This window comes from Triticum urartu, chromosome 2A (assembly GCF_056163025.1).
Source record: "Triticum urartu cultivar PI428250 chromosome 2A, HENAU_Tu73, whole genome shotgun sequence".
Taxonomy (NCBI): domain Eukaryota; kingdom Viridiplantae; phylum Streptophyta; class Magnoliopsida; order Poales; family Poaceae; genus Triticum; species Triticum urartu.
The window spans coordinates 45,014,836-45,075,783 of record NC_141874.1 but is presented as its reverse complement, the minus strand read 5'-3'; the positions used below and the strand labels follow the sequence as shown (position 1 = coordinate 45,075,783).

Below are 60,948 nucleotides of genomic sequence, written 5' to 3'. Positions count from 1 at the left end.
GTTGTTAATTGTCCTTGTTGTAATGCAGACGAAGCAGCTGGACGGCGCACGTACAGAGCATCTCCATTTCCTGCATTCATCCAGCTTAGTGTTCCCTTCCCACCTCTAGTTTCATACCCAAATGTTTTGATTTTGAATGTCTATACACTCGCATCTGTTTCATTCTGTCAATTTCTATTTCAAGATAGTTTTCCATTTCCATTGATGTGTAATCAAGAGTGCAATTCATTTTCGCCATGTCTGCCGGGAGATTAGGAAGCTCATTTTCTATTTCTAGTAGTGTCAGCTTTCTACATTTCTCAGAGACTTCGTCACAAAGAAGTTGTTACAACTGGCAACTCTAATTAAACTGAGCCTTAGTCACACACAGTAAATTATTGCAATTGCATACCAAGCACATGTACATCACACACTGGAGAAAACATATTCAAGTCATAACTGCAGTAGACTACATCAACGAAAAGAAATTGGCTATACTTGAGTACTTGACTACAAGATACTAGGGGATTACCTCATTTGCCCTCCCCTGGCTTCGCAACCATTGTGTCTTACACTTTTCAAGTTCCTTCCTGACTTCTCCCATGGTAGGCCTGTTGTTCACGTCTTCCTCGAGACACTGCACTGCAATCTTGCCAACGTCCTCGAGGCACTCCATGTTCTCCTCAACATTGGATGAAACCTCCTCATCAAACAGCTGCCTTGCCGTGCCATCCTTGGAAGCCTTGACGTAGTCCATCGGAAGGCTACGATTCTCCCCGTACCTAGCCTTCTTTCGGGTAACGAGCTCCAGTAGCACGATACCAAAGCTGTACACGTCGCTCTTAGCGGTGAGCAGCCCGGTCTTCATGTACACGGGGTCAATGTAGCTGCTGTCCCCGACCACCCAGTTGGTGTGGTCCTTGTCGATGCACATGAGCCTGGACGTCCCAAAGTCCGACACCTTGGGCGTGAAGCTGTCGTCGATGAGGATGTTGCCAGATTTGACATCACCGTGGAGGACCATCTGGCTCTGCGAGTGCATGTAATTGAGCCCCTCAGCGGAGCTGATGGCAATGTCGACGCGTGTTTCCAGTGGGAGAGGGTGGTTGTTTCCGTGAAGCACGTCCTGAAGGCTCCCTCTGGGGACGAACTCGTAGACCAACATGGGCACCTCCGTCTCCAGGCAGCAACCCATGAGCCGGACCAGGTTTGGGTGCCTGATCTTGGATTGGACCGTGATCTCATTCGCGAAATCCTTCTGCCGGTCCTCGTTGACGATGATGGAGCGCTTCACAGCAACAACAACGCCTGTGTCGGTGGTCCCCTTGTAGACCTTACCGAAGGCACCTTTGCCAATGATGCAGCTATACTTGTTTGTGATGCGACCCAGCTTGTCCTTGGTAAAGATCTCGATCCCGGCGCTCTTGAGGAACGACCCGCCGTTCCTGTTGAATCGATCCCTCAGCTTCCTGTTCTCTCGCTCCATATGCAAAAATATTACTAGCATGAACAGTAATGCGATTGCGCCAATTGTTCCTGCATACAATTGCAAGCAGATGACATATATAAGTAGTTACATTTTTTTCAACATGGCCAGAGATCGAGCACTAACATGAGAGTTCATACATATGACATGTACTAGCTTGCTCCAAGTAACTGCATGACATGTACCCAAGTGAAGATTTGGTCATGCATGTTCATGCAAAAGGCTGTGCATCAGGGCCAAGGGTTCTCGTTCCTTTTCGAAAAATATGCATGCTAATGGCGTCATGGGAACTATATATTAAGAGACAGTCATAACTGTTCACAACTTGACGTGATGACATGTAGTAGTAATTTGGTATAGATATTCAGTGATATAAGAACATGATGTAATTTTTTTTATGAAATAAGAACATGATGCAAGTTGTTGGAATGGTGACTGCTTTGCCATGAAGTTTAGGAAAGTAGAGCATATATACAACACCTCACCTATCACTGCGACTGCAGGTCTGGACAATACGGGTTCACAACCTTTGTCACTCTTGCCGTCTCCTCTTCGTCCGAAATTACACTTACACTCATAATCACCTTCGGTATCATGGCATGTCCCTCCATGGCAAGGATAGATATTCTTGTACATTGTGGAATTTGGTGATCGCCGTAATGCGCACTGTTCAGTTTAGTGCATGAAAGTAAAGACACCAATCAATATCATTTTTGTAGAAGGAAGGCTGTAGTAGATCCTAACTTTGAATTAATAAGGCCACAAGGGCTGAAATATGTAAGTCTTACATTAGTATCATATTATTTACTTCCAAGTTTATTAATGTTAAAAATAGTGAGCGAGCACTAAAAATCCTGGGATCCCTAATCTTATCCAAGGTCAAATTGTCCACCTTGGTATCCAGGGTGTGCTATACAATTAAAAAGATCTCAAATTACTCTGAGGCGAGAGGAATATATATGCAATAACAAACAAGTGGAGTGAAGTTTACATACTTGTGCACCCATTTTTTTTGTATGGATTACCGGTGTATCCCTTGGAGCAATTGCAGAAATAGCCCGGTGCTCCATGACTTGCATTTACACAATAGCTTTGACTGCTAACACAGGCGGCACCGTTAGGAACAATTTCCTTGCCGTTACCCTCCAGAGTCGGGGGGCATGTTCCATCCCTAACTGCCCAGTCAAGAACAACTGGAACAACAGGGCCACTTCCAAGTCTATTGGCGAATGTCATATTCCCAATCAGGTCATTTTTTCGGAAACTGTACCTGCTCGACAAATTCAACCATTAGTATATGTGAAGATTGTTGCAACTTTTTTGGGGGAAGATTGTTGCAACTTGAAGCGTTTGTACATATGTCTAGACTAAAAACATGCCATTATCTTCATAAAGACTATAACTTGGTAGAATGATGGACCAGGCTAGGATGCTGCGATGCATCTTGACCATACCGTGCAACACCACCCCATCTCTCTCATGTGCAAGCATGATATCACTAAGATTCACTATATTCTTACATTAAGCACCAACCATAAATCTGTTCGAGGATCTTTTTTTCTCACCATTGGTTTGTTGCGACAAGATCTTCTAAACTAGATCCTATGGTTAGTGGTTACATGTTGTTTTGAAACAAGTATTTACACTCCAAAACCTTCTTGCAGGTAATGGCCTAGCCAAACGATTCACCCTTTTGGAAGGCTTTGATGCGAAATAAGGTCATCTTCTTTAATAGGGGCAAGTTTATTATTGGAGATGGGCGTACAATTAGATTTTGGGAGGATATTTGGCTGGGAGAGACACCTCTAGCCTTATATTATCTAACGCTTTTATAATATCGTATATCATAAGGACGAATCTGTGAGTACAATATCGGGATCGGTTCCTCTAAATGTACAGTTCAGATGAACACGGATCATTGGCTGCATTTAATGCAAAGCTTGATGGAGGTCAACTTGTCAATGAGCCCGATACATTCCGAAGGGCTCTTTCTGTTTCAGACTTGTTTTTCGTTAAATCTATGTATGTCGACTTGATTAATACTGGAACACACTGTCTATTCATTTCTGGATAACAAAAGTGCCTTTAAAGATCAAGATTTTCATGAGTTTTTTTCATAAGAGCGTGATTCTAACAAAGTACAATTTGGCAAAACGTAGTTGGGATGGGAATAAACACCATTATTTCTGTGACCACGAGAAAATGATTCAACACTTATTTCTTATACGCCCACTAGCCAAGTTATTATGACGAATAATACATGTGTCCTTTAACATACCTCCACCTAATAGTATCCCTAATCCGGTTTGGTAGTAGCTGGTTAGATAGGGTTAAGTCCAATACAAAGGCAAGAATTCGAGTCGGAGCTTGTGCATTGCTTCGGGCTATTTGCAACTATCAGAATGATTGTGTGTTTAACATAACAAACATTACAACAAACTCTTTGCAGGTTATCTACCAATCGTTTGAATCGATCCATACGTGGTCATTACTACACCATGCAGACGTGAGGGAACTTATGGCTTTTGGGTGCAACCGATGTGAGACGGTAACATGGACTACATACAACCAATTTGGATGGCAGTCAAATAATAGGGTAGGTGTTTAGGTATGCTCTCGTATTTTTGACGGTTGCAACATCCTGCTCCGGTCAGTGTTGGGAGCCGTCGCTGTTTGGTGCCTTTTTAGCATTGCACAAGAACATAGGGCCGCGTGGCACACTAGCATTGGTGGGTGTGCGACACGTGGGTCGGGAGCGACCCGACTGGCCAAAGCTTCGGTCAGTCGGTCGTAGGCCCTTAATAAACAAATGATTGTGTACATCGCTTGATGCAAAGATCAGAGGTAATCCTCCTTTTCAAAAAAACATGTTTGTTTCGATGATATGTTCTATCAGCAATTGCCAAGTTATAATCAGTAGTAGTACTCGTTGGTTTAAATTTCAGTTTCAGAAACAGTTTAGCACCTACTGAAATTACTGAAGTTCAGTGATTTCGGTTTGCAGTTTGGCCAAAGGACCGAAATGTTAACTTGAATTAAAAAAATGTTTGAAAAAGTTCAAAAATATTTAGAAAAATATTTGAATTCCTATGCACAACACAAATTACTGAAATATGACCAACAGGTAAATATTTCTGTGTCTATTGAAATTGAATGAAATTCATCAAAATCTCAGTGAAAGTGAAACCCATAGACCTTACTAGGACGTTATAGGAAGGTGGGTTAATTGCCAAGTTATTCTGTATACGATGATTTGAAAGGGGAAAAGGGGAAAAGGAATTTCTTCACGTACCAGCCTTTGGTAGCGACGAAAGCATACTGGCACAGGTTTTCAGCCACAGGACTTCTGCCTCCCCTGTTCTCCCACTCCACGCTGACTTGGGTGAGGTTAGGAGTCAGCGAGGCCTGGCAGCAGCCGTGCCCGCTGCAGGGTGTGCCGTCGTCACCGGTGTCTTTCACCCTGGCGCAGGTCGTGATGCAGCCAGTGAGGTAGGGGCTCGCGCCGCGGCCCTTGATCCTCGCCGTCGAGCTGCACCCGACGGCCGTGAACACGTTCTCGGATGGCGAGAGCAGGAACGGGGTGACGACGTTAAGGGCCATATCGGTGCTCGTGTGGTTGATCGTAGTGTTGCTGGTCGGCACATCGCAGCTATAGGTCAGGTAGGTGTTGACCACCATCTGCGCCGTCTCCAGCGTGATGCTGGCGACCTTGACTGTGCCGGTGAGCAGGGTTGGAGGACTCGTCATCTCGTTGCAGGTGAGGACGAAGCGGCCCGACAGGGAGCATCCAGCGCCGACGCCGAATGGGTAGGGGATGTCTATTTCCCCGCACTTGGCAGGACAGTTTTTTGGCTCAGGCGACGCCGGGGCTGGGGGCGGAGACGGCTCGCCAAACTCGGCGGTCGTGGCGAGCGAGGCATGGAAGACAAGTAGGAGGAGGAGGGTTTGTCGCAGTGTCATGGCTAAATTGCTTTGGACGCACGGCCTCCTCTGATACCCATAACCCATATATATATAGTAACACAAACTGACTGACATGAAAGTTGAGTGACCCATGGCCACAGTTTGGTCGAACTACGACTTCTATTGCACAACACTCGCCAGGCACCCTGCTGTGTCGACCTGATGCTCGTTTATCTTGCTCAACATACTTACTGTACCAATCATCGACAGAGGTGATGGTCGTAGCCCTGACGGCCCACCTGGATAGTGTGGCGTTGGCAAATCACCAGAAAAGATACTTTTGCCTTAAAAAAACCCAGAAAAGATACCTTGATTGTGTTTCACTTTCATATGCTCCACGTTCTGTTGATGGCATTGTCGTTTGAAGATTCTTTTTCCACAAAGGAATGTTGCGATAACATAGTTTTCTGCTTCTTTTTGAGTTGATGGTGATCGACATGGGCCGTGTGACAAATTGACATCATTACTTACTTATTTGATGCAAATTGAATGGTTGGTGGATGGGTTAGCACACAAACCCAGTAATTAATTATAAGGACGCACAGTCTGTGTCACTTTCCAAATTGTGGTGACATAAGCACAATAACATGACGTATGTGCGATGACATATATGTTTGTGTATTAGGCTAGTCCCAAACTCCCCGTGGTTGTCTCTGAGCTAGCACACAAGCTCAATAATTAACGATGCATAATTTGTGTCCCTTTCAAAGCTATGGTGACATGAGCTCAACAAGATGACATATATATGATGACATATATGCGTGTTTCTTAGGCCAGTTCCAGTGGTCATCCCTCACTATGCGTATATTACTTTGCCACATGCCACTTATATACTCACCATCTCAAGGACTAGTATAAATCTTTTTAATAGGCCAAGCATTAATACGCTAAATCTTACTTTTGTCAAGTTAATGCGAGTCTAACTAGATAGCGCGTATAAATTTAATTACCTATTTGTTGGATTGTCTGAAGAGATGATATACAACATAACACACATTTAGAGGAACTTGCACTGGCGCTCTATGTTAGAATCCCGCAGCGCGCCAAAACATCTCGAACTGTCCACAGGCATTGACTAGGGGAACCTGGACGATGGACGTTGGCCCAAACTTGGACGATGGATGTTGGCCCAAACTTGAAGTTTGACGCACTACAAGAGTACATGGGAGTATGGCAAATGGTGGACATAGTTGAACTCGATGAAGGAGCTACAAACACCATTATGTGGTCAGGGGAAAACGATAGTCAGTTTTCGGTTAGATCTGCATACGCCGCCAAGTTTGCAGGGAGAGAGGTGGTGCCAACCGTGGAATTCATGTGGAAATCGAGGGATCCGCTACGATGTTGTTTCTTCTTTTGGCTCGCCATGGAGAACATATGCTGGACCTCAGATCGACTTGCCCGACGAGGATTAGCACACCAGGACGCCTGCCTGTTCTGTACACAGGAGGAGGACACACTTGACCACATTTTGCTGACTTGTGTGTTTGCAAGGACCATATGGAGGACGCTGTGCACAATTCTCAGCAGGCAAGAATGGATGCTAATGGTATGGTGTGTAGACAGGGCCAACGAACCGTAAAATCCAAAGAAAATCCGGGCCATCTTCACTCTTGCATTGTGGGAGCTATGGAAACATCGGAATGTGGTTGTATTTGATGGTGCATCCCCATCTCTTGACTTGGTGGCCGCGAGGATAGCAGACGAAGGTAGAGCTTGGCAGCAGACCGGATTGTTAAAAGGAGAACCTGATGATCTCTTGGTGGACCTATTGTGGTGGGCGAGAAGTGAGTAGCCATTGGATGTGTGGTAGTTTCCTGATAGATGGGTTGTATTGTCGTTGTTGGTGTTGTAGTTACATTGTAACATCAATGATGTAGCGGGTTTTGTACCCCCGCCTTCGTTTTATATAATATGATACGCACGTTCTGCATATTCGAGAGAAAAAATAACACATGTTTCATTTCCTCGGTAATTCTATGCTATATTGATAAAATTCAACTTGAAGGATTAGCAGACGATAATGTAGTGCATTGGATGAGAGTTTCTTTAGAAACGGCAGGGATCATAAGTGAAATTGATGGAAGACTGCGATGGGCTAGTCTAAAATGGCTCTGGGAAACACTAGCCCCCCTCCTCCCTCCCCCAGCTCCTCTTCCCTCGCCGCCAAGCAATGCCGGTAGGCGGATAGCGACTATGTGATCTTTCCACCACAACTTGTCAAAACCGCCCCGACAACAGATCTTTTCGGCTCTCGAAAGTGTGCGTCCTTGGATTTCTCAACTCTCATTGGAAACATCTCAATGGGGTTGTGTTTTGTGAGCGCTGGCTGGACCTGCAGCATCGGGCGTGCTATGATGATGCTCGGGCTTGGCGCATACGTCTTCCTAATGTCCAAAGTACTCATGTCGACTACTGGCTCTCATATTTTAGCGGCTAGTTGCTGGTGCCTGATCCATGTGTGTGTGGACGGCCCCTCCCTCCTCCCTTCTGTAACTTCTGCCTGAGACTTGTCTCTACTGTAGTAGGGAAATTTTGTTTCTACCACTCAAGTTTTTGCCCATTTTTCTTATGCTACTCTAAAGGTTTGACATTTCACTATTGCCACTCTAAGGTTTTGAAAATGTATCACTCTGAAAAAAATTGCTTTTAGCATGGAATGATAATTGTGATGTATTGTCAAAAGCTTAGAGCGGCAAAAGTGAAATGTTAAGAGCTGGAGTGGCATCGCAGAAACAAAAATTTCCCGCTATAATACCTGGCTGCTTTGGGCCTTTTTGAATACAGAAATCAGATGGGAAATCTCCCTCCATGCCAAAAATTTAAAAATAGCAAGTCGCTAACCAAAGGAGCGAGCATTACTCCTAACCAAGTGTATAAGCTCATGAGTGACACCATTTACAGTCCAGCAATACCTTATAAACCTGAAAAATAGGGAGGAGCTATAGCCTCAAGTTGGCCTTCATCTCCTAAAAGATGTGATCGAGGAGAGACCAATCCTTTCCATGTGCCACCAAATTTGCAATATGGCAAGAACGAAGTTCGAGGTACGAGAGGTAAAGGCCTACTGCACATTAGACATTTTGGACAATAGGATACCATCTGCCACATCAGACTCGTATTTGCAAATTGTGCATCCTGATAGCCTGCGAAATATGAAGCGGTGAATGACATGTCATGTTCATGAGTGGGCTCATAATGTCCCAAACCACTAAAATGCTAAACTGTTGTTCAAGTGGAGTTTATGCGTAAAATTTAGTTCAAAATAGAACAAAAATCAAAATGTGGTCAACCTAACATTATGTATCACATATTAGGCTTACTGGAGAATTTAATCATTTTTTATTATACATGCATCAAGAAGATGAATGGTTAGGTCCTTGGTTTCTTTGAGGATTCGGACCCATAGAACTCTTTTGTATGTGTGTTGTTTGATTTGTGTAATGCAAGTCATGTTTTTAAAAAAAAAAATAGTAGTAGTCCCAGCGTTGCATCAATTGATGCACACAACCATTTATTAAGAAGTCCCAAGTAACCAAGTTCCAAGTACTAAGCTCCGGAAAAAGAAAAGTAAAAATTACAGGACAAGAAGCCATGTCATATGAAAATATTCTTATAACTTTTTAGCACCAGATTCCATAGATGTATATTGATCAGAATCTATTGGACAAATGTCTTGTGTATTTTCTATGCACAACCAAATGTCCTCTCAATCCAGTTGTATTTGAGATGACATTGATCTCCTCTCAATCCTTTTGTATCTTAGATGACATGAGTCTCTAATCCTGCGCTTATAGGTATATAGAAGTTGTATGCAACTTCTAGCTTAAATTTATACCCGCATTCTTTATCTCATAGTTACAAAATGGTCGTCTGAGAAAACCTCTGACAACCCAGCGAAACTAAACCCATAATTTTCAGGTCAATGAGTACACAACTCTGTAGGAAATTGTGTTTTATTTCAAATATATTCGGAAACTTTCATCAAGCAGGCCAGAGTACACTTTACATACAACGGCAAAATCAAAATGAAGATTATAGAACATCCGAGACATAGGGGAAAAAGTGTTTTGAGTTATAGTAAGAGCTCATTGCAAATAAATAGATATCGAGGATTGATCATGTCTTAGTTTTCTTTTTGCGGGTGATCATGTGTTAGTTTTGTAAGAGATATTGCTAGGCTATGCTCTTGGGGAATCTTGTGCACTGTTGGAAAATCAATCATTAGAGACACGGTAGCCTAGTCTGTACCAATCCGGTCCTTTGATGCATGGAGGCGCCTCATTTTCCGCGTGGCCGGACAGACATGAGATTTGGATTCCTGCACGCTGGGTCCATAGCATCAATGATGATTGTCCACACTCCCGAGCACTTCATGTACCCAAGATGACCAGGCTGGGAAAGCAAATTATTGCCCAACACTCTTGCCATTCACACTATAGTTTCCGTCTCATTCTTGCTTTACCTTCGCACGCACCAATCATCGACGACAACAAATACTTGCACCCAAAAGGGTTCCTGTTGTATGAGCATTCTCAAGGATGAAACTTTGCGACGAAAGTTCCCAAGGTTGATTAATTGGTGCTCCAAGGTGGCGTCAGCACTCACAATTGAAGATTCTCTGAGTGATTGTGTTTCACTTTCAGATGCCCCACGTGGTGTTGACGACACTGTCCGTGCAGGCACCCTTCTTGCTCAAGAAATGTTGGGATCACAAGTTTTTTTTTTGGTGTTTGGTCTCTGGTTGGTTGATCGTGCACAACATAAGCCGCAAAAAAAGCTAATATACTTATTTGGGGACGACAAACACATGCGGGCTTAATATTTTCTTTTAAACAAAGGCAAAAGGCTTGCTTCATTCATTAATTAAGAAGAAGAGTTTCGGTACATAACACCGGCTCCATAACATTGCCGGTCAGATAAAGAAACATATATGGATTACTCTGGAGGAATGATGATGCTTAAGTGGCTAGCCCTGCGGTGACCCAAAAGTTGGCCTCGTTCTGAATAAGCTTGAGGATGTAATATGATGTGTTTGTTTCTTCCTAAACACTTTAGCGTGTCTCTCATTTCAACAGACAAGCATAGTGAAAGGGCTCAATAATTAAGGATGCATGGTGCGCGTCTATGTCGAAGCTGCGGTGGACACGACACAAGCTCACTGGTATGACGCACAACATGTATCGTCATGCGTTTTATTATTCATCAACAGCCGAATCAGAGGTGAAAGTGATGGCACACTGATGAGCTTGTCGCACATTGCTTTGCATGTCAATCAGTAGCACTAGCAGGGCCTAAGTACTTATCCCCTGAGTCATCACCATGTAAACTTACTTTTTTCTAGATACAAATCAGATGAGATGCCCCCATCAAACTCAAATCGGACGATGTGTTCTGAACCAATAATGGTACACTTAGGGGATGAATCCTACGGGTTCAACCTACAGACTGATGTGCCATGCAGCCATGCAATGGCGGTTTCAGAGCAAATGAGTTTAGTCTTTCAACTGTAAGAAGCCACATTGCGTCCGTAACTTGAGTGCGTAGCTATTTCCCATAAGTGCAGCATTATTGGTTCTGAACTAATCAACATCATGTGAGAGTTTTTCAGGATTCATCGCCCCGCTGGACAGCCTGATCAACCTCATCAAGGGCACTGCTTTTGAGTGGTTTAAGGTGGGGGCTAAATGCTTTGAATATGTGTTTCTGTAGATTGGTGTCTAAGGCTGGGGCTTAGTGCTTTAAATCTGTCTTTATGGTCCTTGTAATCCTGTTTATGTGAGTTGTATATAAGACGACAACATGTCGGATTATAGGTATGAAAATATATTTTCTGCCCAGGTTTCGGGTCTCCATCCGTGCCAATTAATGAAAGACCAAGCTATCCACACAAAGAAATGGTGTTCATGATTCTTCACTAAGCACTGTGAATACATCTCATCTGCTGGGGAAAATGCATGTGTGTCTCGCAGGTTTAAACATGTCCATGCCTTGTGAAGGTTGAGATCAGTAATTGTAAATTAGCGAACCCAATGAAGAAATCTTTTTGGTAAAGATGACATTGCTCAAGCAACTCTTCTCTCTGCTATTTACATTTTATTTTCTTTTGCGAATATGCCATGTGGCTTATCATTTCACTGATAGGAAGAGCGGAATACAAGAGGTTGGCAATCCACGACTTTATGCACGCTAGTGCGAAGTGGCGGGTGCTGATAAGCAGAAGAGAAAGGTTGCTCAGCCCAAGGAAAGAAAGACTAAGTTACGTGCACACTATTTACATTTCTACACTCATCCTAAATTAAATCAGTAGAATGCCATATTCTGATGACATTTTACATGCTTTATTTGAGTAATTCTGTCCATGCCCCCATATGACTGACCTGTCAAGTGCAAACCATGGTGTCTTTGTACCACGACTTCGTGTATCAACCTCTATGCCTAGATTATCCCAATGTTATCACGGGAATCCGCCAGTTGAATACCAAAATATACATCAAGTGACTCAATAAAATACCCCATTGTCATCACGAGTATCCATATGCAAGACATACATCAAGTGTTCTCAAATCTAAAATATTCAATCCAACACAACGAAACCTCAAAAAGTAAGACTCAATTTATCACAACAAAGATAGAGAGAGAAGAACACCATACGATCTGACTATATTAACAAAGGCCATGGTTACATCAAGATTGTGCCGGATCAAGAACATGAGAGAGAGATCAAACACATAGCTACTGGTACATACACTCAGCCCCGAGCAGAGCGAATGTTCTCAGTTTCTTTCTGTTTTTTATATTTATATGATTTTTTGACGTTGGTTTCACGTCAGGGGGACCCACGAGGGAGCGACAAGCTCGGTAGGCACGCCCTGGGGGGCCTTGAGCTTGTCGTGTCCTCGTGGCTCTTCCGGTCATTCACCGAAACTTCGGGGGTCTCCTTTTGTCCATAAAAATCATCGTAAATTTTCAACCTATTTTAAGAACTTTTATTTCTGCACAAAAAACAACACCACAATAGTTCCGCTGGAAACAACGTCAATCTGGTTTGTTCCATTTAAATCATATAAAAATACACCAAACTCATATAAAATTGTTGTAAACATGGCATGAATACTTTATAAATTATAGATACGTTGAAGACGTATTAACCCCCGCCACAACAAACATTTTCAAAATTTTGATTTATTTGGCCTGCTTACCAAAATATAGTTGTGGCGGGTGCCTGACAACGCCCACAACTGCTTACCAATAAGCAGGTGGCGAGCACTGGGTCGGCACCCGCCACTATTGTTTCCATCCGGCGGGCATATTTGGAAGAGCCTAGCTGTGGCGGGTGTTGGCCAACGCCCACCACAGGTATGCCCGTAACTGTGACGGGCACAACCACGTACCCGCCACTGCTCTTTTGGAAAAGTAGCAGTGACGGGTGACATGTCCTGCCCGCCACTATTTATAATTCACCTATAGGGCTTTTCCCAATAGTGTGGTCTCCTCAGTTGTGCCTAGCATGACTATTTAAGCCGACTGCTGGCATCGAAACCTACCCGCCTCCCCCCCCCCCCCACACACACACATTTTCGTCAGCCGTCTACCGCCGCCGCCACTTTCCACTCCTCGTTCGCCACCACTAGTAGCCATGCCCCCATGTCGCCAGATAAGGGGCCACCCATTTCTATCGTCGGAGCGTCGGCCGCCCCGCCTTGAGCAGGTCCAGGCAAGGTGTGAAGCCTGGATCGCCTCGGGGCTACCTCTGGGTGTAGTGAATACGAAGGAGGAGTTGGAGGAGGATGAGAAGGTTAAGGAGGAGGGGGAAGATATGGGGGTCGCCAGGGATGTGGATCTGCAGACAGAGCAGCTGGCCATCCTCGATTCCCTCCGCTCTGAGTCGGATGCGGAGACGAGACACCGTCGCTGGAAGGAGATGGAGGCACAACACACTGCGGAGGAGGAGGAAATGTTTGCCTACATGGATGAGGTTGAGCAGGAGGAGGAGGAGCCAGAGCCCTCTCCTATTCGCCCGTCCATGTCTCCCTGCCATGGCAGAGGCTCAACCCTGCTTTGTCATAGCCATGTTTTGGGTTCATTGGAATTATATTATCATAACACGCAGCTGTACCGATGGTAATGTCACATAATTATTTTATTATAGTAATTACTCCCCCTAGCCTATAATGTAGGCGTTTTTGACACTAGTCTAGTATAAAAAAGTCTTATATTATAAGACAGAGGGAGTACTTTGAACTGGATAAGTGTAAGGGGGGAGGGCTTGTGTTTGATAAACCTTGTCATACTACCAGGAGCGGATGGAAAATGCATCAAAGGTGGACGTGACAACTGAGCAGAATATGAAGATGGACTTGTATACCTGAATAGCGTAAGTTCCCTAGTTTTCAGACAGTCCAGATCTTTCCATACCGTATTTAGCTGAAGAGATCACATGATAAGCGAAGGAAAGAAGTCCTAACTGTTCGGATGAAGTTATACCCCTTCGCTTACATCCTATGGCCGAAATCTGTCCAATTGAACTACTATTTTACCTTCTTTTTACGGCGCTTTGGCCCGCTTGATATAAGCCGCCACCATGGAAAATGTTCTCAAGAAATGAGACCCTAATCTATTTACTCCCTTTGCTTTACTTTGCATGCGAGTTCTTCTCCTTCCTTGCTTTGAAACTACCCCCCCCCCCCCCCCCCCACACACACACACACACCCACACACACCCCACCTAAAATCCCAAAAAATGCTCACTTGAGAACTTTTTTTCAAGAATACGTCAAAGATTGATGTATCGAGATCATAGAGAGAAAGTGCCTAGAAAGGCAAATAGTTTTACAAGTTATCCACGGCTATTATAGCCAACACTTGACATGCGGGTTACTCACTACTAGCCCACTCATCTACTCTAACCGAAAGCGATCTCGCCTCATGCAGCTGCCCGACCGCCCTCTAGTCTTGTCCTTGTAGATCGACCTTCATGAGAATCTCACTTGTGGAAGGAGCCGTTCCATTGAACACCACATCATTCATGTGCTTCCATAACATCCACGCTACTAGCACAATTACTATCCACGTCTCCTTCCTAAGCTTTCGTTGTGGATTTAATGAGGTCCACCAGTCCATCAAATTAACATCCGCGCTAGGTAGCCAAGTTAGTTTATCCCAGCGGTCGACGATGGAGAGCCACACTTGTATAGCAAATACCCACCCAAGTAAGATGTGGTTGATTGTCTCTGGAGCTCGATCACAAAAGGGGCAAGCCGGAGGGTGTGATAGATGTCGACGTGCAAGCATGTTGGTTGTCCAACACCTCTCCCTAGCCGCCAGCCATGTGAAAAACATGCAGGTCGCCGACGCCCTCGACCGCCAGATTTGCGCTGCTCCATTGACCTCCACTCTCCCAGCAAAGAACACCATGTAAGCTAAGCTCGCCGAGAAGCATCTGTTTGTCTGCCAAGCCCAAACCGGTTTGTTTCAACACCATCCAGCAACTGGATGTTATGGTTCTGTCCACAAGCTGCAAGAACTCGCTCAGTGCTTGAAGGCTCGTGTTAGGCGACACGTCCTGCCACCAATTGTCGATTATGGCTTGCTTCACCGTTCTTTTCTACACTCTTCTTTTAATTGCAGCGAATAGGTTTGGCATGAGGTCTTGGATTGGCTCGTCCCATAACCACCAATCCATCCAGAATAGTGCCACCTCTCCATTTCCTAGCATGCACTTGGTCGCCGCCTTGTAGATGTTCAAGGAATCTGGTGAAACTTACACACTGGAGTACGACATAGGACCTCGATATATGTGATGTGGTCACATTTCTCAAACCAGACCTTCAGAGCCTTAGGGCCCGCGCTGCCAATCTTTCCCATATTATGGCACCACCGCCCACCCGGCGATTGCGCCGGTGGGACGCGCCAACACAAATATAAACTTCCAGTACCTAATCCACTTGAGCATCGGCCAGGCGCTAGGCGTGTTCGCAGCCCGTGACACTAACTCTGGACACCGGCAATGGCGTCATCTGGACGCAGTGCGAATCCTGCGAAGCAACGTCTGCAGCGTCGCGTGCTCCGATCCTCTCTGCAAAGCCCATTCGGAATACGCTGCTTCCTCCACGGGTGCACCTACATCTTCGGGTGCAGCGACGGGTCTAGGTCATTTGGCTTTTCCCAGTAGTGTCGTCTCCTCCTCGGAATAATGTCGCCGCGTGGCGCCTCTCCGGCGGGCCACGTAGTGCCTAGCCCGGCTATTTAAGTCGATCGCCAACATCGAAACCCTACCCCTCCACATTTTCCTCAACCTGTTCGCCGCCGCTGCCACTTTCCACTCTCCGTCCGCCACCACTAGTAGCCATTTCCCCATGCAGCCGGATAAGGGGCTACCCATTTCTATCGCTGGAGCGCCGGCTGCAGCTCCTTGAGCAGATCCGGGCAAGGCACGAAGCCCGGATCGCTGCGGGGCTACCTCCGGATGCAGTGGATCCGGGGAAGGAGTTGGAGGAGGTTGAGGAGGAGGATGTGGGGGACGCCAGGGACGCGGCTCTGCAGGCGGAGCATCAGGCCATCCTCGATTCCCTCCGCTCCGAGTTAGATGCGGAGACGAGACTTCGTTGCCGGCAGGAGACTGCAAGGCGATCGATCTATGTGGGCCGGCAATTTTAAGCAAGCTTATGATGTTTTTCTACCGGTTTTGAGTACCTTAAAGGATCCTGAACCGGTTTTATTTTTTTTTGTCGTTCTATTTACTGGTTTTCAGGTTTTATTATGTTTTTTCGTTTTTTCGGCTTTTCTTCTATGTTTCTTCTGCTTCTGTCTATTTATTTCTTTACATAAATTCATAAGAAAAATTCAAAACTTGCTTAGGATTTAAAAAATGTTCACTTTCCATAAAATGCTAGGAATTTCAAACTTTTGTCCTCCTTTTTTTCAAATTTCTTTGCATTTTATAAAAACTTCACTATTTCTTAAAAAATAAATAAAAATTTTAAAAATTGTTCAGAATTTCAATTTTATCGGAAAATTTGAAACATGTTCGAAAATTAAAAAGACTTGACCATGTTTTCAAAATTGTTCATGTTTTTGGAAAATGTTCGAAAGTTAAAAAAATGTTCAAACTTTCAACGATTATTCGAAATTCAAAAGTTGTTGTCAAATTTCCAAAAAAAGTTCAAAACTAAAAAATGTTCTTTATTTAATAAATGTTCACAAATTTGAAATGGGCGGCCCAGTCAAAATGTTTATTGTGCTCCCGGCTCGCCATATTCGCCAAATGGGTGGCCCAGGCAATATACGAGACCCACTTTTGCACAAAGCCATCGGTGGCCCGTCGTCTAGCGAGACTTCTCATCGCGACCGTCAAAAACAAAAGACTTCTCATCACGCACCGTCGTGCCAGACGTGCCTGAGAAAAGAAAACCCCGGCATCCCTGACCGCCGCCGGCTACCGCTGTCTGGCCACATCACAGCTTTCCCGGCTCAATGTTGTCGTCCTTGTGAACCTTCGCCAGTTAGCTGCCTTCCCGGAACCGTGACAGTTTGCTCCGGTAGCGATGCAGGCAGGCGGGTGGGCGTCCGCATGTCCACCCACGCCCACAAGGTGCTCGGCGCATTGTGTGACCGCGGCTGTGTGGTCCGCCAATCATGTGTACTTGTTCCTTATCTGTGGCCTGTGGGCTGTCGCGAATTTGCCAAGGAAGGAAATTTTAGAAGCTGGAGCGAGGAAAGGGAAACCGGGAAAATGTTTCGGTGCATAGAGGCTGGTTGTCAGAGAACCTGCAGATACAGGTAGACGCCCCAACTTGCTAATGACTTTTTTTTTTTTAAGAAAAGGCATATACCTAACTTTATAAATAAAGCCACCAGGCAAAGTCACAACGAGATCAACCAAACAACACATTCCGACCACAGCATAGTTAAAGAGTACAGGTACATGGCAACCAGCCAAATAAGGCACGCAGGCCAGCGGAGATTCCCAAAATAGCCGAAACTAAGCCATCCTTCTAGAAAGCCGCAGCAGGGAAGACGCCGTAGATCTCATCATAGATAGCATGTCGTCGAAGGCCTCTAGGTCCCCTCCCTTAGTCAATGATCTCCACTGCTGCAAAAAGATATTGGCTTTAAATAAACAACTGACAGGGTTAGCCGGGAAAGTGTATTCAATAGTGAACTTGTTTCTCGTAGTCCAAAGCGCTCAACAGATCGCTGCCCAGCCTACCGAGAACACCCTTTTAGATCGCCCTGCTAAAGTGTTAACATAACGCCGCAAGTCCTCAAATGAGGAGGGATTTCAATTAACATGAAGCCAAAGTCTAATGCAGCTCCAGAAAAATTTAGCCAAAGAGCAATGAAAAAATATATGCTCGGTGTTTTCAATAGCTCCACAAAGAGCGCATCTGTCAGAACCTGGCCCGTTCCTCTTCTTGATTTGATCAGCCGCAGGAAGTTTACGACGAAAAGCTTGCCAGAGAAAATTTTTTATCTTAGGAGGAATACAGGCAGGCCAAATGTCTTTGTATTTAGTAGTACGGGCACCCGAGATAAGTTTGGAGTAGGCTGACTTCACTGAGAAGCGCCCAGAAGCAGAGTGAGGCCAGCTAACCGAGTCATCTTCCTCCAAGAGCAAGGGAAAGCAGGCAGTAAGACGTTGCCAGTCATCCAACTCCACAGGAGAAAGAGGCCGTCGGAAGTCAAGAACCCAGCCCTGAACCGAGAGCTCGAAGATAGAGATCTCGGGATCAGTGCAATAAGAAAACAGGGTCGGGTAGGCCACCGCTAGAGTGGAGTCCCCTACCCACCAATCTAACCAAAAACAAGTAGACTTACCACTCCGAACTACAAATTTGACTAGGGGTCGAAAAATAGGCCGAACTTTAACTTGCTACTGACTCTAACAGGTTAATTCTTGTATGCAATTGTATGAACCTGATGCAGTGGTTTATTGTCCTTGTTGTGATGCAGATGAAGCAGCTGGACGGCACAGGTACAGAGGTTCTCCATTTCCTGCATTCATCCAGCTTAGTGTTCCCTTCCCACCTCTAGTTTCAGACCCAAATGTTTTGATTTTGAATGTTTGTACACTCCCATCTGTTTCACCATGGCAATTTTTATTTCATGATAGTTTTCTGTTGATGTAATGAAGAGTGCAAATCACTTTTGCCTTGTCGGCTGGGAGATTAGGAAGCTCATTTTCTAGTAGTGTTAGCTTCTGCATTTGTCAGGGACTCAAGGGTGCTTAGTCACAAAGAAATTGTTACAACTGGAGCCTTAGTCACACAATAAATTATTGCAATTGCATAGCAAGCACATGTACATCACACTCTGGAGAAAGCATATGCAAGTTATAACTGCAGCAGACTACATGAACGAAGAAATTGGCTACTTAACTGCCCGATACAAAGCTCAACTCGGGATTACACATGACCTTACTAGCTAATTAAGTACAGATCGACCGTCAGGGAAGGAAAAACTATGCACTTACCTCATTCGCCTTCCCCTGGCTTTTCAACCACTGGCTCTTACACTTCTCAAGTTTCTCCTTGACTTCTCCCATGGTAGGCCTGTTATACACGTCTTCGTCAAGACACTGCACTGCAATCTTGCCAACCTCCTCGAGGCACTCCATGTTCTCCTCCACATTGGCTGAAATATCCTCATCAAACATCTGCCTTGCTGTGCCATCCTTGGAAGCTTTGATGTAGTCTATCAGAAGGCTACGATTCTCCCCGTACCTAGCCTTCTTTCGGGTAACAAGCTCCAGTAGCATGATACCGAAGCTGTACACGTCACTCTTTGCGGTGAGCAGCCCGGTCTTCATGTACACGGGGTCGATGTAGCTGCTGTCCCCGACCACCCAGTTGGTGTGGTCCTTGTCGATGGACATGAGCCTAGACGTCCCAAAGTCCGATACCTTGGGCATGAAGCGGTCACCGAGGAGGATGTTGCCGGACTTGACGTCGCCGTGGAGGATCATCTGGCTCTGCGAGTGCATGTAATGGAGCCCCTCGGCAGAGCTGATGGCGATGTCGAGGCATGTTTTCAGTGGGAGAGGGTCGTTGTTTCCGTGAAGCACGTCCCGAAGGCTCCCTCTTTGGACGAACTCGTAGACCAACATGGGCACCTCCGTCTCCAGGCAGCAACCCACCAGCCGGACCAGGTTTGGGTGGCTGATCTTGGATTGGACCGTGATCTCATTCGCGAAATCCTTCTGCCGGTACTCGTTGACGATGATGGACCGCTTCAGGCTGGTCACAATGGGCAAGAATATAAGCTAGTAACTTACACACTTTCCTAGACTATGTTACTACCTCCATAGTGGGTAGGAACATCTATGTAGTGTCATGCAACGATGTATTTATTAGGTTATAGACTCATTGTTTCTTGGAGTGTGTGATGCTTCGGTAACTTAGCTAGTTACCACAAGCACCTCTCTCTTCATTAAATATGTGCCACATAAGCAAAGTTGTATTGGAGTGTGTGATGTTACTCCTAAGTTCCTCCCCATTGTGAGACTAACCATACTGGGAGTAACTTCAGCAGTAACATCGAGTCCAACTCAACAAATTTGCTTATGTGGCAATGAGTTAATGAGGAGACAGGTAGTTGTAGTAACTTAGCTAGTTACTGTAACATCACATGTCCCAATGCAATATGAGTCTATAACCTAATAAATGAATCATTGCATGTTACCACACTTAAGTTACTACCCACTATGAAGGTAGTAACATAGTCTAAGGACACGTGTATGTTACTCTTCATTGTGGCTAGTCTGACTAGCCTCGCAGCAACAACAACGCCGGTGTCGGTGGTCCCCTTGTAGACCTTACCGAAGGCACCTTTGCCAATGATGCAGCTGTACTTGTTTTTTTTTGAAACGGAGGCAAAAGATTTGCCTCTTCAATTAAATAAGGAAGAGTAGAGTTTAGAATTTTACAACGCACTCACAAATAAGCGGCATGACAATTACTCGTACAATATGATGTTCCCTAGCTTTCTTGCGCCAGCAGTAACCCAAAGTTTAGCATCTTCTAAAATGTTGGTTAGGAGGACCGGTGGTGGTGCACTTTTTTGGCGGAATACTCGGGCGTTTCTCTCATTTCAAATGGTCGAAGAAACAAGAATGGTGAGGGAAGCCATTGCGTGGCGGTGAGGGTTGTGGTCGTCGGTTCTTTTTTGCCACCACTCAGTGACGGTTGCTTCTAACTGCCAACCGGAGGTGTCCATGTGCGTGAGCCCAAGCCTGTGGATGATTGATCTCCAGAGCCTAAGCGTGTAACGACACTTGACAAAGAGGTGTATCCCCGTTTCTTGTTCTCTTTTGCAAAGCAGGCAAGGGCCACCGTTTGGCCAACCTCGCTTCTCCAGACGATCGGCAGTCCAAATCCAATCTTGCAAAGCCAACCAAGTAAAGAATTGAACCTTTGGAGGTGCCCAAGCCTTCCACACCATGCGGTCCATGGGGGACAGAGTTAGGCCTAAAAATTGCGCTTTGTAGGCGGTGCTCGCCGTGTAGATCCCATTGTTCGCATGCTTCCAGATGATGTTGTCTGCGGCTTGCTCATCGAGGTGGAAGTCTTGCACAAGCATCCAAAGGTTAAAGAATTCCGAAATGTGGTTGACGGAGATGGCAGTGTCATGCTTGATCTTGAGGATCCAAGCGTTCCCCTTCAGAGCCTCACGCACCTTCCAATTCTTTCTCTTCGATGCCTCATAGATTAGAGGTGCAATGTCCTTGGGCTTGCGCCCCAGGAGCCAAGGGGAGTCCCAAAAAGGTGTTTGGCGCCGTCGCCGACAGTGATAGTCGTAGATGCATAGAAGAACTGGAGGTCCTCTTCAGTGCAGGGGTTGTCAGAGCCAACACATAATCTGCGGGGCTCCTTCCATTCGTACCATAGCCAACGAAGTCGCAACGCCCGTGCAAACTTGTCGGTATCGAGCACCCCAAGGCCACCATAATCTTTTGGTCTGCACACCATTTTCCAGTTGACCTTGCATTTGGCTCCCGTGGTCTTCTCCGCACCCGACCAAAGGAAGGCCCTCTCAATCTTGTTGAGTGTATCCAGAATGCCCTGCGGTACAATGAGAGGCGTGATAGAGAAAACTGCTTGGGAGGAGATGACGGACTTGACGAGGGTCGTGCGTCCGATAGCAGTGATGTTTTGGCCATCCCAAGTGGTTAATTTTCTGGCTGCCTTGTCCACCAGGTATTGGAAATCCACCATCTTTAGCTGCCAAACCGAGAGAGGTAAGCCTAGGTATTTCACCGGGAAGGAAGCACGGATCACCGGCATATTCCGAAGAATGCGCTCAAGGTCGAGATGGTTGCAACGAATTGGCACGACCGAGCTTTTTTGGAAGTTGGTGCAGAGGCCCGTCACATCACCAAAGCCTCGTAAGATCGCAGCTAGATTGTCAATGTCCCTCTTGATGGGTGCCACAAAGACCACAGCATCATCCGCATACAGGGAGGTTCTCATCACAGCTCCCCGGCCACGAAGCTTATGGAGGAGCCCTTTCCACGTGGCGAGGTCCAATATCTTATGCAAAGGGTCAATCGCAAGGACAAATAGGAGGGGGGAAAGGGGGTCCCCCTGCCTGAACCCACTCCCGTGCCTGATCGGAGGGCCGGGCACCCCGTTTAACATGATTCTCGATGAAGCTGAGGAAAGAAGTGCCGCAATCCATGCCCGAAATTTAGGCGGGAACCCTAGCCGTTGAAGGAGCTCAAGAAAGTATCCCCACTTGACTGAATCAAAGGCCTTCTTTATGTCAAGCTTGAGAAGGAGGGCAGAGGTTCTCCTCTTGTGTAGGCGCCGGGCGAAATTCCGAACGTACATGAAATTGTCATGGATGCTTCTTCCCTTGATGAAGGCGCTTTGAGCGTTGGAGACAAGTTCATCCATGTGGGGAGCAAGCCTGATTGAGAGAACTTTGGCAATGATTTTGGCGATGGCATGAATAAGGCTAATGGGTCTGTAGTCAGGAATGCCTTCTGCACCATCCTTTTTGGTAGGAGGATAACATTGGCGGAGTTGACCCATTGCAAATTGGAGGTGTGCAATGAGTCGAAACGCTGCACAACCCTCATGACTGTATGCTTGATGATTCCCCAACATTTCTTGAAAAACATCCCCGTGAAGCCATCCGGTCCAGGCGCCTTATCACTAGGCATCTCTTTAATGGCAATCCAGACCTCGTCTTCTGTGATGCTATCATCAAGGTCTTGCAAATCATGAGGCTCGGTGCCAAGCTCCTCCCAATTGAAATCTTTGTTGCTCGTACCTCTCCTCCCCATAACCTTAGAGAAGTGGTCATGTATGATCTTCTCTTTTTCTTATGCTCGGTCACCCAGCCATTATCGTGTTTAATCCGGTGAATGTGATTTTTTCGTCTGCGGGCATTAATACGCCGATGGAAGAACTTGGTGTTGGCATCCCCGTCCCTCAAGTTGGTAATCCTAGCACATTGACTTTTTCTGGCCCGTTCAAGCACAGCCAAGCTAATCACCCTGCGCTTGAGCCTAGAGCGAAGGTCACGCTCCTCCGGGGATAGAGATCTTTGCTCTTGTGCGGTATCTAACCGGAGGATGACGAGAAGTGCTGCATGAAGTTGTATGCTGGCATTGGAGAATAGCTTCTTGCTCCACTCAGACAGACGGAGCGCTGTTTTTTTTAGTTTACTGTGCAAAATGAGGAACGGCTCTGTGTGGCTCACGCGCTCGCCCCACGCCTTTTGGACCACTTCGTTGAAACCGGGCAGAGATACCCAAAAGTTTTCGAATTTGAAGGACCGTGGTCTCCTAGGCCCCTTGGCATCGGCAAGCAGAAGAGGGCAGTGGTCGGAGAGGGAAGACGATAGGGCATGCAACACATGTGTGTTGAAGGTCGTGTCCCACTCGGCGTTACAGAAAAAGGAGTCTAGCTTGCACAGAGTTGGGTTGTCCCGCTCATTACTCCAAGTGAAGCGCCTGTTCTGAAGGTGAATTTCCTTGAGTTCACACGATTGCAGGGTTGCGCGGAATCGGTTGATTCTACTCCGATTTACATTTCTTTTGTTTTTGTCACACGCCCGGTAGATTTGGTTGAAGTCCCCAACGGCGAGCCAGGCAAGGCCCGACAAAGGCTTGTGGGTGGCAAGCTCAGCGAAGAAGGAATCTTTGCTCGCGGAGTCAGTGGGACCGTAGACGGTTGTTAACTTGAAGTACACACCGGTTGCGCGGATTCGGACCTTGCCAGAGAGGTAGAAGGCCGAAATTGTGATGTTAGTGATCTCGAGAATGCTGTCATCCCACAACAGAAGAATCCCTCCCCTGGTTCCCGTCGCCGGGCGCTGCGCAAATTTTTTGAGTCTGTTACCACCCAGGGAGGAGACGACAAACATATCTATATTATCAAGCTTTGTCTCTTGTAAACACACAATTTGGCACGATGAGGTCGCAATTGTTGCACTCACAGTAGCCCTCCTATCCGGGCAATTTAAACCCCGCACATTCCAGCTGAGGGTGTTGACGGGTTGCATTGTCATGGAGCACAACGAACATCACGTTGTTTAGTACAGAAGCCGAAAGAGAGCAAAACAGCATGGCCATGAAGACACTTCCCAGAGGCAAGAAAGCACTGGAGGGAAACTACCCAAAAGCATAAGCACGTACTGAAGACATAACCCACACGCACTACACGGACGGCACAAGCGCCATCCAACCACATACAAGGTAGTTTGCTTAACATTTGAAACTAAAACAGCCCTTACGAACTAGCATGGCGTTCAGGCCGCTGACGGCTGCGATCCTTGGTTGTCCTGAGCCGCAACACCATCTTGGGCCAACTCCAGAGCCCCGGCGCCGCCATGATCAATTAGAGCATCTTCGATGTCGTTGACGGCCGAGTCGTCGAGGTGGAAGAACTCTCTCATTGCCAGAATCACTTCAGGGGCTAGCTGCTCCTTGAACTTGGTCGTGAACTCATCAAGAATGGCTTCAGTCACATCCTCTCCATTTTTGGTGATTCCCATCGTTCGGCAAACGAGCTTCTCTGCAGCCTTAACCGCCATGGCCACAGCAGGGGTGCCGGACCGCTTGACCTTCTGCAGGGTGAGGCCACCTCTGGTAGAAATCTTGACACCGGCCAGGGTCTTTCGGCGAGCCGCTGGTGGCCTGGGAGGGGGTGACTCAGGTGCGGCAAGGACGCCCATCTGTCGCTCCACGAGGGCATCAGTGGAGACGCCAACCGCACCATCACGCACAGGTGAAGGGGTATGACGTAGGGGGCCGACGCATGCGAGCGGCGGTGTGGGCGACGATTGGAACCCCGGGGGCCTCGAGGGTGACACCAGAGGCCGAGCGAGCGTTGTGGGAGAGCAGAGCTCGCTCATGGCATGGTTTGCAGCGACCAGCGTCAGAGGGGGGGACCTGGCCTCGGCGCGCTTGGATATGGGGCTCGGCAGCACTGTTGTTGGAGAAAGAGGGGGTGACGCTGGTGGAGTTCTCTCCTCCAGAGAGCGGCGCCTGGAGGCCCGTGGCGACGCCTGGCGCGATGGACTACGCCCACGAGCCTCAATGAGCACCGGCTCATGCGTGCCCAAGAGCTCGAGGGCGCGGACCGGCTCATCACTGCCCGAGCCCGATCCCCGTAGAATGGCCGCACACGCCAGAGGGGTGGCCACAACAGCAACGCTGGTGCTGTCATGGCGGCGTCCACCGGACCTGTCTCTGGTGCGGTCTTGGCCCCCCTCGCGCTGGCGCTCACGCGGGTTGCGGGAAAGCGAGCGTCGGACCCTGGCGCCCCAGCCTTCCCGAGGGCGACCTCCTTCACGTCCGCGCCTTCTGTCGCAGTCGCCGTCGTCTTCACGTCTGTCCGCACGGCGCTCAGCGCACCCCTGAGCTAGACGGCGCTCTCGCGGAACAAAGGTGCCATCGACCACCTTCCTGTACCAGGTGAACTCATGCACGCCTGGTGGCAGTGGGTTGTCGTCATCGTCGCCGGCCTTGGAGTGGTCCTCGTGGAGGTCGAGGTGGATGAGGACGCGATGGCGGAGGCCCCGCCGACCACGGCGGCGGTGACCGCGGGCCGGAAGTGTGAGCCACTTAACCTTGGGGATGGCGTTGGGGTTCGCCGTCCAAGCCCAGAGCGCCAGGTCTCTGGTGTCCTCCTTGCGAAGCGACCGCTGCTCGATGTAGTCAAGCGAGCATCCGCGGCCGATGAGGAAGGTGGCTATGTAGTTGTTCCAGCCGTGGAGAGGGACACCTTCCAAGCAGAGGCGAACATGATGGAGCTGGTCTTCGTTGTCTGCATGAGCCTCGAGCCTCCACTCTCGCACGTAGATGCGGTGGCCGGTGCCCCGAAGGTGGCCGCGGGACACGGCGTCGGCGCAGTGGTGTTGGTACACGAAGCGAACAAGGAACTGCTCGGGGTAGTGCTTGACCACCTCGACGTCGGCCAGTCTTGCGCCCAGCTCCGTGGCGAGCTCAGCCGCCACCTGCTGGCAGGGAATGTCCTGCCGCGCCCCATCGAGCCATGCGACGGCACAGTTGGTGGAGAGGATGGCTGCCTCGGCCTGCATCTCTGGCGTCGCCGGGACAACCATGAAGTCCTCCTCCGGCCTGAGCGCAGGGTCGCCAAGGCGTGGCACCTCGGGGTCGCCACGGCGTGGCATCGTGGCTGGGCCGGCATGAAGCTGCAGCAGGGGAGGCGGGCAAGGGATCTCCCAGCCCCGGCCAGGACGAGGCGGCACCTCTTGACAAGCAGTAGACGATACAGGGCGGGGGAGCGGAGGAGGAGGCACAGCAGGGCCGTCGAGGGAGCTTAATGGCTTCCAGTTGTTGCTGCAACCACGCGACTTGTGCCCATTTTGAAGGCAGCGGGAGCAGCGGATGGGATCCCTGCACAGCTCAGCACGGTGACCCCGGTGTAGGCATCGGCAGCAGCGGCCAAGGAGCCATCGAGGGATGGGCGCCAGCTTGAATGCAGGGGCAGGGGTGGCCAAAGTCGGGCGGCGCGGGCCTTTGGTTGACACGACGAGCTGCCAGCCGTCGGTCACATCGGCATCGCGCCCCGCGCCCGTCCTCGCCACCGGCATTGAAGGCACGGCAGGAGCTGGGGGTGAGGAGGCCAGCTGCCGCGCATCCTCGCAGTTATGGCCGCCACCTAGATCTTGAATGCTCGAGACCGCAGCAGCAGGAACGACACGCCCCGGACCTGGCCTTGCCTGGCACGACGACGTCGCGACCGGCTGCGAGACGGGGACGAACTCCACGGAAGAGGTCGAACCATCCCGGCCTACCGGCGAGATTGGATCTGACGAGGTTGGGGCTGTCGAGCATAGCTGCAGCGCGAGACGGCCAGGGGCGCCAGCAGGGCCACCGACAGGCGGCGGAGGAAGGGGCATGAACCGGGAGGCGAAGCCCAGGTCCGAGCAGGGAGGCGCAGCCGGCATCGGCGGCGTGGTCGCGGCGCGGGAGGGGCGCGCGTCCGCCATTCTAGTGGCTTGGAGTTACTGTTTAAATATGATGTACTTGGTAAATATCTCGATCCCGGCGCTCTTGAGGAACGACCCGCCGTTCCTGTTGAATCGATCTCTCAGCTTCCTTTTCTCTCACTCCATGTGCAAGAATATTAGTATCACCGATAGTACTGCCATGGCACTTATAGTTCCTGCATGTGAACAAATGTCATAAGTGCCATTCTGTTTCAAGATGGTTGGAGAGAACGAACAAGAGAGTTCATACAACACGGACGGCGCAGTTGCTTACTCCAAGCAAATTTTGTGACATGTCAAGAGAAGTTTTCCCAAGTTCACACAAACCTTTACAAAACAATGATCTTACTTTTAACATTTCACATGATGGCATTTAGTTGTGTTATTAGGGCATGTACAATGCTAGCATATGGATACAGATGCCCCATGACAAAAAGTAGGTTCAGGCATCTATATTGATTTTTTTCTCCCCAATGCAATCTAATACTAGTGGCCATCATCAAAGAATATAAAATAGACTCTTACTACACATGCATCCCTACCCTTCACTTCAACTTTTCCAACTTTATGCACCGGACCACACTTTTTCTCTCCAAGCACCTGCCTCCCGCAGAGGATCCCGCTTCCCTATCTGAACCTACTTTTTCTGACATCCGATCCTACATGGCATGCGAGGCATCACTTTGGGGCCATGCATTCACTAGTAGAAAACAGGGCTTTGGTCCAGGCCGGGTCAGCCCATTAGTCCCGGTTCAGTTCAGAACCGGGACCAATGTGGGCATTGGTCCCGGTTCGTGAGCCCAGGGGGTCGGCCGGGCCACGTGGGCCATTGGTCCCGGTTCATCTGGACCTTTTGGTCCCGGTTGGTGGGATGAACCGGGACCAATGGGCCTCGCTCTTGGCCCACCACCATTGGTCCCGGTTGGTGGCTTGAACCGGGACCAAAGGCTCCCCTTTAGTCCCGGCTCATGTCACCAACCGGGACCAATGAGGTGCCTATATATACCCCTCGCTCGCGAGCAGAGCACCCCAGTGCTCTGTTTTTCTCTGGCCGAGGGGGAGAGGGCTTGGTGGTGCTCTAGCTCCCCTCCTATGCACACAAGGTGTTCGATGGAATTCCCGAGCCACACTACTTAAGCTTTCTCCTCTCCAAGCTCGACCTCTAAACTCCATTTTCCATAATATTTGTCTAGGTTTAGCGGTCCGTCACGCCCCGTCCCCGTCTTCACCGCCGTCGATCACCCGCGCCGAGCTCATCGTCGGCACCACCGTGGTGAGCCTCTTGTTCTTATCTTCTTTCTGAAAGGAAAAATATTCTTACTTGTATGTTTACATAGATACTTGTATTATTTTCTTACTTTTATTATTGCATCTTATATAGTGCGATGGTTTTGGTATCCGCCCCCGTCGGCCCTCGTCCTGTCTATGATTCGGATGTGGTATATATATTATCTTTATAACTATTGGTTCATTTATTGTTTATGAAAATTATGCCGACCAACGTGACATAGATTTTATTTATGTAGGATGTATGTGAATCGGAAATGCCAACCGACCCTATTGTCGAGAGGTTAAATTTAGTTGAAGAAGAAAACAATTTGTTGAAGGAAAAAATAAAAAAAATTGAGGAGGAGAAGATGATATTGGAGTTGCATGTTGCGGATGTCGTCCATGATCACAAGATCAAGATGGATGCAATGTGCTTGAAGATTAGAAAGATTAGAAAATATGCCATTCATACCAAGGCTTGGTATCATTATGCCGTTGGATCAATTGTTACCTTGGTTGCGATTATGATCGCATTTGTTTTCACATTGAAATGTTTTACATAGTTTCAATGTATGGTTTAATTAATTAGATGCTCTGGAGAGCTATATGTTGTTAGATGAGAACTATGTATGCACTTAGGTTTTAATGTGATGATGAACTTCTATTAATTTGGACACTTAATTATATATAATGCACGCAGATGAACCGGCAATGGATGTATGGTGACAGACACACCCGCGAGTACATTAAGGGCGTGCATGAGTTTCTCGATACGGCTGAGGCAAACAAGCAGAATGGTTTTATGTGTTGTCCATGCACTCAATGTGGGAATACGAGGTCTTACTCTAACCGGAAAATCCTTCACTCCCACCTGCTTTACAAGGCTTTCATGCCACACTATAATGTTTGGACGAGGCACGGAGAAATAGGGGTTATGATGGAAGACGGCGAAGAAGAAGAGTACGATGACAACTATGTGCCCCCTGAATACGGTGATGCCGCAACGGGGGGAGCTGGTGAAGATCAAAAGGAACCAGACGATGTGCCCAATGATGCTGCAACGGGTGAAGCTGCTGAAGGTCAAGAGGAACCAGACGATGTGCCCGATGATGATGATCTCCGCCGGGTCATTGTCGATGCAAGGACGCAATGCGAAAGTCAAAAGGAGAAGCTGAAGTTCGATCGCATGTTAGAAGATCACAAAAAAGGGTTATACCCCAATTGCGAAGATGGCAACACAAAGCTCGGTACCGTACTGGAATTGCTGCAGTGGAAGGCAGAGAATGCTGTGGCTGACAAAGGATTTGAGAAGCTACTGAAAATATTGAAGAAGAAGCTTCCGAAGGATAACGAATTGCCCGACAGTACATATGCAGCAAAGAAGGTCGTATGCCCTCTAGGATTGGAGGTGGAGAAGATACATGCATGCCCTAATGACTGCATCCTCTACCGTGGTGCATACAAGGATCTGAAAGCATGCCTGGTATGCGGTGCATTGCGGTATAAGATCAGACGAGATGACCCTGGTGATGTTGACGGCGAGCCCCTTAGGAAGAGGGTTCCTGCGAAGGTGATGTGGTATGCTCCTATAATACCACGGTTGAAACGTCTGTTCAGAAACGAAGAGCATGCCAAGTTGATGCGATGGCACAGTGAGAACCGAAAGAAAGATGGGAAGTTGAGAGCACCCGCTGACGGGTCGCAGTGGAGAAAAATCGAGAGAAAGTACTGGGATGAGTTTGCAAAGGACCCAAGGAATGTATGGTTTGCTTTAAGCGCGGATGGCGTTAATCCTTTCGGGGAGCAGAGCAGCAATCACAGCACCTGGCCCGTGACTCTATGTATGTATAACCTTCCTCCTTGGATGTGCATGAAGCGGAAGTTCATTATGATGCCAGTTCTCATCCAAGGCCCTAAGCAACCCGGCAACGAAATTGATGTGTACCTAAGGCCATTAGTTGAAGAATTTTACAGCTGTGGATTGGAAACGGTGTACGTACGTGGGATGAGCACAGACAGGAGGAATTTAACCTTAAGGCGTTGTTGTTCGTGACCATCAACGATTGGCCCGCTCTTAGTAACCTTTCAGGACAGACAAACAAAGGATACCACGCATGCACACACTGTTTAGATGACACTGAAAGTATATACCTGGACAAATGCAGGAAGAATGTGTACCTGGGCCATCGTCGATTTCTTCCGACCAACCATCAATGTCGAAAGAAAGGCAAGCATTTCAAAGGCGAGGCAGATCACCGGAAGAAGCCCGCCATGCGCACCGGTGATCACGTGCTTGCTATGGTCAATGATTTACACTACGTAATCTTTGGAAAGGGTCCCGGTGGACTAGCTGTTCCGAATGACGCTGAGGGACACGCACCCATGTGGAAGAAGAAATCTATATTTTGGGACCTACCCTACTGGAAAGACCTAGAGGTCCGCTCCTCAATCGACGTGATGCACGTGACGAAGAACCTTTGCGTGAACCTGCTAGGCTTCTTGGGCATGTATGGGAAGACAAAAGATACACCTAAGGCACGGGAGGACCTCCAACGTTTGCACGAAAAAGACGGCATGCCTCCAAAGCAGTATAAAGGTCCTGCCAGCTACGCTCTTACGAAAGAAGGGAAAGAAATCTTCTTTGAATGCCTGCTCAGTATGAAGGTCACGACTGGCTTCTCGTCGAATATAAAGGGAATAATAAATATGCCAGAGAAAATGTTTCAGAACCTAAAGTCTCATGACTGCCACGTGATTAGATGCAACTGCTTCCGGTTGCATTGAGGGGGCTTCTACCGGAAAACGTCCGATTAGCCATTGTGAAGCTATGTGCATTCCTCAATGCAATCTCTCAGAAGGTGATCGATCCAGAAATCGTACCAAGGCTAAGGAGTGATGTGGCGCAATGTCTTGTCAGTTTCGAGCTGCTGTTCCCACCATCCTTCTTCAATATCATGACGCACGTCCTAGTTCATCTAGTCGACGAGATTGTCATCCTGGGGCCCGTATTTCTACACAATATGTTCCCCTTTGAGAGGTTCATGGGAGTCCTAAAAAAATATTTCCGTAACCGCGCTAGGCCAGAAGGAAGCATCTCCATGGGCCATCAAACAGAGGATGTTATCGGGTTTTGTGTTGACTTCATTCATGGCCTTAAGAAGATAGGTCTCCCTAAATCGCGGTATGAGGGGAGACTGACTGGAAAAGTCACTCTTGGAAGAGACTCAATAATATGCAGGGACGGATATTCTTGGTCTCAAGCAAACTACACAGTTCTACAGAACTCTACCTTGGTGACCCCGTATGTCGATGAACACAAGAACAGTCTGCGCTCCAAACACCCGGAGCAGTGCGACGACTGGATTACATGTGAACACATCAGGACTTTCAGCAGTTGGTTGGAAACACGTCTCAGAGGTGACAACACTGTTTGTGATGAGTTGTACTTGTTGTCCAGGGGACCATCTTTGATTGTATTGACTTACAAAGGATACGAGATAAATGGGAATACATTTTACACGATCGCCCAAGATCAAAAGAGCACCAACCAAAACAGCGGTGTCCGCTTTGATGCAGCAACCGAGAGCGGAAATGACACATATTATGGTTACATAGTGGACATATGGGAACTTGACTACGGACCTGATTTTAAGGTCCCTTTGTTTAAGTGCAAATGGGTCAATCTGTTAGGCGGCGGGGTACAGGTAGACCCACAGTACGGAATGACAACAGTGGATCTGAAAAATCTTGGGTACACTGACGAACCGTTCGTCCTAGCCAATGATGTGGCACAGGTTATCTGTGTGAAGGACATGTCTACCAAACCAAGAAAAAGAAAAGATAAGGAAGCGAATACATCATACGATGAGCCAAAGCGCCACATAGTTCTTTCAGGAAAAAGGGACATCCTGGGAGTGGACAACAAGACAGACATGTCTGAAGATTATGAAAAGTTTCATGAAATTCCTTCCTTCAATGTCAAGGCTGACCCAAGCATCCTGATAAACAATGAAGATTATCCATGGTTACGGCGCAATAAGCAAATATCACAAGCGAAGAAAAAGTGAAGACTTTCTCCCGCAACTATTATGATGATACCATGCCAACTTTGTAACACACGAACATGCTACCATTGTCCGTTTTGTACATGCACATGCTATGTGTGTGAAATTATGATACTATCCCAACTTTCAACTTTTTCAGAGTTCATTTGAAATGCTTTCATGTCTTATGGTTCGCCCCTGGCCCATGACCATTAGTCCAGGTTTGTGCCACAAACCGGGACTAAAGGGTTGGTCCTCGTTGCGGGCAGAGTTTAGTCCCACCTCGCCAACCGAAGGGGGCTCACACCGGTTTATAAGCCCTTCCCTCTCTGCCTTGTTGAGCTCCTCTCGAAGTGAAAATAGATGCCCTAATAGAGAAAAGTTTAACCTAAATTCATAGTGAATTTCTCTGAAATTCATAGAAATTTACTAGGAATTTAGGTTGAATTTTCTCTATAAGCGCATCTATTCTCATTTTTTTAGTAAGTTAATCACAAACTTGTGATTCAAACAATTTTCAAAGAATTCAAATTTTAACTATTCAAATTTGAAAACTAATGGCACTAACAGAAAGTTTATAATTTTTCTAAAACTAATGGCACTAACAGAAAGTTTATAATTTTGCTAACCTAAAAGCAAACAGAATTAAAAATTAAAGCAAAAAACAAAAGAAAATAAATAATGCAAAAAACAAATAAAAAAAATGAAAAACTATTTTTATAGTAAAGTTAATCACAAAATAAAATAAATAAAGCAACAAAGAAAACAAAAAATAAAAAAGTGTTTTCAAATTTGAAAACTAATGGCACTAACAGAAAGTTTATAATTTTTCTAAAACTAATGGCACTAACAGAAAGTTTATAATTTTGCTAACCTAAAAGCAAACAGAATTAAAAATTAAAGCAAAAAAAAGAAAATAAATAATGCAAAAAACAAATCAAAAAATAGGAAAAACTATTTTTATAGTAAAGTTAATCACAAAATAAAATAAATAAAGCAACAAAGAAAACAAAAAAACTAAAAAAGTGTTTTCAAATTTGAAAACTAATGGCATTAACAAAAAATTTATAATTTTTCTAAAACTAAAAGCATAAAGAATTAAAAAATAAAGCAAAAAAAAGAAAATAAATAAAGCAACAAAAAAACAAAAAATGCCACCTACTGGGCCACCATGGCCTGAATACGACTAGAAATCCTACCATGGGCCAGGATTCAGGCCCGCAGTAGGCCCAGTAGGCCCACAGGCATTGCAGTGACAGATTAGGCCCGAAAGCCTGCAGTTGAGAGGAGCTCGAGAGGGTGGGCGCAACAGCGCTTATAAACCACTCCCGAGCCGTCTCAACTAACGAGGTGGGACTAAACTTTTGGGCGCGGGGCAGCACAAGGCCATTGGTCCCGGTTGGTGCCACCAACCGGGACTAAAGGGGGGCATTGGCCGGGACTAAAGGGGGCATTGGTCACGGTTCGTGGCACCAACCGTGACCAATGCCCCCCTTTAGTCCCGGTTGGTGGCACCAACCCGGACTAAAGGTGGCATTGGTCCCGGTTGGTGCCACGAACCGGGACCAATACTCTGTGTATATAAGCAGGACTTAGGAAATTTTCAGTTTCTCATCGACCATTTGCCCCCGACGCCGCCAGGCTGCCCGTGCTCGCCGTCGCCGTCGCCCCACGCCCCTGCCCCGTGCTCGCCATCGCCGCCCGCTCCTCGTCGTCGTTGCCCTGCCCCTGCCCCGTCCCGCCCCCGCGCGCCGGCGCCCTCGCCGCCCCCGCCGTCGCCTCAAGCTCCCCTGCTCGCGCGCGCCGCCCCGCGCCCCGAGCCCCTGCCACGGACTCGCCGTCGCCGCCCGCCCCTGCCTCGATGCGCGCCGCCCCGGCCCGCCCCCATCGCCGTCGCCCGCGCCCGTGCCCCGACGCGCGCCGCCCCGGCCCGCCCTCGCCGTCGCCTGCTCCCCTGCCCGCCTCCTCAGCTTGGTCCGGCCGCCGGCGCCCTCCCTTTGCAATTTTTTTCATATATATGCTTGTTTTATATATATATATATATACGCTTGTTTATATATATGTAATGATTTTTTTATAGAATATGATGTTTTTTTCATAGATGATCACATATATGATGTATGCACGAATGTGGATGAAATATGATGTTTTTTTGTTCATAGAACATGATGTTTTTTTAATTCACATATTTTTTTTGTTCATGAGAGAGGCGGGGACGTTGAGGGATCATAGATGTATTTTTTCAGAATTTTCTATCGTGCATAGACGGATTTTAGACCACGGGAGCACCCCCTCTCTATCATTGCAAAATTTGCTAAGTGATATTAAGAAGGAAGGAAAAGAAGTATAGGAAAGAAAGAAAATAAGAAGAGGAAAGAAAGAAGAAGAGGAGAGGAAGAAGAGGAGAAATAAATAAGAGAAGAAAAAAGAAGAAAAAGAAGAGGAGAAGAAGAAAGGAATAGTGGAGAAGAAGAGAAAATAGAATATTCTATTTTCTCTTCTTCTCCACTATTCCTTTCTTCTTCTCCTCTTCTTTTTCTTCTTTTTTTTCTTCGATCTTCTCCTCTATCTATTCCTTTCTTCTTCTCCTCTTTCTTCTTCTTCATCATCTTCTTCTTCTTCTTCTTAATTTTTATCGGGAACGAGGGTGTCGTGGATCGCCGAGGGGTCGAGGGTCGGGAACTAGGGTAGAGGGTTGAGGGTCATTAAGGGGTCAAGGGTCGAGGGTTTCAGGATCGAGGGTTCGAGGGTTCTATAGGGTCGAGGGATCGAGGGTCGAGGGTTCCAGGGTCGTCTAGGGGTCGAGGGTTCCAGGGTCGTCGAGGGTTCGAGGGGTCGAGGATCGCCGAGGGGTCGAGAGAGAGACTTCCTAGTGTCAAAGTATTGAAGAAATCCATGGCTTCATCATTAGCCGGAAGTAACCAGGGCATGACGAAGTCCTCCAAAGTTATTTTGGAATGGTGTCCCGGATAGGATAATTTGCCTTTTTGTATGAATTTCAGCAAAGGCCTTCCAAATAACGATATTTGGAAGGTTCTTGCTGAACTTTGTACCAAAAAGCGAATTATCCTATCTAGGACTCCGTTCCAAAATAACTTTGGAGAGCTTCGTACCATCATACACCTGTTACTTTCGCCTAATGATGAAGACATGGTTTTGTTGAATCCTTTGACACTAGGCAACCTCCCGACCCCTCGGCGATCCTCTCGAACATGAGAGGAAGAAGAGGATCGCCGAGGGGTCGAGGGTTCCAGGGTCGTCGAGGGTTCGAGGGGTCGAGGATCGCCGAGGGGTCGAGAGAGAGGTTTCCTAGAGTGTCAAAGTATTGAAGAAATCCATGGCTTCATCATTAGCCAGAAGTAACCAGGGCATGACGAAGTCCTCCAAAGTTATTTTGGAATGGTGTCCCGGATAGGATAATTTGCCTTTTTGTATGAATTTCAGCAAAGGCCTTACAAATAACGATATTTGGAAGGTTCTTGCTGAACTTTGTACCAAAAAGCGAATTATCCTATCTAGGACTCCGTTCCAAAATAACTTTGGAGAGCTTCGTACCATCATGCACCTGTTACTTTCGCCTAATGATGAAGACATGGTTTTGTTGAATCCTTTGACACTAGGCAACCTCCCGACCCCTCGGCGATCCTCTCGAACATGAGAGGAAGAAGAGGATAAAAAAAGAAGAGGAAGAAGAAAAAAAAGAGGAGAAGAAAGAATAGAGGAGTTCTCCTCCTCTATTCTTTCTTCTCCTCTTTTTCTTCTTCTTCTTCCTATTTTTTTATCGGGAACGAGGGTCGTCGAGGGACATAGATGTAGTGTCATTGTTGTCGATATATACCCCCTCCCGATAGCTTCAACACGTGGGGGGGGGGTCAATATTACCCCCTCCTTGAAGCGTTCTCGAGGCCACCCCAAACCCTTGAAGCGTTGTCGAGGCCACCCCAAACCCTAGAGAAGCAGCGTCGAGGCCACTAATTAATATATATGATTCCTTACTATGATTAGGTAGCTAGTTCTACGTTTGCCACTAATATATCCATCTGTCATGTTTGAATAATAATTGCCATGTTGTAAATATTTGTAGAAACTATGGACACCGCCCGAGACGAAGCAAAAGAAGCGTTGTTGAGGGACATAATCGCAGAAGGAAGTGATGCCGTCTCGTTGTTTCTCAACGACACCGATGGTCTGGAAGGAGAGGGTGAAGAAGATGGCTATGGTGACCTAATGCCGGTGCAAGAAGGAGACCGTGATGACGGCTCCGGTGACCAAACCGAGTCCGGCCAGGTATTTATATTAGTTAAGCCTGTGCTTACTAGCTGATTGATGCATTCATTGTTTTGGTATGTACACATATTAATTAAGTCTTTGTTCTTTTTTCTAGCCCTCCGGATCGAGCACAACTTCGGTAAAGAGACGAGGCCCGAAGAAAAAGTTGAGCTCGGATGAAAGGTTTGAGATCATAGCAATCGCGCCCGACGGCCAACCGATTGAACCCATTCGAACAAAGAACGCATTTGTTGCTTAGTGTGGGGTTCTGGTTAGGGACAAGATCCCGATAAGCATCCAACAATGGTTTAAGCCGGCTACAGAAGACCCTGAGGTGTCTTATGTCAATGATATGCAGAAAAATGATCTTTGGACTGAGCTGAAGTCAAATTTCACCCTACCGCCAGAGGATAATCCAGAGAACCCAGTTAAAGAGCAATTAATCAAGTCTTTTGCTCTTAAGAGGATGGCAGAACTATTCAGGAGGTGGAAGAAAGAGCTGAATAAGTTTGTCGAAAATGATGAGACACCAGAATTCAAGGGCAGATATGAGAAGATCAGAGATCACTGGCCCGTATTTGTGGCCCACAAGACATCGAAAAAGAGTAAGAAGATGTCGGCGACAAACAAGAAAAATGCTGCGAAGAAGAAGCATCACCATCGCACGGGGTCAGGTGGCTACCTCATAGCCCGCCCTAAGTGGGCCAAGACTGAGAATGATCTGGTTGATAAAGGGATCGAACCAGAGACAATTAACTGGCCAGACCGTTGCCGGACTTGGTTCTTCGGGGCTGGCGGAACTCTTGGACCCTGTAAGAGGGAAGTGCATTTGGACGAACGATCAAATGGACATACCAGTCAGGAAGCTTAAGCAGTATATCGAAGCAGCGCAGCAAGGGACGTTCTTTCCAGACAGAGAGAACGACGAGCTCACAATGGCCCTCGAGAATCCTGAGCACCCTGGACGGACACGAGGCACGCCAGGCTCCATTCCGTGGAAGGTTGGGTTTCCGGACGCAGGCGGTTACAAATCCCATGAGAGGAGGAAAAAAGTGCAGCATACCCAAATGCAGGCGCTGTAAGCAAGGGTAGACGCGATAGAGGAACGAGAAGCAAATCGCAGCAAACGTACTGCTGAAGCTTCCCCCGAAGCTACCCCGCCATCTCAGTGCAGAAGCACGTGGCTTCCACCGAGCTGCTTCAGCCGGAGCATGCCTTGACGGCTCATGCCAGCTATCCCGTGGATGCTATCACGGAGTCTCAAAATTGCCACCTTATGACGCAATGGATGAATTTGAAGGTCAAGGCGGCTGTTGGTTCTGTTTATCCTATTGAACCCGGCGCAACTTTTCACTGCCGGCCGATTCCAGAAGGATATGCTAGGGTGATGGTGGATGAAATAACGGAGGGATTTGAGGACCTCCAGCTTGACCACCTTACCGGTGAAGAGGAGACTAGGCTGGGGTCTGCTCTGAAGACTCCATGCCTATGGCGGAAGGAGCTCATCAACCTTTCGAACTGGACGCCTCCTCCACCGCCTCCTCCTCCGGCGAGTCAGGGCACTCCGCCTCCTCCTCCGGTGAGTGACGATCAAGGCACTTGACTGGCTCCTTCTCCAGCGCGTGGCGGCACTCCGCCTCCTTCTCCGTCTGCGCCGACGCGCCCGAGCAGCCAGCCTCCTCCTTCTCCGCCTCGTCAGCAAGGGCGGAAGAGACCTGCCGCCGCTCCGGCTGCTCCGGCGCGTCGTAGTCCTTCTCCTCCGCCTCGTAAGCAAGTAAAGAAGACAACCGCTCCGTCTGCTCGGTCGGCGTCTAGCAGTACAACCAGAGGCGGGAGGACATACAGATTCGGTCCTTCTCTGAAGACTCCAGAGAAGTTACCATACGAGAGGACCCCGGAGGAGAACGCGGAGATCGCACGAACCGAAGTGGATGACTGGTTTCAAGGGTTGAAAGCAAAGAGACACCCACTTCCGGAGGAGAAGGTAGATCCGGTGAAAGCGAAGCGCACCCTGGCTGCCCTGACAAAACCACCGAAGTCTCCGCCGAAAGGAAACTATGAGCACATTACTGGAAAGGAATTTGCCGAAGCGGAGCGGTCGGGAAGTACTGTCAGTGATCAAAGGCTGAAAGAACGACGAGCTGGGAAACAAATTGCCCAGCTCGGCGAACAAGCGAAGCAATCGTGCCCCCCGCTCAAGGTGCCTAGCCACAACATCGCTAATGATCCGAGGATGGTGCCCGGTTATAGCAATCTTGCAGATTACCTGCCCGACGATGTACATTATGAACCCATGGACGTGTAGATACAAAGATACGAGTACGGGAAGCCTCTCGTCAAAGATGAAAGATCTCTATCAACGATGATGCGAAGATTGCATGATTGGTACTTGAAAATCTGCAGAGACTCTGGGGGGAGGAGTACTTTGTATGTGAAAGTTAAAAAGGAGCATGACCTCGTTGGAATTGAACTGTTGCCTGTTCCATTTGAGGAGTTCTATCAGTTTTTCAATCAATTGGCCCTCGATAAAACAACGGCCGCCTGCTACTGTCTGTAAGTAGTACTACTTCTGTCATTAAGTTTCTCTATATAGCTCAGCTCTTTCATTGCATGTATTTATAATCATCTTCACTATATTATGCAGATTGAAGATCGCCGAATTGAAGAAAAGACAAGTCGGTGATATTGGGTTCATTAACACATATCTCATAGATGCAACTCAGGTTAAATTTCATGCCGCAGCTACCGAGGCCAACTTGCTACGATCGTTCGTAATAAATGAAAACAAAGATATAATACTCTTTCCTTACAACTTCAAGTGAGTGTTACTGTCTTGTGCGTATTCGGTTTCCCTTATATATTAGTCAAGGTTATAGTAATGTAATTGATAAGTTATGCATGCGTGTGCAGTTTCCACTATATTCTCCTAGAGATTAAGCTTGAGCAGGGACTAGTAACCGTCTTAGACTCAAGACGAAAAGATCCCCAGGACTATGCAGACATGACTCAAATACTCGAGAAGTAAGTTAAATCGATCATTATCCACCATATCAGCAACTTTGTTCATTTTCTGATATATCAAGTAATTGTTTTCTTTGTCCGGCAGAGTTTGGAGAAAATTCACCAGAAAAGCTCCGGGACTGCCGAAGGAGCTGCAATTTAGACACCTGAAAGTAAGTACTATAGTAGTATGTTCCGCGCATCTACTAGTCATTCAAGCGCTAGTTTCATCAATACCATTTGGGATTATTGCTTATCAGTTTGATTGACCTCTATTTGTTGTAAAGTGGTTGTGGCAGGAACAAGGGAATGATTTCTGTGGATACTACGTTTGCGAGTCCATCCGCCACACGACCTGTGAGCGGGGCTACACTGACGAACAATATGAAGTACGTAAATAACAACATTCACAATTTTATTTTATTACCATCATTTGTGTTGAGTTTCATTCATTTATATATATATGTATTGACCCCCTTCTTTAAATTAGATGTTTCGGAAGCGGGATGAACTCCTAGCACCAGCTCGCATGCGAGCAATTCAAGAGGAATTGGCGGCATTCTTTCTTGACCACGTGATCCCTGAAGACGGAGAATTCTATGTGGACCCTGATTCCGTATGATTATATTTGTAAGAGATAATTATTGTATATATGTAGCCGGTAGTGTCGGATAGATATACGAGAACTTGTTGTTCGACCAATCTCTCGGAGAAGGAGAGGTGGTCGATATCACTTCTTTCTGTATGCATATATGTTCATGACGATCTTCTGTTTCCTTCGTTTGCTTACTAGCTAGCTAGGGTGTCTAGTCCTCTCTATACGTATGTATAGTACGTAGCATCGACCAAGCACGGACATAAGAGAGGACACTTCTCTCTATTAATTATAGCTAGCTAACACAATATATGAAACACCTAAATTAACCCCCCAAAACCCCCAACCCCCCTCCCCCCTTTCAAAAAAAACAAAAACCCCAGCCACAGAAATGCTGACGCGTGGATGCCTATTGGTCCCGGTTGGTGCCACCAACCGGGACCAAAGGGTCTTCTGCCTGGGCTCCGCGCACAGGCCATGTGGAGGCCCATCTGTCCCGGTTCCGGATTGAACCGGGACTAAAGGGACAGGGCATTAGTACCGACCCTTTAGTCCCGGTTCCAGAACCGGGACAAAAGGTCCTTACGAACTGAGACAACAGGCCCTTTTTCTATCAGTGATTGGCCATGCCCTTATTATTCGATGATAAAGAAACATGATATGGGTGGTTAGGTAGAGGATATATATAATGTCTCACCTATTGCTGCTACTGCAGCCGTGGGCAGTACGGGTTCACAGCCCCTTTCACTCTTGCCGTCACCTCTTCGTCCGAAATTGCATATACACTTACAACCCCCTTCTGTATCATCGCATGTCCCTCCATGACAAGGATACATTATCTCATGCAATGTTGTATTTGGCCATCTTCGTAATGCACACTCATCAATATCTGAAGAAAAAACATAGAGCAGTGCACATTATCGGTCTAGTGAATGAAAGTTAAGAGAGAACAATTCACTATTTTTTTTCAAGTTTTTCTTCTCGCAAAGTGAGTGAGCACTAAAAGCTCCTGAGATCCAAATTCTTTCTCGATATCAGATTTCAAATTACTCGGTGAATGGAATATACAATAGCAATGGTGTCATCCCCGCAAAAAAAAATTTGTAGTGTGACACATAAAAAAATTAAGTTTCCTTCAGAAAAATAACATAAGTGCAGTTAAGTATACATACCCGTGCATCCATTTTCTATGTATGGATTGCCGGTGTATCCCCTTGAGCAATTGCAGAAATAGCCCGGTGCTTCATTGCTGGCATTCACACAATAGCTGTGGGTGCTAACACAAGCGCCGTAGGTAATTGTTTCCTTGTCATCACCTTCTGGCTCCGGCGGGCATGCCCCATCCCTAATTGCCCAGTCAAAAACAAGTGGAACGATGGGGTCACTTGCGTTTTGTCGAAGTCTGCTGACGAACGCCATACTTCCAATTAGGTCTGCTTTTCTGTAACTGTGTACCTGTATGACAAAATCAATCACGGGTACTGGTAAAGGTTGTTGCAATGGTATATTTATATAAATCACTATTATCCTTCTGTGTTGGTTCTGTAAAATAAAAATTCAAGTTTCTCTGAGCACCACATCCTTTCATCGTGATAAAATTATGGTCTGCCAGGACTCTGGACGAGCATGGCGTGTTCTTTGGCGCGTCCGCCCTGGTGTAAAATGGAGTCACTGATCCGACGACACTAGAATCTTATGCTTGCAGAGGGGCGATGGTGCTGGCGTAGTATCTTAGCCCTCTCGTGATCTAGCTAGGCCTCTTAAAGGTCAAGAGGCGCACGGGAGATACTTTTGTTGCTGGGCAAGGGATGCTTTGCCCCATTTTCCCTTTTTCTTTCCTTCCTTTTCTGGTAACCCATGTTGGCCTTTGTACAGTTTTCCCACTTTTCTGGTAACCCTTGCTAATCGAGTCTCAGTCAAGTAACAGAACATATAACGAAGAAGAAATAAAATACAATTTTTTTGCATGGATCTTCATGTAAGATCTCATGAATAAAGCATCGACCAAGACTTGGTTAAGTCCTTTTAATAATCCCGTTAAAGAAATAGCAGTGCTCCTGCTGGTTAAGTTTAAAAAAAAGCCCTCTAGTGGTATGTATATCGATCCTCTTAACATTAGTACTCCCTCTGGAAACTAATACATAAGACATTTGAGGTGTTATTTTACAGAGGGAGTAACAAATAAAGCTCCGTTCGTTCCTGTGAACAATAACAAAAAGTCGCTCCCCGACGAGCAACTGAATTACCCCAAAATATACTTCCTCTAATAGATTTATAGTTCGAACAATTCAGTCCATTTTTTAGCTGAGCAACCCTTTTGCCGATTTGGACAACTTAGAATTGAGTAAACCATAGAAAATGGGAGAAAATTGCACGATTTGAAAAGAAAAAGAGTTATTCACGTCGTCATAATGGAGCGCGTTACGACTTACCAGCCTTTGGAGGCGACGAAGGCGTACTGGCACAGGTTGCCGTGCACCGGATTGCTGCCCTCCTCGTCCTTGTTCCAGCTCACCTTGACTTGGTTGAGGCCGGGCGTGAGTGAGGCCTCGCAGCAGCCGTGCCCGCTGCACGGTGTGCCGTCGGCCCCGGTGTCGTTCACCTTCTCACACGTCGTGATACAGCCGGTGAAGTAGGCCGTGTCGCTGCGTCCGGTGAGCTTAGCCGTCGAGCTGCAGCCGATGCCCGTGAACACGTTGGCCGACGGCGAGAGCAGGAACGGCGGGGAGATCTTCATGTCCATGTTTTGCCACTCTAGTTTCTTCTCGCCCGGCACCACGCAGCTGAAGGTAAGGTAGTTGTAGACCACCATCTGCGCCGTCTCCAGCGTGATATTGGCGACCTTGACGTTCTCGCCCGTGTGCAGGGTCGGAGTCCTCGTCTCCTCGTTACAGGTGAGTGCGAACTGCGGACATGGGCGACAGCGAGCACCTTTTGCCGACGCCGAAAGGGTAGGGGATGTCTATGTCCCGCACTTGGCAGGACAGTTTTTCCGGTCTCTCAACAGTGTAGATGCCGGCACTGGTGGAGGAGATGGCGCGCCGGACACGCCGGTGCCGAGCAGCGCCGCGTAGCAGATAGCAAGGAGGAGCATGGTCTGTGGCATGGCTAGCTAAATTTCATAGGAGGCACTGCCTTCCTCTCATATCGGTATATGTAGGAACGGAGACTACATGTTCAGTGGTTCAGTTAATCAATCATTGCGCTTGCGCTTGTGGGCACACTGGTTGTGCTCCACGTGGTAACCCTTAACTAGCCAGTGGAGTACGTACTTCGAATCAAAATAGAGAGAGGAGCAGGAATGATTGAGATATTGTACAGTTTTTCAGGTAATTCAGAGTTCTATTAATTTCACTAATATATCTATATACGGCTCATAAGAATGGCTCTGGGGAAACCCTTCTCCAGCTGCCTCTGCCCCCCGAGTCCTCTTCCCTCGCCGCCGGGCAATGCCTGCTGGCGGCAGGGTCTTTTTGGCACAACCCCTCGGAGCCACCTGACTCCTGCTCCCTCACCGCGGCGCCTCATGCCATCGGGCAAAGCCCACAGACAGCTGGACAAGCCTAATTGTGCAAAGGCCAGATGTATGTTCATAGTTTTTGTATCCCCTTGATGTTTCATAAAGATAAAGGAAAAGAATAACAACGGTGATCCAAGCCGATCAAATGTTGATCCAACACATCGAGCTTTTTCTGTGTGTGTGCTGTACTGTTGTTTGATCCGTAGGATTACAAATCATTTGAAAATTTTATTATAATTTATTAGCATCGGGTTCCATAGAATAGTATACATTCATCTGAATCTATAGGAAAAATAACTTGTGTTTTTCCCATTGTACAAGCCAATTAAATGTCCTCTCAATTCGGTACTCCCTCCGGACGAAAATGTTTGTTAGGCATGAATTTTTAGGCCTACAATTTGACTAACAAAATTTGTATAATATGCCGTGAAAATTGTATGTTAGAAATTTCATTGGACAACGAATATAACAATATGTTTCTGTACCATATAATACTACATGTTTTGTTAGTCAAAACGAAGACCTGAAAACTCATGCCCAGTTTGTAAACCCCGATGAAGGTAGTATTTAAGATGACATGAGTCTATAATCCTGTGCTGGTAGGTGTGTACATTTTACAAGCTGTATGCAACTTTTAGCTTAACTTTACACCCTGCAAAATAAATAATATTGAGATTACAGAACAGCCGAGACATAGGCAAGATGTGTTTTGAGTTAAAAGAGGTCATGCAAATAAACATGCATGTAGATTGATCATGTCTGAGTTTTATAAGAGGATATTGCTAAGCTATGCTCTTGGGGAATCTTGCGAACTGTTGGAAAATCAATCATTACAGATATGGTGGCCCGGTCTTTTCTTATCCGGCCCTTTGATGCAGGAAGAAGCGCCTCATTTTCTGCCCGGCCGGAAAGACATGAGATATGGATTCCTGCACCATGGGTCCATAGCATCAGTCCCTTATCTACACACCCGAGCCTTTCATGTCCCCCAGATGGCCATGGCAGGAAAGCGAATTATTGCCCGAGACTCTCGCCAGTCACGCTGTCGTCTCCGTCTCATTTTTGCAAGCAGCAATCATCGACGACGGCAAATACTTGCGCCCAAAAGTTTTGGGTTCTCGTTGCACGAGCATTCTTATCCCGAAGCCATGATGGCTTCCCTTTTACGCTCGTAGGGTAGCTAGTTTGTTCAATCTTATATGTATACACTTAGCAAGGGTGGCTTGGCTTTGGCACAATGCCACATAAGAATCTCTGGGTGATTGCGTTTCTCCTTAAAGTGCTCCGCACATGATGTTGACGACACTGCCATTTGAAGAATCGGTGCGGTTAGTCTACTTATACAAGAAGTGTCTTGGGAAGTTGGGATCACATGTTTCATATTTTTTTTTGCATTTGGTCTCTTAACCCTATTCTATCCCGCAACATAAACACGAGCTCAATAATTGAGGACGCATAGTGCGCGTCCGTGTCAAAGCTGTGGTATGACGCACAGCGTCTGTTGTTATGTCGATTATTCAGGAACAGTGGGATCAGTGGTGAAAGTGATGGAACACTTTGGACGGGTTTGTCCACATTCATCCGTGTCAATCAGTTGCAGGGCCTACTTATCTCCTGGGTTATCACCATATAAAGCATTTTTTTGTAGACCCGAATTCGATGTTATATTATTGATTTATTTGCTGTGAGTATTCACCTTATCAGGGCTATCGACAACAATGGTCGTTGCCAGCAGCTCACTTTACTGTCAATCAGTAGCAGGGCCACATATATATGCTGTGAGTTCTCACCTTTCATGCATGTACACTTCCTTTTTCTAGACACAAATAGAAGTATGGGTTTATCAGGGCCATGCACCCTTCTGTCGCTCGTCCCTATAGGAGATTTACAAAATGCAGATGGAGTAGTATTTATTTGGGACTACTCTGTACTCTCCACACAAATCTGACAGTGAAATAAATTATATTTTCATAAACTGAACCATGATGTGTTCTGAACTATTTTTTCAAGGATATACACCATGAAGAGGTGCATCAGTAACATAGAAGAGGAGCCAAGACGGCCGATACAACTGATACAACACCTTGCGCCGCACCACACACACCACGATTACAACGACACATAATTCGCCTAGTCCAACTCAAGCCATGAAATGACCCACTGTATAGATCAAAGCGAAAAATGATCGGACTATTAGGTATGGCAATGTATTTTCTGCCCAGGTTTCCCGTGTCCATCCGTGCCAAGTAATGAAAGACCAAGCTATCCACACACAAGAAATGGTGTACATGATTCTTCACTGAGCACTGTGAACACATCTCATCTGCAGGAGAAAATGCATGTGCGCCTCATAGATTGAACATGTCCATGGCTTGTGAAGGTTGAGATCAGCGACCGTAAATTAGCAAACCAAATGACCAGCTTTTTCTGGGGTGTAAAGACGACATTGCTCAAGCAAACATTTCTCAACTGTTTTCTCCGCTATATACATTTCTACAGTCACCCTAAATTGAACTATCATGCCATTTCTCATAACAATTCACATGCTTTGTTTCAGTGCTTCGGTTCATGCTCCCATATGAGTGACCTCTCAAGTGCAAACCATGGTGTTGCAGGCAGCCACTGTAGAATTGAGGCATTGTACCGCTACCACCAACCATACCATTGTAGTCTGCATCACAACATCCTTGCTCCTGTCACGGACCTAGGGAAACAAAGAATAAAATTAATTGTCAAATACAGGAGTTTATTAAGTTTACACGACGGGCGCGGTTGATACATAGCCGAAGATGGAGACGACATCCCTAAGTTGAGGTGGAATTATGCAGTTGCCGTCAAAAATGGGAAGAAACAGAGAATCCTTAGTTTCTTTGATGTTTCTGCTCAGTCTTGAATCAGACACTCGAACCTGCCAATGCAAATACACAGAAAAAAAATGGAAGCTAGCGATTAGATACCCTATTACGCTTCCTCCTCCTAAGGGTCCGATCAGTGGCCTACAGAATGCATGCTCTACGATTATTGCGGAAAATAGAAATACCGACATTTTTTTAAGAAATACTGCCATGGTTGATCCAGGCGCATATATAGATTGAGTTCGAAAAATCACCTCCCAATCAAGGGCACTTGGCTTCACAGTGAGTGCACCTAGCTAGAATCTGCACATCTCGTTAGAATGTCACAAGTTGTTTGTCCTACTATACAAGTTCGATAACCTTTCCGTCATCGAAAATGAAATCTGATGTCAACGTGTTTGCTCCGATCATCGTGGATAGGTTTCTTGGACAGCGCAACCGTGGAGTTATTGTCCAGAAATGTTGTGACCTTCCTTTGCTCTTGATGCATGTCCTGCATGTATGCAAGGATTAAACAGAGCTATGCCGTGGCCATCTGTTGCCGCTGCCTCAAAGTAATTCGCCTCACATCATAATTATGTGACGATCTTCATGCAAAGAATCTCTTCTCAGTGGATGTCAAATAACATATTAACACATGGATAGAATATCATGACACACTTTTATCTTGCGAGGCAGAATACATTGAAGCAGCGACAGCGGTGCGCCAAGGCCTATGCCTTAGATGACTCCTTTTCGAACAAGGACGGTCAAGCTGGGGCAGGGCCGGCCCTAGCATCTTAGAGGCTCTTGTGCGAACTTCTAAACTCCACCGGCCATGGGCCCTCGCCTTGGCACGGCTCTGACTGCCACGACTATCATCAATAATGTTGTGGCAGGTGTGTAGTGGCTGCGACCCGTCGGAAGAACCGACAACGAGATTCATCCAACGAGAAAAATCATTGGTTGCATGGTGCCTAATTAGTGGAGTATTGCATGCTTTTTTTAGCTTGAATCGGAGTATTGCATGATGCATGGGGCCTAACTAAAGGAGTGTTGCATGCTTTTTAATTTTGTGGGAAGGAGTATTGCATGCTGCGACTCATACTTGCCAAACTAAATGGGATTTTTGGCTGCATGGAATGGATACACATCTCACACTGCATAGATCCGGCATTAATTGAGATCGAGAATCAAGGATATTAGCAGATTGGCTGATTTCATGGCCAAAATTTTCGCTGCAGAGTTAATTCCTAGCTTGGTCGCGCAGTGGGAGTAGGTGACTGGCTGAATGGTTGTCTCTTGGCTGGTGTTTTTACCTTCTCTATCTTTTCTTCTTCCTAATATGCTTATATATCTACTAGAGACATGCAAACGGATGGGCCCCTGCTTGGGCTGGGCCCTAGGCGGCCGCACTCCTCGCCATGCCCCAGGGCCGGCCCTGAGCTGGGGCTGTACAACAAATCAACAATTGTGTTGTGTGACAATCCTGTCCACCATGACCGAAGCAAATACATAGACACGAGATTTTACTTCATTGTTGAATGTGTTGAAGGAAAGGTGCACATCGATCGATCCTGTCAACATGGATGAAGAAGTTGTTGACATTGTAGCCCTCATAATGCTAATCAAGCTGATGCAGAAGCTAGGCGCGATCTAAGAGCCTTGGATGTTAGTCCAGGATCAGATCACTGACTCGAACCAGTGGATGCCACTACTAACACGCGCGAACTCTTGGATGAAAGACACTGGTTGAACATTGGCAAGAAGATGGACATGAGACTTCTGTCCCACTTAATTGGCCCTCGACTCATTCTTCTCTTCCTTCTATAAGGGTTAACACATGCACGTCCTAAACTATTCATGGTCTATAATCACGCACCAAATAGTGCCACTGCATGCAACCTAAAAATAAAAATACTCGCAAGGGATCAATCCACACATGTTGCTCCAGAAATACGACATGATTCAGTCAACAGATCGGAGCCACTTAATTTTGAAGCACTAGAACCTTTACCGAAACAATTTTTTTTTTGCTGAAACAAGCTCTAGAACCTTTAAGGGGGAGGATAAAAAAAATGTACCAGCGGCGCAAAACAAGTGTCATATGAGCTCATCCCTATAACTTCATTTTGGTCTTCTGGCACACAATGCATGGAAATTGCAAAACATGATATACTACTTTTATCACTTCATGTGATATTAAACAAATATTAGCTTCCAATGGGTTTCACTCAGCTAGCATCTGTAATTTTTGGCATGCATGCATAAGCTGTACTTCCTTCCAGAAGTTACTAAACAAGAAAGAGAATGCTTGGGCCACCGCATTTACGTGACATCTCTTCGGACAGAGTGTCAAATAGGAAAGGCCTTAGCTCGCTATATATTCTGCACGTTAAACGTGGAACAAGAGGAATCTTGGAAAATACCTTGTGCGTGGCTGATCGGGTGCGTCTATCCTGAATGAGTTAGGGTATGTTGCTCTTCCTCTTCCCCTCCTATTTTGATATGTAGTTATATCGCAGCCAAATCATATTCGACGCCCGTTGCGCTGGTTAAAGGCATCGGCAAAAACGGGCGCACCCCCAACCCCCGTCGATGCTACATGGGCCGGCCGACTAAAAGGTATACAGTTTTTTTCTTTTATTTTTTCAACATCATTGAATTTTTTCAAAATTGTTTTTTTTCAAATTCAATGAACTTTTTCAAAATAGATGAACGTTTTAAACTTTGTGATTTTTTTACAAAATTGCTGAATTCTTTTCAAAATTAATAAACTTTTTTCAAGTTTGTCAAATTTTTTCAAAATTGATGAACATTTCTAAATTTTGAAGATTATTTTCAAAATTGATAATATTTTTCAAAATTGGCAAAAAAATTAAATTTCTGTTTTTTCAAATTTAGAAAAGTTAATGATCAAGGGTCAACTGCTGAACGAACGACCGAGCCTGCCAAAGAATCTGTAAGCACATAAAAATGTTTTGATTTCTCATTTTTTTAAATCTGTAAACTCTTAGACAAAGGAACAAAAAAATGAACAAAAAAAACAGGTGCAAACGACCTTTTTTTTAGAAAACTGTAGACCTTTACTAACCAATGTTCATAGGACTACAAATGATATCGGGCAAGACAGAAAGCCACACGTGGCGCCCAGAGGAAAGTGAAGTAGCAGCCTCGGCCAAAGAATGGGCTTCACCTTTCGCAAAACAAATAAACACCTCGCCTCTGGCGCTCCACTGAACGGGCTGGCCCAACAATGTAGCTCCATGGAACGGTTTTGGGATGATTCCATGGACCGATTTTAGAACATTTTGTGTGTTTTTCCTTGTTTTGTTTCAATGTGTTTTGTATCATTTATTAATTTCAAATACATGTTGACTTTGTTTAATAATACATGTTGTACATTTTTTGTATACACGCATAACATTTCTTGATACATGTTGAATATTGTTTCAAATACACACTGAACATTCTTTCAAATACATGCTTGAAGGTTTCTTCAGAAAGTGTTGAACATTTTTAAATACATGTTGGACATTTTTTGGATGATACTAAACATTTTTTTACATTGTGTTATTATTTTTTAAAGATGTCAGCAAAATATTTTTGGAATGCATGAACATCTTTTTTAAATGGTGAGAACTATATTTTGAAATTATGTGAACAGTTGTTTACATTTTATATACTTTTATGAAATATCATGAACATATTTATGAAACACGTGAACATTTTTTGAGTACATGTTGAACGTAAGCTTTTTTTAGATGCACCTTGAATATTTTAAAAAAAGATGAACATTTTTTGAAACACATGTTGTCATTTTTCTTTACATGCTGAACATATTTTCAGGAAATGAGACCCTAATCTACCTACTCCCTTCCCAAAAAATACTCACTTGAGAACTTGAGAAAGATTACCGGATTATTCATTGCCAAAGATTAAAGTGGTTGTCGATTGTGACCCGACACTTATTCATTGCTAAAGATTATTTCTACCACTGGAGAACTCCGAGGAACTCCCGTAGAAACTTGCACAATCGACAACCCCTGTAATTTCCCTTATTTCACTGTCTGTACAACTGCACAATGTTACATAGATGATAGATACTAGCACACATTCTCGTCGTTGTATCAGCACATTAGTTACAAATACGACTGCACAACATATCAATGTATGATTTAACTTTGTTCTTCAGAACCCATCAGTAAATTTGCAGTTAACCACTGAGCCTCCTCTTGGATTCACAGATGTAAGCGCAGGCGATGACGGCAACCGCAACCGCAAAGACAGCGGTAGTTCTCGTGACAGCCCTCTTGGCTTTGTCTCTGCACCCCCACGCCAGTAGGGTAGCGCGAGAAGGCGTGAACCCGAGCTCGGAAAGCTTCTTGTGTGACTCTGCGTAGTCCCTGAAGAAGGCATCCTCATCCTGCGCGGAACATAATAATCCCACACGCTAAGCAAGATGAATGTAGCACACAGATTGGAGATATTCTGAATTGAATTCTGTTTTACCTTTGCGTATAATTCAACGAAGCGACGGAAATCGGTATCTTCCACGAGAACCTTGTCTGTAGGCAGCTTCAGTAGCCCATTAGAGTCCCCTTTCAGAAGCTCACTGCAGCATATACAGAAGATGAAGTCCAACAATGCCAAGGTTGTTCTGAGCTGATGAAGTGCAATCTACGACTGGCATAACTATGCTTACACGAAGTAGGAGTTGTCGAACTTCAGTGGATCTTTTGTCCAAGCACCGTCGAATCCCGATCTGTCGGGACGAGCTTTCCCCTAAAAACGTACAATGCAGATCAATAGTCTGAAGAACCATGACTAATGAACAATTCTCTCAATATGAAAAAAAGGCGTTGTCGTATTACCAGAGTATGGCCACCCGAGAGTGCCACTATGTCCTTGTCGGTCAAGCCCATTCGGTAGAAAACTTCCCTGAGGTGTGAAGCACCTGGTCACATGATAAACAAGCAATTTTCAGTTCTCTTTTCTCTTTAAGCCAATGACTGTCAGAAGCAAACTCTAATTCAAGCGCATTAGTTAAAACTGTTATTTGGGCAGCGCAATAGTAAGTTTTTGCATCCCACATTTCATTCACGAAGAGAAACAATGTGCCACTGGAATCTACTAAATATCTGTGTAAGTTGGTTACCTTGCTTAGCATCTGGCAAGCGTCCTTCCTCAATGGCAACTGAAGAATCCTGCAATACATGGTTGCTATTGGTAAAACTGATGTTTTTTTCCCGACAATTAATAGAGCAAATGTTGCTGCTGATTTGATGAACTTACCCTCCTGCCGGGGACGAAATCTATGGTTGGTCCACCGGTGACCTCGACGGCCACGACTCCGGCGAGCTGGTACAGGTCCGCGTACGTGATCTTGGGGTGCTTCTGCTTAATTGGCTCTGCACCACGGGCATTTAGTTATACTTGCTTAACTCGATCAGAAACGAAACTCTGAACATAACAAAACAGAATCTGACAGTGCTGACCAAGAAGGTCGACGGCGATCTTGAGCCCTGCATTGGCGGCGTGGCGGAGCTCCTCCGGGAACCTGATGGAGCCGTCGGGGCCTCCGGTGTTGGTGTTCTTGTCGAAGGTGCCGGCGTCATGCCATCTGCACGCACGCACCATCATCGCCGTCGTCGTTAAGCTACAAAATGCTAACATGAACGTGCATTATGGGGATGAGGAACTCACGCGAGGCGGAGCATGATGGGGGCGCAGCTCTTGCTGGCGATGAGCGCGCGGAGGTCCCGGCGCGCCCTCTCGATCTCGGCCACGTACTCCGCGTCCACCACCGGCCCTGTCGCCGACGACATGGCCGTCCAACGTGTAGCTTTCTCTACCTCTGTTTTGATGACTGGGGGAGAGGAGTCGGAGCGGAACAGAGGAGCTCTGGTTTGGAGCAGGGGAAGGGCGCGCCGCGGTTTTGTAGCAGACGGGGAGAAGAAAAGGGGGGACAGCAGCAAGGAAGGAAGGAAGGAAGGAAGGAGGGAGAGGGAGGAATGGAATGGAACGGAGTGGAGTGGAGGTGCGGAGAAAGCATGGGATCTCTCCAGATGAAAGCAACGTCTTCGCCATGGTTGTGCTGATCAAGTGATTCCCGCGGTTAATCAGTGGGCGGCAGCGTGCAGAGCTTTCTGCAAGCTTCTCCTCCCGAGTTTTAGCTTCTAGTACCTTCCTTTGGGTTTACACATACAAGTCTACTAGGTATTTTAAGGCTAATTTGGATTAGTAAGACCCTGTTTGTTCAGGCTTATAAGCTTTTTCACTTTAGCTTAAAAGTAAAAAAAAAACTTCAAAATAGAGACTTTTGGGTTTGGCTTTTAGCTTATGAATCAATGTTGTTATATGAGGGTATAAGCCAAAAGCCAAAACCGAAAGCCTCTAAATACAAGCTTTTTGTTTTTGTTTTTTTATATCCAAAGTGAAAAGGCTGTAAAAGGTGAAGCATAAGCCCAAACAAACAGGGCCTAACTCTCCTAGGTCTTTGTCATGTCCATGCTCACCAAGTGATTCCCGCGGTTAATTAGTCGATGGCAGCATGCAAAGCTTTTCTACTACTTTGTCCTCCTGAGTTAGTTTCTACCTTCGTTTGAATTTACAAAGTCCCGTGGGTATTTTGAGGCTAATTTTGATCGTTAATTTAACTAACAAATATAGTATTTTCTTTATTATATGTCATGTAAAATATATCATTGGCTCGGTTTTCTCGAAACAAGTTGTCGACCTGCTTGTATATAAAGCAAACCACCACATCCCAACATCAAGTCGAAGTACAAAATAAAATAAAATGTATGTTGGGACAACAACACAAACTTCCTTCCCACCAACGGTTTTTTGGTATTGGGGGAGCTGAAAATTTTGCCTCCAAAACTCCATATCTTGGGAAAGAGGTTATTTTAAGGGGAGTGGTATAAATTTTAATACGACCGGCCGTTTTGCGGGGTTTGAAATGGCATTTTTTCGCCCAAAACCATAATGTTGCGGTTATTTCATAGTTTTGGGCCTTTTACGGGATCTGCTAGAGATGCTCTAAACCTACTTTTTTGTCTGGAATACTCAACATACTTACGAGCTTGTCAACCGAAAATGAGGTATTGTTTCAAGTGGAAGGATTTGAAACAATAGAAGTATCTAAAACAATAGTGGGTATCTGGAGTGAATTCCACTTTTTACCTTGTAGTTGTACATTTGTGACACTAATTACCCCATCAAATGAATATTTTCCTAGAGTACCCCTTTTGGAAGCTTTGGACCCTCATTTACTAATGCATGTCCATCATGCATGGTGTGAGGTGACGCCCAAGGTCCAAAAATAAGTGGACGACGACGAGGAATGGAACAGATGGACAAGAGAAGTCTGAACATGATCGTCAATGTTGCCCTCGGATCTTTACATTTTTTTTCGAATCATTGACCCAACATGCCGATCCTATCTAACATAAACAAGGAAATGCGAAACTAAGGTAAAACCGTGTTCAAAGTCTTCCAAATCTGATTTTTTTTTTATAGACGTCCCACTAAAAGGTGTAATATGTGTCACAAATGTACAACTACAGGGTAAAAAGTAGAATTCACTCTATCTGAAAACACTCTCCAGATGATTCCTCGTGGAGTGTTGTACATTATGACAGACAATATGACAATGTTTGTGTGCCTTAGTTTCCCCATTGCCTCCCAAGCCTAGCCAACTTTCTCTAACATATACGTGGAGAACACAAATTAAGGCGATTCTATTCTCATAGAGAATATTGAGGCATCAATTGCCAATTTGCCATTGCCAGCATGGAAGCAAATATGACCTAGATACCTCCTCAAGTTTGGTTTAATTCTAAGCTAAGAATCACTAGAAATGAAGAACTTGTGCTAGTTGCTCTAATTTTCATATACTAGCACATACTCCGTGATTTATAGAGCGCCATGAGGCACACGTCGGTGGGTGCAGAAGCTTGGAGGGTGATCTCTTCCATCATCTCACAACACTCCAATCACTTCTTACCCATCTTATGTCCTTGAACTTTATTATAGCTCTCATTCAAGCATGCCTGGCATATATATTCTTTCTTTGAAAAAGGTGTAATCGGAGATTTGGCACTTGGAAGTGTCAATTCAGATCAAGGGGAGGACAATGTTGATTGGTCGGTACTGTTTCTGCAAGCTTCAACATGTGTAATATCATGTTACTTGTGTCCTAGTATCGTGCTGAGGGTTTAGGCTGTTATATATTACTCCCTCCGTTCCTAAATACTTGTCTTTCTAGGCATTTTAACAAATGACTACATACGAAGCAAAATGAGTGAATCTACATTCTAAAATATGTCTACATACATCTGTATGTAGTAGTCATTTGAAATGTCTAGAAAGACAAGTATTTAGGAACGGAGGGAGTACTTGTCATATCTATAGTTCCGTTAGAACGTCTGTTCTTCTAGGTATATAGATCCCATTTGGAACACAATAACTTAAAATGTAGTAGTAGGAAAAATACATGACCGAGATGTCATGTATTCTAAATTTCTCTCTAAAACACTTGAATACTCCAACATGGTCAATTTGGATACCTCACAAGAAAAACTCAGGAATTGTAGACACAAATGGAGAAAACATAAGGTAAGACATCGTGTTTGTTTTCCTCCAAAATTCCGCTGGAATCGCCCCATTCCAAGGAATCTTGGTAAGCCATTCCTTTGTTCCAAATGGCATGTCGATTTATTTTAATAGAATTCAATACTTCAAAATTCCTAATAGATATTGGAAAACAAACCACGATCGTTAAAGACTATGATGACATAATGATTACATAAATACAAGCACCACAACCTTCTCATAGAAGTAACATTGTTCATTTTTATATTAAAAGACAAATTAACTTGTTGTGAGGGCAAAAACATAAAAATTGGTGACATTTTCCTCACTGGCAAATTGGATATCCGCAATTCGTACAGACCTTGACTCATTCCGCATGTGTCACCATCGCAAAACTAGGATCTGATTCAGCTTTCAACCCCCCTAGAAGGCTGTACGTACAGATTGATTTTTAGATGGCACCATCACAGCACTACAAGCCGTTCAATGTTTGCATCTGGGAGTGCGGTTCTTTTCACGGCAAGAAGATTGATTATGCACTTGCATCAGACAGAACTACACCTATGTAGAATCTCCTGAAAAAAGAATTAAAGACGAAGTGTCTACTAAGAGCAACCAATTACTCGCATCAAAATTTGCACCTTCCCACCCTAAGCTAAAAATTAAGGGAAACGTTTGGCATCGGCGTTCGGCCGGTGCCCCTCGCTCGCTCGCTCGCTCTTTTCCACGTACGCTAGGTGGGCCTCGAGCGAAACGTTTTTTTTTCTTCTGTGCTTTTTCTTCCTCTCGCGAGCGCCTCCCTCTGGAAGCATGTCCCCTCCCCCCTCCTCCCGAGCTGTGACTGGGCCACCACAATCTCCATCGCCGGCGGCCAGGCTCCCCTCGTCGGCTGCCATGGCTTCCTGCCGCCATGGCCAGATCCATCCCCTACCTCGAGCCTTCACGCGGGCGCATCCCCTCCCCCCCCCCCCCTCCCCCCTCCCCCCAGGCTGCGACTGGGCGACCACGACCTCCATCGCCGGCCGCCATGGCTGCCTGCCGCCATGGCTGGATGCACTAATGTTGCAACTATCACCTAGAACAGCTTCAACAGCTGTTGAAAAAAGCTTCAACCATAGACATAAAAGTTTCAATGGAATTGCACAACAAAGGGAAGCTGCAACCGCAGTTCGATTTTGTTACTACTGGCGAAGTTTTTTGCTACATCCATCAGGCGGAGCTGCGACCTCGTGACGATGACAACGACGATTTTTGTTGCAACCGTAGTAGAATTTTGCTACTACCGCTGAAGTTTTTTGCTACATCCATGTAAGGCGGAGTTGCGACCTCGCGAAAGACGGCGATGGTGTTTGATTTTTGCTGCAACCATAGTAGAATTTTGCCTCTACTGGTGAAGTTTTTTGCTACATCCATGTAATAAGGCGACCGGTGACCGGGGTGACCACGGGAGATGCTGCAACCGGGACGACGGGGTGCTACCACGGCGATGTCCATGTACTGCAACCCTGCGGCGGCCGGGGTGCGCGATGGCGATGACCGAGGTGACCGCGGACTGCAACCACAACTTTCCTGTCGTCGATAGCCGTTTGAAGCTTTTCCCATATATGGTTGAAGCTTTTTATGTCAACGTTGGCAACTTTTCTCTGGTTTGCAGTGTCTGGTTGAAGCTTTTTTCCAACGGTTGAAGCTGTTTTCATACACGATTGAAGCTTTTTTCATCCATGATCGAAACTTTTTTGTAAATGATTTGAAACTTTTTTCGTTCTTGAGCAGCACTTGATTGAAGCTCTCTCTATTATTTGGTTGAAACTTTTTCAATCTAAGATTGAAGCATTTTGCGCGAGCGGTTGCATCTCCTCCTGATTCGTAGTGCCGGTTGAAGCTTTTCCATATAGAGGTTGAAGCTTTTCCATTCAGGGGTTGAAGCTTTTTTTCTAGCATATGCAACACAGGGGGTTTGCAACGGTTTTTCAATGGTGTTGATTGACTGGGTGGCCGTCGTCGTCGGCTACATCGAGCATCAACGGCGAGGGGCGGCGGCGGAGCTATACCCGTCGCCGTGGAGAGATGCAACGGCTACGTCGAGAGCTGCAACGGCAGGCCAATCTGGGAAAAGCTTCAACATCGACGAAGACATCCGACGAGGGTGGGGATTGGCGACTAGGATGGCTAGCCGGCGAGGATGGGGACTAGCGCACGAGGACGAACGGCGAGGGTGGGGACCGGCGACGAGGACGGCCACCAGAAGGGACTGGAGGCGCGGCAACGAGGACACCGAGCAGGAGCTGCAGACCTAACCCGAGGTAGAAGAAACCCAAGACGAATCATTTTTTTGCTGCATCCAATGGCCATGCGGGCTCGCATCCAAGGGCTGGGGCAGGACCGGCCGAAACTTTCGGCCGGTGCGCCGGCGCCTAACATCGCCCAAAAATTAATGGGTCATCCAGTCGAAACCCGCAAAGCTGGATCAGATCCTAAAGGAATGGATCACATACAAGCATGGACCCTAACCTTCAAGCTGGGCGTCGGGTGACTGAACTGTTGAGTATCGTGATTATTAGGAAAACTAAGATAGCGTAGGATATTATTCTACCTTATCTTATACTCCAAGATAATCACATACTCCTATATATATGCCCATGAGGCTTAAGCATTACAACAACTATTTCACCAATCCTCTCTCTCCCTTCTAACTGGTATCAGCCTAATCGATTCAAACCCTAGCCGCCACCCATCGGGTTTTCTCTTTTTCGCCGGTCATCTTAATCGGTGTTTACTTTTTGATTTTCCGATCTAAATCCGGTTTACGCCCCTCATCGCCGTCGTCGACCTCCGCGCTTCAACTCCGACTTTGGCATCGACTACATCGTCGTCTTCTCCGACTAGGCGGCCTCGTGCGCCACGCGGAGGCCCGAAACGGCTGTCGTTCGCGCACCTGTCCGTCAGTCACTCTGCACCGGCCATCGACGCCTTGATTCGATCGGGCTCCTCCATCAACACTCCCGTCTTTATCTGGATCGGCTGCTTCACGGACTCCAGGCTGCACGCGTGCTGGTGCATCGGCTGACGCTCGTGGCTAGCTGATCCACGCCGTGAGCATACGGGTATATGGCACTTTCCTGTCACATGCATGCACACATTGGGTATATGGCACTTTCCTGTCACATGCACCGCACGTGAGTGCTACCTTGGCCAGGGCGTCTGTTTGCTCAAGCGTGTCTCCGCTGGCCCGCTGCGACTCCTGCTACGTCCGGCCATACACAGCTACATCAACTTCATCGTCCGTCCAGCAACCACGTCCTCAACCCCGCGAGCGGTTAGATTGATCACCTATCCGCTGCTTCGCTCCATTGACGCCACGCGAACGATTTGGCCCGTCGCTCGCGCGTCTCGGTAGGTTTCGTGAAGACCGTCCCAAGTACAACACGTCCCTTCACCAATCGAGAATCGGGCTGCCGCTGCGTCGTCCTGTCAGGCCACAGCACCGCCGCCTCATGGTTCTTTCCATGGCTGCATGGACCCGTGTATTGCCATCATGTCGCCTTTTTGGGCCGTAGTGCAGCAGCCCGCGGTCTATCGCCGCCCCGAGTACGACCATTCCAGACCGTCTTTGTGGCTGCAATGACCCTCATGCTGCCGCTGCGTCGCCCCATTAGGCCGTAGCAAGTCTGGCACGCGGTCTTCGCCGCCACCCGAGGCCGTCCCCGCGGCTGCACCGACTCGTGCGCCGACATTCCGTCACCTCTTCGGGCCGTAGCGCCATGGCTCACGGTCCCGCCGTCGCCCCAACCCGCCCGCCCATCGCTGCTGCATCGCCCCTTCCGGCCGTAGCGCCGCGACCGGCCGTCCACTCTGTCGTCACCACGTGTCAACTTTTCATGGTATGCGCCGCGCCGCTTCCCTTGGCGCGGGAATGCCACCGTCCGCGCCTGTCTTCGTCACGCTGTCGGGTTCCTCGGCTACTTCGAGCATCGCCGCCGCGCTCCTAACCAAGCCGCCGCTGCCAGGCCGCCACCGCTGCCCTTCTTCGGCCGTCGCCGCCGCTACCCCCATAGCCGTTGTCGTCGCCCATCGACCCCATTCGTCTTCGTCCAGCACCAGCCCGTCGCCAGCGTCGCCGTCATCTACCCCGACCACTTCGTCTACTTCGTGTTGGTGTTTACCCTAAACCCTAGCCTGCCTCTCCCTCTCTCTTTCTCTCTGCACCTGATCTGCACAAGAAGAATAAGACCGGAGGAAGAAGAAGGACATAGGGACACGGTGGTTTTCCGGCGCAACAACGCCAATTCCACGAGCTCGTACTCGACACTGCAGCTGTTACAACGAACCCTTCGAGGGTTTTATACCCGGGGTAGACGATGGACATGATCCCCATGTCTACACCCGTCCGAGCGCTCGGTCCGGCCCGCTCTGGCCGCGCTCACCCCGCGCACGATCGCGCCCTGGACGCGGCGAGCCCGCAACGGCCCGACTCGGTCACCCTGACCCGTTCACCAACAGCTGCGCCTGGTCCGGCGCAACGCATACACGCACACGCGCGCCCCTACCCTAATCTACGCACGCACACACGCACGCCCGCCACGCTCCCGATCTGTCCCGCGTGCATACACACGCACGCCCGACACGATCACCGTGGCTTATTGCCAACACACACCCCCCTAAGCCACGGCCTAGAGGAGCCCATCGTCTTCAACTCCGGCGTCCGCCAGCAACGCTCCCTCCGCCGCCGGCGCCTTTCGCAGCTCCGGGCACTCGCGCTTGAAGTGGCCACGCTCGCCACATCTGTAACAGCGCCCGCGCCGCTTGCTCCCGCCGCCTGATGCCGTGCTTGCTGAGCCGTCGTCGTCGTGGTTGTTGTAGCCGCCACCGCCCTGACGACGCAGCCGAGCCTGCCACTGTGCCACCGTGTACAACAGCTCCTCGCTGTCGCGCCTGCCACCATCTTGCCTGTGTCGCTTGGTCCGCTCTTCAAACGCCTTGAGCCGTCCCAAAGCTTCCTCGAACGCCATCGTTTCCACATCGCAGAATTGCTCTATTCCGGCGACGACGGGGTAGAGACGATCCGGCACCGTGTCCAGCATCTTCTTCACCGGCGCCGCATCATTGAGGACCGCGCCCAGCCCTGCATAGCGCGCCGTCATGGCCCCGAGCTTGCCTGCGAAGCTGTCCAGGTCGTCGCCGTCCGCCATCCGCAGCTGCTCGAACTCGCCGCGAAGCGACGCGAGCCGGGCAGCCCGCATCCGATCGGCGCCGACGAAACGCACCTTGAGGGAGTCCCATACCTCCTTCGCGGTGGGCTTCGTCGACACCGACAGCAACACCTCCTCGGAAAGCGCCCTGAGAAGCATCGCCCTCGCCATCTTGCTCTTGCCGGCGTCAACCACCGCGTTTTCCGCCGGAGCAACCACCCCCCACAGCCCCTGGGCATCAAGCTGCGCCTCCACCTTGATTGCCCAGGAGATGTAGTTCGTCGTGGTCAGCGGCGGGACCTGCAGCGAGTACATGCCGCCACCACCACCGTGCGGTACAATCGCCATGGCCGCCGGCGATCACCTCCTAAAACTGGGCTCTGATACCAATTGTTGGTGTTTACCCTAAACCCTAGCATGCCTCTCCCTCTCTCTCTCTCTCTGCACCTGATCTGCACAAGAAGAAGAAGACCGGAGGAAGCAGAAGGACACAGGGACACGGTGGTTTTCCGGCGCAACAACGCCAATTCCACGAGCTCGTACTCGACACCGCAGCTGTTACAACAAACCCTTCGAGGGTTTTATACCCGGGGTAGACGCTGGACACGATCCCCACGTCTACACCCGTCCGAGCGCTCGGTCCGGCCCGCTCTGGCCACGCTCACCCCGCGCACGATCGCGCCCTGGACACGGCAAGCCCGCAACGGCCCGACTTGGTCACCTTGACCCATTCACCAA

The 60,948-nt window shown here is 47.2% G+C and overlaps 5 protein-coding genes across 5 annotated transcripts; all 5 read right to left on the bottom strand.

Moving 5' to 3' along the window:
- Positions 1 to 356: 356 nt before the first annotated feature.
- Positions 357 to 5,551, bottom strand: LOC147983494 (wall-associated receptor kinase 2-like). The gene is made up of 4 exons (XM_087542990.1): positions 4,758 to 5,551; positions 2,457 to 2,735; positions 1,951 to 2,138; positions 357 to 1,515 (listed from the first exon to the last, which is right to left on the bottom strand). Exons 1-4 carry the CDS (start codon positions 5,519 to 5,521, stop codon positions 500 to 502), a joined length of 2,247 nt encoding a protein of 748 aa, XP_087399116.1. The 5' UTR covers positions 5,522 to 5,551; the 3' UTR covers positions 357 to 499.
- Positions 5,552 to 24,184: 18,633 nt separating this feature from the next.
- LOC125519347 (uncharacterized) lies at positions 24,185 to 26,893 on the bottom strand. Its single transcript, XM_087540748.1, has one exon. The coding sequence runs from the start codon at positions 26,891 to 26,893 to the stop codon at positions 24,185 to 24,187; it is 2,709 nt and encodes a 902-aa protein (XP_087396874.1).
- Positions 26,894 to 40,692: 13,799 nt separating this feature from the next.
- LOC125530287 (wall-associated receptor kinase 2-like) lies at positions 40,693 to 43,169 on the bottom strand. Its single transcript, XM_087542988.1, has 3 exons — positions 42,502 to 43,169; positions 41,242 to 41,524; positions 40,693 to 40,958 (listed from the first exon to the last, which is right to left on the bottom strand). The coding sequence occupies exons 1-2, from the start codon at positions 42,879 to 42,881 to the stop codon at positions 41,497 to 41,499; spliced, it is 408 nt and encodes a 135-aa protein (XP_087399114.1). The 5' UTR covers positions 42,882 to 43,169; the 3' UTR covers positions 40,693 to 40,958; positions 41,242 to 41,496.
- A 7,289-nt stretch (positions 43,170 to 50,458) lies between these two features.
- Positions 50,459 to 52,395, bottom strand: LOC125530284 (putative L-ascorbate peroxidase 3, peroxisomal). The gene is made up of 8 exons (XM_048694682.2): positions 52,130 to 52,395; positions 51,922 to 52,046; positions 51,719 to 51,834; positions 51,582 to 51,630; positions 51,298 to 51,380; positions 51,129 to 51,208; positions 50,936 to 51,038; positions 50,459 to 50,849 (listed from the first exon to the last, which is right to left on the bottom strand). Exons 1-8 carry the CDS (start codon positions 52,249 to 52,251, stop codon positions 50,640 to 50,642), a joined length of 888 nt encoding a protein of 295 aa, XP_048550639.1. The 5' UTR covers positions 52,252 to 52,395; the 3' UTR covers positions 50,459 to 50,639.
- Positions 52,396 to 59,691: 7,296 nt separating this feature from the next.
- Positions 59,692 to 60,558, bottom strand: LOC147983493 (uncharacterized). Its single transcript, XM_087540747.1, has 2 exons — positions 59,903 to 60,558; positions 59,692 to 59,827 (listed from the first exon to the last, which is right to left on the bottom strand). Exons 1-2 carry the CDS (start codon positions 60,556 to 60,558, stop codon positions 59,692 to 59,694), a joined length of 792 nt encoding a protein of 263 aa, XP_087396873.1.
- Positions 60,559 to 60,948: the final 390 nt, after the last annotated feature.

Bases quoted from the DNA above. Each gene is read 5' to 3' on its own strand.
- LOC125519347 (XM_087540748.1), bottom strand. From the start codon at position 26,893: ATGGCGGACGCGCGCCCCTCCCGCGCCGCGACCACGCCGCCGATGCCG.
- LOC125530287 (XM_087542988.1), bottom strand. From the start codon at position 42,881: ATGGTGGTCTACAACTACCTTACCTTCAGCTGCGTGGTGCCGGGCGAG. The intron at 41,525-42,501 runs GTAAGTCGTAAC...TTTGTCATACAG, and splicing joins TTCGTCGCCTCCAAAGGCTG to GTACACAGTTACAGAAAAGC.
- LOC125530284 (XM_048694682.2), bottom strand. From the start codon at position 52,251: ATGTCGTCGGCGACAGGGCCGGTGGTGGACGCGGAGTACGTGGCCGAG. The intron at 51,631-51,718 runs GTAAGTTCATCA...CATGTATTGCAG, and splicing joins ATTTCGTCCCCGGCAGGAGG to GATTCTTCAGTTGCCATTGA. The intron at 51,209-51,297 runs GTAATACGACAA...GTACGTTTTTAG, and splicing joins TCTCGGGTGGCCATACTCTG to GGGAAAGCTCGTCCCGACAG.
- LOC147983493 (XM_087540747.1), bottom strand. From the start codon at position 60,558: ATGGCGATTGTACCGCACGGTGGTGGTGGCGGCATGTACTCGCTGCAG. The intron at 59,828-59,902 runs GCGTCGTCAGGG...AGGCGGCGGGAG, and splicing joins GCACAGTGGCAGGCTCGGCT to CAAGCGGCGCGGGCGCTGTT.
- LOC147983494 (XM_087542990.1), bottom strand. From the start codon at position 5,521: ATGGGTCACTCAACTTTCATGTCAGTCAGTTTGTGTTACTATATATAT. The intron at 2,736-4,757 runs GTACGTGAAGAA...TTTGTCGAGCAG, and splicing joins TTCGTCGCTACCAAAGGCTG to GTACAGTTTCCGAAAAAATG. The intron at 1,516-1,950 runs GTGAGGTGTTGT...AATTGTATGCAG, and splicing joins ACCTGCAGTCGCAGTGATAG to GAACAATTGGCGCAATCGCA.